Genomic DNA, 72,089 nt, shown 5'->3' on the forward strand with positions numbered 1-72,089 from the left:
TACGTGACGTCTATCTGACGTCTAATCGATGTCGGTCAGGAAGGTCGATTCGACGTCTAGCAGAGGTGCTGAAATGAAAGTTTTTCTGACGTCGGTCATTTTGACGGCATCAATTCACGTCGTTTCGACAACATAAAAACGGCTCACAGAGCAGGCTACTTCAATTATTACGTCGTATAGACGACTTTTCAACGTCTCTACGTGGCGTCTTTTTGACGTCTAATCAACGTCGGTCAGGCAGGTCGATTCGACGTCTACCAGAGGTGCTGAAATGAAAGTTTTTCTGACGTCGTTTTCATGACCGACGTCATTTCGACGGCTCTTAGGCGGCATCAATTCACGTCGTTTCAACGTCGTTTCGACGGCATATCAACCTTTGTCAAAATACACGTGTAATGTATTGCATTTAAAAATATGTTTACCTAAATCGAGTTTCAACTAGTGCCTACATAACTGGCATTACCACATCCATACATTCTATTACAAGCACAGCTCTTGTGCTGTAGCCTATAGTCTACATGTGCAATTCTCAATGCTCTAATCTGCAACTATTTAAATTAACTTATCAATTTCAGCAAAAAAATCCTTAAAATGCAAAGAGGTCAAAAAGTCCAATAGACAACACCAGCAAATTTCACATTTGCCAACTTAAAATATCACAGGAATGGTGAACCTGGTTAAAACTTTCATAGTAAATAAACTCAGCTGTGATAAAGTTAAAAATACTCGAATAATGTTCACCCATACTGTAAAATACAAGTAGTACATGGACAAATCTCAGGTAAAAAAAAAAAGAAAGAAAAAAAAGACAGCATTCAGGACCAGATATATGTAACGAGTTATCTATATATTGAATAATTGAATAAAAAACGAACATGTTTATGGGAACAAATGTTTTATTGACTTTCTTTTTATTGCAGTCCTTTGGGGGTCTGCCCCTTGCCCCCGCTTCTTGGTGGGGCATGTTTAAGTTGGTTCTGAATCACACTCTCTATTTCTGCATCTGTGGCCTTTGGACTCCATCTCTTCACAGCAGCTGGAGAGAGGGCATAAGAAAAAAATAAACATTTTTACAGAGCGCCTATTCAGATGTTAAATGCACTTTATAGATGGCAAGAACAAATTGTTTTGGGAGTTGAAAGAGTAATGAAAGGACCACTTCTTAGAGCCACTCAGTAGCCTGAATCTGATGGTTCCTAATAAAGCCAGTAGGCATTAACAGTCTGTGCTATGGTAGCCCAGCTTAGCCCAGGATAGCCACATGCACATGAAGCACATTCAGTAATTTCAATTATATCAATCTTAGTTTCTTACACTTGATGACATGGAACATCTTTGTGGCTTTAAAAGGCACAACACAGAGATGCAACACTAAGCATAACTTCTCTTTCATGCAGGTGCCTGGCTGTACACACAGGGAGCACAATAGCACATTAGAGGTTTTCTTTTAAAGGACAATTCCATTTCATTTCAAACATGTGCTACAGTTTCGGAATACATTTACTCTAAAAGAATGAATTTGAAGATATTCCTCACTGTTGCTGCTGTTATGCATTAGCACCTCTGTCCAAGCATCATCACAACAGCATAAAACAGTGGCGGACGGCTCTGAGGCTGTATCCAAATATTCATATTCATTCAAGCCCCTCCATTCAAGTGTGTGTGTGTGTGTGTGTGTGTGTGTGTGTGTGTATCTCACCTGGTGTGCGTCTCACAATAAACCTGTGAAGTGAGGTAAATTGGACAAATAGTTATCAAAACAGGCCTATGCGAGGGACAGAGACACACAAATAGATTACTTTTATATGTAGAGAGATAGTGACATTGATTAACCTCTGAAGTCAATAAAAATGTAAAAATTTTAGTACGCCTAAAATAAAAAAAAACTGTAAGGATGAATAACTGCTTGTGGCTTCATCTGAGCATGTCAATGGCATTATGGGGCTGTAGCCACACTATCAGTGAACACTTGTTTCAGATTTGAAGAAGATGGCACAAAGTATGACCATTCTACACCTAAGCTGTGATTGACAGATAACCAGCCACACTGTCAGTCACGTCTCCACAATAAGCTGGCGCCCTCTGCCGTTGCGGTCGTGTAGCGACACCAGACAACTATCAGCATGTGTCAACGGTTAGACCCCGGTTATAAGACGATTTCTGGCCACATATCAATGTCCGTGGACCAGATAGTTTTCGGGAGCTGGTATGGACCGTATGGTCCGTCCCGTTTTTGGTGTATGTCAAGCGACACCTATAGGCCTGGCATATGAACTACAACGTTTTCGGTTGATCCGTCTAGATGCAAATATTCTTGAAACAATGCCGAGGAAGACGGAGAAAAAATAACGTTTTCGCCCGTCTGGACGGCCCCTTGAAGTGTTTTGGTTCTGTAACGATGCTAAACCGATAGTTGCACAGATGTTCGGCTCGGTTTAGCATCGAGCACCTCACGTAGCCTGTGAGCTAACTCAGGGCTAGTTTCACACGGCAGCTAACTCGGCTGCTAGCCGCCGCTCGGTTACGAATAAAAGCAAAAAAAAAACAGCTATCTGTAACAATACACGATGCAGCAACAAAATCAAAACTCTAACATGCAACTGATAAACGTATAATGTCTTACCAAACACGGTTTCATTTTAAATTACAGTACTTTTAGTAACTCAATCATTCTTGACAGTGTTTTTTCAGTTAAATATGTTTTCTTTGAGATCGTATTCCCCCTAATGTTCACATGTCGAAAAAAAGTCGAATTAAAGTCACGTCGTGACGCGACGTCGATTGGACGTCTTCATCTAGACGTAGGTCGAGAAAGCGTTTTCTGGCAGTGTTTATTCAGTTAAACCGCTCTAAAATGCATATTTAATTAGGTCATATTTGCCATGATATTATTTTATGATGTTGAAAAACAGTCGAATTAAAGTCACGACGTGACGCGACGTTGACTGGACGTCTTCATCTAGACGCAGGTCGAGAAAATGTTTGCTGGGTAGCCCTGAGTTAGCTCACAGGCTACGTGAGGTGCTCGATGCTATACCGAGCCGAACATCTGTGCAACTATCGGTTTAGCATCGTTACAGAACCAAAACACTTTAAGGGGCCGTCCAGACGGGCGAAAACGTTATTTTTTCTCCTCGGCATTGTTTCAAGAATATTTGCATCTAGACGGATCAACCAAAAACGCTGTAGTTCATATGCCAGGCCTATAGGTGTCGCTTGACATACACCAAAAACGGGACGGACCATACGGTCCATAACAGCTCCCGAAAACTATCTGGTCCACGGACATTGATATGTGGCCAGAAATCGTCTTATAACCGGGGTCTAACCGTTGATACATGCTGATAGTTGTCTGGTGTCGCTACACGACCGCCACGGCAGAGGGCGCCAGCTTATTGTAGAGACGTGACTGACAGTGTGGCTGGTTATCTGTCAATCACAGCGTAGGTGTAGAATGGTCATACTTTGTGCCATCTTCTTCAAATTTGAAACAAGTGTTCACTGATAGTGTGGCTACAGCCCCATAATGCCATTGACATGCTCAGATGAAGCCACAAGCAGTTATTCATCCTTACAGTTTTTTTTTATTTTAGGCGTACTAAAATTTTTACATTTTTATTGACTTCAGAGGTTAATCAATGTCACTATCTCTCTACATATAAAAGTAATCTATTTGTGTGTCTCTGTCCCTCGCATAGACCTGTTTTGATAACTATTTGTCCAATTTACCTCACTTCACAGGTTTATTGTGAGACGCACACCAGGTGAGATACACACACACACACACACACACACGCACACACACACACACACACACACACACACACACACACACTTGAATGGGGGGGCTTGAATGAATATGAATATTTGGATACAGCCTCAGAGCCGTCCGCCACTGTTTTATGCTGTTGTGATGATGCTTGGACAGAGGTGCTAATGCATAACAGCAGCAACAGTGAGGAATATCTTCAAATTCATTCTTTTAGAGTAAATGTATTCCGAAACTGTAGCACATGTTTGAAATGAAATGGAATTGTCCTTTAAAAGAAAACCTCTAATGCTCTATTGTGCTCCCTGTGTGAACAGCCAGGCACCTGCATGAAAGAGAAGTTATGCTTAGTGTTGCATCTCTGTGTTGTGCCTTTTAAAGCCACAAAGATGTTCCATGTCATCAAGTGTAAGAAACTAAGATTGATATAATTGAAATTACTGAATGGGCTTCATGTGCATGTGGCTATCCTGGGCTAAGCTGGGCTACCATAGCACAGACTGTTAATGCCTACTGGCTTTATTAGGAACCATCAGATTCAGGCTACTGAGTGGCTCTAAGAAGTGGTTCTTTCATTACTCTTTCAACTCCCAAAACAATTTGTTCTTGCCATCTATAAGTGCATTTAACTTCTGAATAGGCGCTCTGTAAATTTTTTTATTTTTTTCTTATGCCCTCTCTCCAGCTGCTGTGAAGAGATGGAGTCCAAAGGCCACAGATGCAGAAATAGAGAGTGTGATTCAGAACCAACTTAAACATGCCCCACCAAGAAGCGGGGGCAAGGGGCAGACCCCCACAGGACTGCAATAAAAAGAAAGTCAATAAAACATTTGTTCCAATAAACATGTTCGTTTTTTATTCAATTATTCAATATATAGATAACTCGTTACATATATCTGGTCCTGAATGCTGTCTTTTTTTTCTTTCTTTTTTTTTTTACCTGAGATTTGTCCATGTACTACTTGTATTTTACAGTATGGGTGAACATTATTCGAGTATTTTTAACTTTATCACAGCTGAGTTTATTTACTATGAAAGTTTTAACCAGGTTCACCATTCCTGTGATATTTTAAGTTGGCAAATGTGAAATTTGCTGGTGTTGTCTATTGGACTTTTTGACCTCTTTGCATTTTAAGGATTTTTTTTGCTGAAATTGATAAGTTAATTTAAATAGTTGCAGATTAGAGCATTGAGAATTGCACATGTAGACTATAGGCTACAGCACAAGAGCTGTGCTTGTAATAGAATGTATGGATGTGGTAATGCCAGTTATGTAGGCACTAGTTGAAACTCGATTTAGGTAAACATATTTTTAAATGCAATACATTACATGTGTATTTTGACAAAGGTTGATATGCCATTGAAACGACGTGAATTGATGCCGCCTAAGAGCCGTCGAAATGACGTCGGTCATGAAAACGACGTCAGAAAAACTTTAATTTCAGCACCTCTGCTAGACGTCGAATCGACCTGCTTGACCGACGTTGATTAGACGTCAAATAGACGCCACGCAGAGACGTTGAAAAGTCGTCTATACGACGTAATAATTGAAGTAGCCTGCTCTGTGAGCCGTTTTTATGTCGTCGAAACGACGTGAATTGATGCCGTCAAAATGACCGACGTCAGAAAAACTTTAATTTCAGCACCTCTGCTAGACGTCGAATCGACCTGCCTGACCGACGTTGATTAGACGTCAAATAGACGTCAAAATGTTTGCTGGGTAGTGTCTATAATACAGCAATATTTTTGTGGACATTATCAAACGGAAGAACTTTTATTTTGAAAAGCACAGGGCAAGGAAGCACATTAGCCAGTCAGAGGACCCTTTGGCTGCATGTAACTGTTAGCATAGTTTCTATTTTAGTTGGATACTGAATGACAAAATCACAGGTATGCCATTCCACATCGTATTGATGCCTATAATGTCTTTCTACAGATGGCGTTGGGGAACTCGCCTTGAGGCAGCTGCCAGCCTTGCTTCCACCAACGGCTTACAAAGTTGGCCGTGGCCGTGGTGTAAAAGTGGTTCGCCACAGCATTGAGGAATGCAGCTTGGCCTTCATCAACCATAAGCCTGTAAGTCCTCCAGCACATCTAAAGGGAAACTTTATTCATTTCATTAACATATCTGGGCTCAAGAACGTGTGCACGCACACATGCATATCCAGGTTTGTTTTACTATACTTGTGGGGACAGGCAAATGGTAAATGGTCTGCATTTCTATAGCCAGGGTTCCCACGGTCATGGAAAACCTGGAAAAGTCATGGAATTTTAAAAACTAATTTTCCAGGCCTGGAAAAGTCATGGAATTAGTAAAATTCCTTAAAGTTTTGGAAAAGTTATGGAATTTTGTTGTGTGAAATTAAATTAATTGTTACAGTGGATAACTTCCCATGTAATGTAACATTACGGCAGGAACGGTAGGATTTGCCATTAGCGGTTTGTAACAATAGTATATCTCTGCAGACCCAGAGGCTGCAGATTCCCACAAGAGAGTTAAATGTGGCATATATGTTGATCTTGCCAATTCTGTCTACGTAGCATGTAACATCGGTAGGCCAATCTATATCAGTGTAGCAACATATCGATGCAATACGTCTGCCATCAACGTTACATTAATTCTGTCAATAGGGCATAACTCCGTCCATGTAGCTTAGCGCCGTCAGTTCATAGAAAAACATTAAGCTTGTTGATTGGACAGTTGAAGCCTGAAGCCTAAAGCCTCTCTTCCTGTCTTTATCAAAAAATACACTTTTCCATGGATTAAAGTTCTCCGTCGCTATGACGGATTTCCATCATTCAGACTTCACAGAGGTGACTTGTGAGATCAATGTAGATCGGAGGAACTGTTGGCTGATGTTTATTGACAGGTTGTCACACTCTACAGCCAATTGTATCGTTAATGGCGTGTGCGCGCCTGACCAATGACAGTGCAGTGACCCACACAGGGCGGGATCTGAACACGGAGCGGCGCTAAAGTTTAGCTGCTTAGCTAGCAAGGACTCGTCGCGCTGCTACGTTATCAGCTGAGTTTAGTCAGCACGTGAGAACTCGTCTGACACAGAGAGTCTCCTGTTGTGTGCTACATGTGTGAAATAACAACTATAGTCTGGACTTTGTCTGCAGTGTATCTGTGTAAATGGCTTCATTCAGCGTCTCTCCCTCCCCTCTGGCACCGTGAGTTACCATGGTTACAGGAACACCCTGAAACTTTATAATGATGATCAATAAGAAGTTTTTGGTTAGTTTGACTGTACAGAATCATGAATGTTGCCTGATTGTAGCTCAATGCTTAAATCTTGTATTATAACATATAGAACAAAGCCTCAGAGCTTCTTTGATTATTAACAGTATGCTAGTGATGACAGAAAGATAACTCGCCATCAGACTGACAAGGCTGCAAAAGTTGCTGCTTGTATGATGTATTTAAACGATAAGAGGCTCACTTTAAACAATATTATTAATAATAATTAATGATGATGATGAGAAGAAGCAGTAGAAAAATAGCGTACTGAAAAGTTCTGTAGATGGTTGATTATTTGAAAGAGTAAAACTTGAGAGAAGCTTGGCAAAACAAAGGGCACAGATTGATTTCATAGATTGAAAATTACATTGAAAAGACAAAAAACATTTTAAGTGTGAATAGAACAGCTGTTCAGATCATCCTCCTGTAAAACACTGTTGGTCAAATATTTAAACTTGATGTCTGCATTAGAGAATATGGTGTGGGGTGAGGCTGTAAATCTTATCTTATTTTTTTAGCACGTGTCAAGTAACGTGCCCTGTTACATGTTTCACAAATTACAAATTGGGAATATGACTTGGCTGCAGCTCGAAAAAAAACATTTCAGTCAAAAGATTTTTTCTTTGCTTTAATCCATGCTTTTCATACTTAATTGACCTTTGAATAGTGTAACAGTAGTTCAGTACAAACATCTGAATTTAATATGGAAAATGTATTTCATGACACAAGAAGCTTATGTGTCTGATTGTACTGTAAACCTGAAGATCTTTTGAAGAGATGAGGCTATGTGTTTTAACTATGCAAGCAATCTCAGCGCACATGTGGAGGGCAGGAGTAGTTACTTGAAACCATATCAACATAAACATAATTAGCCTCTGCTTTTTATATTTTATGTACAATATTTATCATGTTAAATGTCAAAAAGTATTTTAAGTGAATACGAACATAACCAACTATTAGAGATTGAGAAAGGTTTACTGTTTAGTTTTCATACAATAATTAACAGTTGGAGTAAAGTATACTATACAGTTCTGTTCGTGTACTTATATAGGTTGTGAATGGTCATGGAAATGTTATTATGGGTCCTTGAAAAGTCATGGAAAAGTTTTGAAATGTTGTCCATGAAAATGTGTGGGAACCCTGTATAGCGCTTTTCCAGTCCTCTTGGACAGCTCAAAGTGCTTTACAACACATGCCACATTCACACACTGATGCCGGAGGCTGCTATGCAAGGCACCAGCTGCTCATCAGGAGCAATTTGGGGTTTAGTATCTTGCTCAAGGATACTTCGACATGTAACTCGGGGGAGCTGGGATTTGAACCAGTGACCTTCCGATCACTAGACGACTCGCTCTACCTCCTGAGCTACAGCCGCCCCTACAGGCATCAAAAATAGCTTGACAATAGTCGGAAAATAGCCGATCTACAAGTTTACAACGCGTTGGTCACTATCAAAGCATAATGGGCTTCTAGAACACCTCAGCAGTACCACAGGCTGATCAGTTCCGTACCACACCCAGTGATGCAGTAATTTTTTCTAAAACAGGCCTCAACAAAGTATTGAGTGCAAAAATGAACATATTTATCAGAAGGTTGACACTTTTGTATTTTAACCCATTTGGACCTGATTCTATGAGGTTGACTCTAAAGAAGTCTTCTAAATCTACAAAGCATTTGCGGCCCACCTATCTGACCACCTAACCTGGCCTGACCTAACCTGGCTGCCTATCGGCCAGATAGGATGGTCAGATAGGTGGGCCGCACGCATTTTCAGAGCATGTTTATTATAATGATAAATCATCAATCGATTTGTGGCTTCTTAGGTCAGTTCAGGTCTGAATCCTTTTTTAAATTGTTTTCTGTAATGTGAGCTATATGCCATAACCATCCAGACTTAAACAAAAAAGGTTTGGAATATTTCGTGATGTGCAATGAAAGGTAGACTATTAAAGTTCAACTTTTTGAATTAGAGATGCACTGAATCTTTTCCAAATTGTAAACCTAACTAGACTTTATCATAAAACAATCATTTCTCTAGTGAGGACCAGGAAAAAGGTCCTCACAATGCCTATTTTTTAATTCTACTATACAAGTTGGTAGACATTTGTTCCTTACTCACTCACACTCTCTCACTTGCTCTCTTGCATTCTTTCTTTGTTTCTTTTTTAGCCTGGAACAAACATGGTGGAGTACCTCCATGATGCCAAGGCATCCAGACCATACCCCTACATCCTAACACTGGGAAATGACAATCATAATACATCTCAGGCCTTTGTCATTGTTGCTGGACAGGCTTTGGAATACGACGCACTGCTTCAGGCCATCGATGTCAGCTTCAAGGCATTCTTTATCTTCGATATTAAATACCCGAAGCAGTGTGAACATGTGTGGGAATTCATACAGAACGTAGTCTATGAAATGCCAGGAGGGGAGTCCAAACTAGTAAAGTTTCTTGAAACTAGAATACTTGCTTGCAAGTAGAGCTAATGGCGTCAAGGACAGCTTTTTTCTAGCTTTTATTTGAAGAATGTACTATAGGCCTGTTGACTGTTAGTCAATGTGAGAACAATTTAACTATTGTGGATATTTTCTATTAATACATTTTTTCAAAGATTCCAATATTGTTTTAAGTGTTTCAGGCCATCGATGTCAGCTTCAAGGCATTTTTTTCCTTCGATATTAAATACCCGAAGCAGTGTGAACATGTGTGGAATTCAAACAGAGCATAGTCTATGAAATTCCAGGAGGGGAGTCCAAACTAGTAAAGTTTCTTGAAACTAGAATACTTGCATGCAAGTAGAGCTAATGGCATCAAGGGCAGCTTTTTTCTAGCTTTTACTTGAAAAATGTACTATAGGCATGTTGACTGTTGACTGTCAATGTGAGAACAATTTAACTATTGTGGATATTTTCTATTAATACATTTTTTCAAAGATTCCAATATTGTTTTAAGTGTTTATTGCATAATATAAGCTTTGCATGACCAAATCTAGCATGTATTTTGTTATAGGTTTGGAGTTTAACAGTTTTATAGCTATGGGTAGTCTATCGCAATTTATTTTCTTATAGATTGTACTGTAATGTGTTAGAATTAATCTGGCATATTGGTTAATTTGACCCAGCATTTGGATAGATTACTGAACAAATGTGTAGTTGAATGAACCCAGAATTGTAGTTAATTTGACCCAGCATTTGGGTAGAGTATATGACACATATATGTAGTTGAAACAACCCAGAATTGTAATTAATTTGACCCAGCATTTGGGTAGAGTATATACAAATATGTGTGGTTGAATTTACCCAGATTTGCAGTTAATTTGACCCAGCATTTGGGTAGAATATTTAACTCATCTGTTGGGTTAAAATGGACCAACCCATCTTGCAGGGTCAAATTAACTACTGCTGGGCTGGTGCAATATTGACCCAGCGGTTGGGTTATAAAACAACCCAAATTGGGTTATTTTTAACCCATCATTTTTCTGTTTTGTGCTAACAGCATGCAGACCGCAGGATGGAAATGACAGGACTTCATACATCCTGAAAGGGTTTATTTCTCCATAACAACAGACTAACTCTACATTACCCGCTCATTACACGGCATAGGAGTGAAATAATTAATTTGAAACATAATGTTCATCAAAATAAAAATAAAAATTTTTAAAAATTTTATCGATTTATAAATTGCACCATTTAACGTTAGTGCACCTGCAAGTCCAGTCTCTTCTCTTCTTTGCTTTTAACGAAGCCTTTGAATATCAATCAGTGGATCGATTGATTAACATGTTACGATGTGTGTATTTGTCTTTTGTCATAACCAAGAGATTGCAGGTTTACGGGGGCGCGTTTGTGTCGCGGACTCTGTGCCACCGAGAGGAGAGCTGTGACACCGGGTCAGAGGCTCTGATTGCAGGTTTGGTTTTCAGCCACAGTGTGGAAGGAGCCTCCACTCTCCTTGCAACAAGGTTATAAGTCATTTATCAAACAACAATGCACGATGTGTTTGTTTCTGTTTTGACGAAGGTACTTCCTACAGATGCTCGTTCACATGACTGCGTTTCACCAATCAAATGTAGCCGCTAGCGACGTTGGACTCCGTTTCACCACTCAGACAGAGTACTACAACAGCATTCATTTTTTATACATAGCCTGTCACGTCTTTCAACAGTCAGCCTAAATAAAAACAGATACCGATAGCCTATGAAACTTAGGATAAATAAATGTTATTCATTCAACTTACCTCCTCCTGGACTTTGATGCCCATCCACCAAAACACCTTTGTGTTTGGTAGCGGGGTCCGTTAGCGGCTCCACTGCCACTAGGCCTACTTGAACCAGCCCGAAAGGCTCCACTGCTGCTACTAGATCCTGGCCGAAAAAGACGCTTTAATTCCTCGTCAACGGCTGGTGGTTGGGATGTTGCTGATGAAACTCTCTGTGTCTCCGACATTGTTGTTAGCAGTTGTCTGTCATTTAATATGTTATTTAGGAGGTCAACTGCTTGCTTGAGACCATGGTTGAGACCATGGTTGAGACCCTCTCTGTCGGTCATTTGCTTTCACCTGAATCCTCATCATACCACTATACTCATACACACACACACTACTATACTGTCTTACACACACTATTATAGTCATACACACACACTATTATACTCATACGCACACTATTATAGTCATACGCACACACTATTATACTCTTACACACACTACTATACTCATATGCACACACTAGTATACTCATACACACTACTATACTCATGCACACACTAGTATACTCATACACAGTATAGTGGTGTGTGTGCTTGAGTATACTAGTGTGTGTAAGAGAGTATACTAGTGTGTGCGTATGAGTATACTGGTGTGTGTAAGAGAGTATAGTGGTGTGTGCGCGTGTATTTGAGTATAGTGGTGTGTGTGAGAGCAAATATGAATAATTTCCTAAACGGCCTGTCATATATTTCTACTGTGATCTATATCTCTACTGTGTATTTCTACTGTGATGTGTATTTCTAGTGTATTTCGACTGTGTGTTATGTATTTCTAGTGTATTTGTACTGTGTGCTGTGTATTTTGATTGTGTATTTCTATTGTGATGTGTATTTCTACTGTGATTTGTATTTCTACTGTGTATTTCTATTGTGTATTTCTATTGTGATGTGTATTTGTGTATTTCTATTGTGATGTGTCTTTATGCGCATGCGCCGCAGTGTATGCAGCCTGTTCCAGTCGCTCCTGCTAACTTTAACTTTGTGTTCAACTTTCTCCTTTTTTCTTTATCTTACTTGTTCTGTTGAACAATGGGGGAATAAGATGGACGAACTTTCAGCGCTAACCCGGAATCATCAGGAATACCGGGAATGTAGTCTGATGATTTTCTCGGAGTCATGGCTATACACGGATGTTCATGACCACAATGTTTCCATGGAGGGTTTCCACACTGTCTGGGCTGACAGGGACTGCACTATGAGCGGTAAGCGCAAATGGATGGGGGGCTTGCTGTTTATGTGAACAACAGGTGGTGCAATCCTGGTCACATCACTATCAAAGACCCCATCTGCAGCCCGGATATTGAACTGTTAGCTGTGGGTCTCCGTCCCTACTATGTAGGCTACCCGGTGAATTCTCACATGCTATTGTCGTGGCTTCAGACCCCCCCCAACTTCTTGAGCACCTCACACCCATCCCCCACTCCTCACACCTCCTCTGGCTCCCATGCTACCTGGCCTCCTCTCATTATGGACTCCAACTCTCCCCCTCCTCGACCTGCACTGTTTACACCGCTTCATGTCAGGAGACAGCTGAGCAAACTCCCCACCGGTAAGGCTGCAGGCCCTGACGGTGTCAGCCCACGGGTTCTCAGAGCCTGCGCCGAACAGCTCTGTGGAGTGCTTTATCGTGTCTTCAACATGAGCCTTAGCCTCTAGAAGGTCCCTGTGATATGGAAGACGTCCTGCCTCGTTCCAGTGCCAAAGACGCCGCAGCCCAGTGGTTTCTCGGACTACCGACCGGTGGTACTGACGTCACATATCATGAAGACCCTTGAGAGACTCGTCCTGGAGCAGCTCAGGCCTATGGTCAGGCCGCACCTGGATCCCCTCCAGTTCGCCTACCAGCCCTGGATTGGAGTCGAGGATGCCATTATCTTCCTGCTGAACCGTGTCTACGCCCACCTGGACAAGCCGGGGAGCACTGTGAGGGTCACGTTCTTTGACTTCTCCAGTGCTTTCAATACCATCAGGCCTGCTCTACTGGGTGACAAGCTGACGGCGATGCTGGTGGATCCCCCCCGTGTCCTGGATTGTGGATTACCTCACTGGCCGACCACAGTACGTGCGCTTGCGGCACTGTGTGTCAGATGCTGTGGTCACCAACACCGGGGCCCCACAAGGGACTGTCCTCTCTCCTTTCCTCTTCACCCTTTACACCACGGACTTCAGCTACCAGACAGAGTCGTGCCATCTTCAGAAGTTTTCTGATGACTCTGCTGTTGTTGGATGTACCAGCAAGGCTGAATACAGGACTGTGGTGGACAACTTTGTCACATGGTGTGAGCTGAACCACCTGCAGCTCAACACAACAAAGACTAAAGAGCTGGTGGTGGATCTGAGGAGAACCAGGAAACCAGTGACCCCAGTTTCCATCCTGGGGCTTATGCCACATTATTGTGGACATTGTTGAACACTACAAATATCTGGGGGTGTTCATAGACAATAAACTGGACTGGACTAAGAACACTGATGCCCTTTTCAAGAAGGGACAGAGCCGCCTATATTTTCTGAGGAGGCTCGCTCCTTTAACATCTGCCGGACTATGCTGAGGATGTTCTATGAGTCTGTGGTGGCCAGTGCTATTCTGTTTGCTGTTGTGTGCTGGGGCAGCAGGCTGAGAATAACAGACGCCAGCAGACTCAACAAGCTGATCAGGAAGGCCAGTGACGTTGTGGGAGCATCTTCAGCGAGAGACTAATTGCTCCAAAGTGCACCACTGAGCGCCACAGGAAGTCATTCCTACCTGTGGCCATTAAACTTTACAACTCCTCCCTCTGATCAGACTCAAATGGCTATGTATATATATATATATATATATATATATATATATATATATATTTATATATGTATATATATGTGTATCTATGTATATTTCACATATGCCATATTTTTTATTGCACTGTATATATGTACATACTTGGAGTGGTCATTGTACACTTGAGATTGAGATTGTCTACTATATTTTTCTATTTTATTTTATTTTATTTGTTGTCTACTTTACTATTGCATTTATATCTATCTCTTGTTCCATTCATGCTGTATTTTATCTCTGCTTTGCATGGAGCATCTGGAACTACAACAATTTCCCCCCAGGGATTAATAAAGTATTCTGATTCTGATTTCTACTGTGATTTGTATTTCTACTGTGTATTTCTATTGTAATGTGTATTTCTACTGAGATGTGTATTTCTACTGTGTATTTCTATCGTCTGCTCTTTATTTCTACTGTGTATTTTGACTGTGTGCTATGTGTTTCTTTTGTTTTTGCACTGTGTGCTGTGTATTTCTACTGTGATGTGTATTTGAACTGTGATGTGTATTTCTACTGTGTATTTCTATTGTGATGTGTATTGCTACTGTGTATTTATCTTGTCTGCTCTGTATTTCTACTGTGTATTTCCACTGTGTGCTATGTATTTCTAGTGTATTTGTACTGTGTGCTGTGTATTTCTACTGTGTATATCTACTGTGATGTGTATTTCTATTGTGATGTGTATTTCTACTGTGTATTTCTATTGTCTGCTCTGTATTTCTAAAGTGTATTTTGACTTTGTGCTGTGTATTTCTACTGTGTATTTCTACTGTGATCTATATCTACTGTATATTTCTACTGTGATGTGTATTTCTAGTGTATTTCTACTGTGTGCTCTGTATTTCTACTGTGTATTTCCACTGTGTGCTATGTATTTCTAGTGTATTTGCACTGTGTGCTGTGTATTTCTACTGTGTATTTCTACTGTGATGTGTATTTCCATTGTGATGTGTATTTCTACTGTGTATTTCGAATTTGTGCTATGTATTTCTAGTGTATTTGCGCTGTGTGTTGTGTAATTCTACTGTTTATTTCTATTGTCTGCTCTGTATTTATACTGTGAAGTGTATTTCCACTGTATATTTCTATTGTCTGCTCTGTATTTCTAAAGTGTATTTTGACTCTGTGTATTTCTACTGTGTATTTCTATTGTGATGTGTATTTCTACTGTGTATTTATATTGTTGGCTCTGTATTTCTACTGTGTATTCCTATTGTTGGCTCTGTATTTCTACTGTGTATTTCTATTGTCATGTGTATTTCTACTGTGTATTTCTATTGTTGGCTCTGTATTTCTACTGTGTATTTCTCTTTACTTCTCTGTATTTCTACTGTGTATTTCGACTGTGTGCTATGCATTTCTAGTGTATTCATACTGTGTGCTGTGTATTTCTACTGTGTATTTCTACTGTGTATTTCGATTGTGATGTGTATTTCTACTCTGTATTTCGACTGTGTGCTATGTATGTCTAGTGTATTTTGACTGTTCTATGTATTTCTAGTGTATTTGTACTGTGTGTTGTGTATTTCTACTGTGTATTTCTATTGTGATGTTTATTTCTATTGTGAAGTGTATTTCTACTGTGTATTTCTATTGTGATGTGTATTTCTACTGTGATTTGTATTTCTACTGTGTATTCCTATTGTGATGTGTATTTCTACTGAGATGTGTATTTCTACTGTGTATTTCTATTGTCTGCTCTTTATTTCTACTGTGCACAATAGACATACACAGTAGAAATACACATCACAGTAGAAATACACAGTAGAAATACACAGCACACAGTACAAATACACTAGAAATACATAGCACACAGTCGAAATACACAGTAGAAATACAGAGCCAACAATATAAATGCACAGTAGAAATACACAGCACAGAGTCAAAATACACTTTAGAAATACAGAGCAGACAACAGATATACACAGTGGAAATACACATCACAGTATAAATACAGAGCAGACAACAGATATACACAGTGGAAATACACAGTAGAAATACACATCACAGTAGAAATCCATTGTAGAAATACACAGTAGAAATAAACATCACACAGTGGAAATATACAGTAGAAATACACATCAGAAATAGAAATACACAGTAGAAATACATAGCACACAGTCGAAATACACAGTAGAAATACACATCACAGTAGAAACACACATCACAATAGAAATACACATCACAATAGAAATACACAGTAGAAATATACAGTAGAAATACACATCACAGTAGAAATAGACATCACAATAGAAATACACATCACAATAGAAACACACATTAGAAATACACGGCAAACAGTACAGATACACAATAAATACATAGCAAAGAGTCGAAATACACTGTAAAAAAACACATCACAATAGAAATACACAGTAGTAATACACATCACAATAGAAATACACAGTAGAAATACACATCACAATAGAAATACAGAGCCAACAATAGAAATACACAGTAGAAATACACATCACAATAGAAATACACAGTAGAAATAAACAGCACAATGGAAATACACATCACAGTAGAAATACATTGTAGAAATACACATTACACAGTAGAAATACACACTAGCTGTGCATAGCACACAGTGGAAATATACAGTAGAAATACACATCACAATAGAAATACACAGTCAAAATACACAGCACACAGTACAAATACACTAGAAATACATAGCACACAGTAGAAATAGACATCACAATAGAAATACACATCACAATAGAAACACACATTAGAAATACACGGCAAACAGTACAGGTACACAATAAATACATAGCAAACAGTCGAAATACACTGTAGAAAAACACATCACAATAGAAATACACAGTAGAAATACACTGCACACAGTACAAATACACTAGAAATACATAGCACACAGTCGAAATGCACAGTAGAAATACAGAGCAGACAAGAGAAATACACAGTAGAAATACAGAGCAGACAAGAGAAATACACAGTAGAAATACAGAGCCAACAATAGAACTACACAGTAGAAATACACATCACAATAGAAATACAGAGCCAACAATAGAAATACGCAGTAGAAATACACAGCACACAGTACAAATACACTAGAAATACATAGCACACAGTCGAAATACACAGTAGAAATACACATCACAGTAGAAATCCATTGTAGAAATACACAGTAGAAATAAACATCACACAGTGGAAATATACAGTAGAAATACACATCACAATAGAAATACACAGTAGAAATACATAGCACACAGTCGAAATACACAGTAGAAATACACATCACAGTAGAAACACACATCACAATAGAAATACACATCACAATAGAAATACACAGTAGAAATATACAGTAGAAATACACATCACAGTAGAAATAGACATCACAATAGAAATACACATCACAATAGAAACACACATTAGAAATACACGGCAAACAGTACAGATACACAATAAATACATAGCAAAGAGTCGAAATACACTGTAAAAAAACACATCACAATAGAAATACACAGTAGTAATACACATCACAATAGAAATACACAGTAGAAATACACATCACAATAGAAATACAGAGCCAACAATAGAAATACACAGTAGAAATACACATCACAATAGAAATACACAGTAGAAATAAACAGCACAATGGAAATACACATCACAGTAGAAATACAGTGTAGAAATACACATTACACAGTAGAAATACACACTAGCTGTGCATAGCACACAGTGGAAATATACAGTAGAAATACACATCACAATAGAAATACACAGTCAAAATACACAGCACACAGTACAAATACACTAGAAATACATAGCACACAGTAGAAATAGACATCACAATAGAAATACACATCACAATAGAAACACACATTAGAAATACACGGCAAACAGTACAGGTACACAATAAATACATAGCAAACAGTCGAAATACACTGTAGAAAAACACATCACAATAGAAATACACAGTAGAAATACACTGCACACAGTACAAATACACTAGAAATACATAGCACACAGTCGAAATGCACAGTAGAAATACAGAGCAGACAAGAGAAATACACAGTAGAAATACAGAGCAGACAAGAGAAATACACAGTAGAAATACAGAGCCAACAATAGAACTACACAGTAGAAATACACATCACAATAGAAATACAGAGCCAACAATAGAAATACGCAGTAGAAATACACATCACAATAGAAATACACAGTAGAAATAAATAGCACACAGTGCAAATACACTAGAAATACATAGCACACAGTTGAAATACACAGTAGAAATACACATCACAATGGAAATACACATCACAGTAGAAATACATTGTAGAAATACACAATAGCTGTGCATAGCACACAGCAGAAAAAAACAGTAGAAATACACAGTAGGAATAAACATCACACAGTGGAAATATACAGTAGAAATACATATCACAATAGAAATACACAGTAGAAATACACAGCACACAGTACAAATACACTAGAAACACATAGCACACAGTCGAAATACACAGTATAAATACACATCACAGTAGAAATACACAACAATAGAAATACACAGTAGAAATATACAGTAGAAATGCACAGTAGAAATATACAGTAGAAATACACATCACAATAGAAACACACATTAGAAATACACGGCACACAATACAGATACACAAGAAATACATAGCAAACAGTCGAAATACACAGTAGAAAAACACATCACAATAGAAATACACAGCAGAAATACACCGCACACAGTACAAATACACTAGAAATACATAGCACACAGTCGAAATACACAGTAGAAATACAGAGCAGACAAGAGAAATACACAGTAGAAATACAGAGCCAACAATAGAAATACACAGTAGAAATACACATCACAATAGAAATACACAGTAGAAATAAACAGCACACAGTGCAAATACACTAGAAATACATAGCACACAATCGAAATACACAGTAGAAATACACATCAAAATGGAAATACACATCACAGTAGAAATACATTGTAGAAATACACATTACACAGTAGAAATACACAATAGCTGTGCATAGCACACAGCAGAAAAACACAGTAGAAATACACAGTGGAAATAAACATCACACAGTGGAAATATACAGTAGAAATACACAGCACACAGTCGAAATACACAGTAGAAATACACAGTAGCAATACAGAGCACAAAGTAGAAATACACAGAAATACAGAGCACAAAGTAGAAATACACATAAAACAGTAGAAATACACACAACACTGTGGAAATACACAGTAGAAAACCCAGCACACAGTAGAAAAAGATAGTAAATTCAAAGCATACAATAGAAATACACAGTAGAAATACACATCACAGTAGATATACACAAAAGAAATACTGCACAGTGCAAAAAGACGCTTCTCTCACTCTGAAACGCTCTAAATTGACATGAGTAAGTTTCCACCATAAATGAATTAAAGGACACGTGAAACCATCCTTGCCTTAAAATAGATCCAAATTTAGCATGTCCAGGCTAGGAAACTTGTTTGAAAAACCTTTATTCATTGAAATACAACATAGTCTACTTCACAGTTCAAAAACACACGTCTCTCGCTCTGAAATGCTCAAAGTTGACAGAAGTGAGTTTTCACCATAATTGCCATGATATTTATCCAAATTCAACTATTCCTGACAAAGAAAAATCCTTGAAAACGGTCCCTGTATGGTCCATGTCAGGCCCGTGCAGAGACCTTTGGAGGGGCAGATGCTCAAGAAAAAAAAAGGCATAAAAACTATATATATATATATATACATATTAGCAGTAATCATCATGATGATGAGAAAAGAAAAGACATTAACTTACAGTAAGGTACTACCTATGCTGAGGATGAATTTACTTGCTGAGGGAGCTACTCTATCAGGTGAGCTATAGGCCTACATCAGCCATAATGCTGCGTCGTGTCTACCGTTTTAAGAGTTGTCTGCGGTAAAAAAGCTGGCCCCAACCGACTTTTAGCTTTATCACATCAGCTGTGGAGGACTAAACGTGACTTAAGTATAAATAAATAAATAAATGCATGAAGAAATGTATACATAAATGTTGAAATAAATACATAAATAAATAAATGCAGGAATAAATAAATATATGCATAAATAAATAAATGAATAAATAAATAAATAAATGCTGAAATAAATGAATAAATAAATAAATAAATGCTGAAATAAATGTATCAATAAATAAATAAATAAAAGAATAAATAAATAAATGCTTTATATTTATTTCTACATATCTGTACACCTACATTTATTTATTTCTGTATTTCTGTGTCCATATGTTAATGAGGTAGGAGGTCCTAACCTCAGTCAGCAGCATGATTGGTTACAGGAGTGTGCTCGATGCGGGTCGACTACTTCTGCCTTACTAGCAGCGCTGATGTTGTTGGCTACCAGCCCGCCCGCTCAGCTAACCCTTAGCTGCAGTTCTGATTTAGTTATGGCAGTTTTTGTACGAGCAATTGCGAATGAATTGCGATCATTAGCGAACCATGCAACCAACGACTATGTTCAGTTTCGTCTGGATAGATTGATGGATGACTTGGCTCAGCTCAACGCCGGTATGGATGTGCAAACTGAGCTATCAGTGTTAGACGGTCTGGAAGAAGTCGCCCGCCAACTTTACATCCTGTCAGAGACAGAAGAAGGGACCCTTGGACGTCCGTCGTACAATATACCCCCCACTTTAATCGAAGCACACCTTCTCTGGGGGCACACCGCTAAGGAAATAGCACAGGTGTTCGGAGTGTGCGAGAGAACAATTCGTCGGAGGATGGCACAGTACGGAATAAGGTACTCCGGATTGTCTTTTTGTCTGGTTTCCCGTTTAGCTTCTTTTAAAGGTGGCAATATATGTGTGCAAATTCACAGAGATATTTAACTAGCTAGTGTTTATTGATGGTAAAGTTGCTCACCTTATCTCCAAATACCACTGGGAAATATACTGTGTTTATCTTATATAGTCTAACATTAGGTGCCAGTTGAGCATAAAATGCGTGTTAGTCTAAGCTTTTAGTATAAATTGTTAATGATATTGTAGCGTCCCTAAATGAGAAGCTACGACACGTTCAGATGGGTTTTCTTTTCCTTTATTTATCACTTGAACACAGGCTACTGTGGGCCGTAGCCAACGCCAAAACAATAAAACTCGCTGCCTCAAAAGTGCACATACACGCTAACATCGCTCCTTCCTGCATTCACCCGCAGACCTCTCAAACAACCCTGACCTCTCTCACTCTCAGCCAATCACAGACAAGCTATCTCACACACTCCCTGTCATAGGTAGCTGAAAATGACTGACAGGCTTCACAGTTTCTAAACGTGGAACACGTTCACTGACATTAAGGAAAACTCAGTAACTGCCTCAACAAACCTTGGTTTAACACACAGTATCACACAGTGACCTACACATCACTTTATCAACCCAGTCCGTTACAGTATTATAGAACATTTATCCCTACAATAATGTCTCCTTGCACTGCTCTGTAATCTGAGTTTAAGTTAACTAAAAATTAACTAACGTTACTGATATTAATTTACATTAATATGCACTGGGAGTCGGTCTAACAATACTTGATGATATAGGCCTATATGCTTTGGTTTTCAATGACAGATGGACTGGTGACTAACATGCTTATATTACTGACAAACTTAGTGTAGGAGCCAAAATGGGTTTGGCCTGTATTATTAATTGTTTATCCTGCACATGCTCTTTGGTTACTATTATTTCCGGCAATTAACACCTGGGTGTAGATTCACGGCATTTTACCTGTTTCAGTTGCACGGCGGTTCTGGTTAGACAAAGAGGGTGAGTGGGGCTCGATATTTTCTGTTGACCGTTTCGTTTTATTTCCATAACGTATCGTTTTGTTTCCATATACTTATATAATTTTTTGTGTCAATAAACACTTTAAAAAAGTCACTTTGAGTCAAGAATGGATTTATTCGAGCGTGTCGCAGACAAGACCCCACTGAGTTTCTTAGCGGCCTTTTAAATTGGACAATTAGTCGCTACACTTAGTTTATCATATGTACTCCTTACAGGTAGTGGATTTGTGCTGCTGCATTTGTTGATACTGTACATGGGTGCCATTAATTAACATCTTCAGTTTGTCGGATAATCTGTAACCCTATTTCTGGAGGAAAAGTGAACAGAGTCAGATGTGACATTTCAGCACAATTGCATTAGTTTGATACATGATAGTGTTGCATTTATAAACTCATACAATATGAAAGATTTTAACTTAAATTATAAATAAAATTAATAAACTGATAGGTATTTAGGTTATTTCTACAGGACACAGCAGCTGAGTTTAGACTAAACAGGAATGAGGTTTGTTTTAGGTGACATCGATTTAAAATAATCTAAACCTTTCACTGCAGCTAACGACAGAGCAACAGACTCCTTGTGATCATTGTTTTGTTTGTACTGTGAGATAGGTGACATTACTTTTTTGCCTCTTGTGACTTTTTTCTTTCATTTCATTTCATTTTTGATGATCAGAGTCCACAATCTATTAACTCCAATAGAGGACAACAGTCTGGATGAAACTGTGACCCAAATTCTGCAGCAGCATCCCATGTCTGGATACAAAATGATGGTTGGGCACCTGAATGCACAAGGCATACGCATACAAAGTAAGGAATTGTATTTATTACCCATTCATTTGTTCGGGGGTTATTTTATGTTGGGATTTGGCCTACTTGCTGATTTACTCACAATGTGAGGAAACTGCTTTATTTAGTGCTAGTCTTTGTGAATTCACTGCCAGATTGGGGAATGCTTTTTTTTTTTTCAGTACACCATATCTGTGCATTGTTTTGCCTATTATAGGACAGCGTGTCCAGGAATCCATGCGGCGAGTGGATCCTGGTGGAGTTTTGATGCGCACCCTTCAGCTGAACCCAAGAAGGCATAGGAAGTATTCTGTTAGAGCACCGAACAGTTTATGGCACATCGATGGAAATCACAAACTGATAAGGTATCAAAAAAACATTCCATCTCAAAAAAAAAACATCTCAAGCATCCACTTTATTGTAGATTGTACTAATGTAAGATACTTACTACCCAGTTTAGTGTATATCCAGAGCAGTTACAAAAGCCCATCTATCTATTTTAATTAACCTACCAGTGTCACTGAAAGCCAGACTAGGATTTATCAATGGTGGATGGATCAAATTATTTAATTCATCAATGTTCTTGTGCATGCAAATCAGTTTTACTGACTTCTGCCAGCACCAAAATTAAGAGTTACGCTGGTTGGTTCTTTTAACTTTTCACAGTACTCCATTGTAGATTGTACAATGTAGAAATTGTAATCTGACAGGGGCTAAAATGGCTACGACTCCCACACTGTGCACCCAGTATTGATGTCAATATTCCCAAATTAAAGTTGCACTCAACAGTTTAACCTCAGCCATTGTCTTCTTTGAAATCTAATATGATGGAGTACAGTGCTAAAAACAGAAAATGTCAGTGACCAAAGACTAAAAGCTCTACAACATGCAGCTGGCCTCAAAGGCTATTTTTAATCTAAATACTCACCAGAACCTTGTATAAATTCACTTTGCCATGTGTGGGTGCAAATTTTGTGAGCTGGAAATAAATACAAAGAAATGTTGACCTAGAAGTATATCAGGATTTTTATTTATGCTTGTGTGTTAAAGATTTCAGATAGAGAAGTTCTGTTCAAATAGGCTTATACAGTATGCTCTGTGTAAATCTGGCCTAAACTTGCACATAAAGAGATGCATGATACAGGTAGTGGTATTGATCTTAGTCTGTTCTCATACGTATCTATTTCAGATGGCATATTGTTGTGCATGGTGGTATTGACGGCTTTAGTCGTTTGATTGTATACTTGAGTGCCGCCACCAACAATCGTGCAGCAACGGTCCAATAAAGCTTTCTGGAAGCTGTCGGTGTCTATGGTGTGCCATCACATGTGAGGTCAGATAAAGGCGGGGAAAATGTTGATGTTGCACGCTACATGGTGATTAATAGAGGACTGAACAGGAATTCAGACATTGCTGGCAGGAGTGTCCATAACCAAAGGTAACATAATCTTCCATTCAAACATTTATCAAAATAACACTTTGTAAAAGATGGCCATATAAACTGACTTAACCTGTCTCCTCAAGTCTATCTTAATACAATCAAGCTTTGTGGCAGCAGATTATGAGCTTTTCAACATTAACGTTAGTGTAAATATTGAAAGAGTTGTTCTCCTATTGTCTCTCTGTAATCTATACTGACCAGGAGAAGATTACTATTCTAGTGTGATTCCAATGTAAGTGATGACAAATCTACAGTCCTCATTCTGTAGTTCAGCTGAACTTCATTCTGAAGCTAATATGAGGCTTCAGCAGTCACAGAACAAGGCGACCCATCACTTACAATAGAATGGTTAGCATTAGATTTTCCACAGCCAGTATAGATGGACAGAGGAACAACTACAGCGACCAAAAACTCTTTCATCATACATGTGGGCATGTGAGCATTGTTTGAAGAAGACAAACTTAAAAAAAAAATCAACTTGTCCTTTTAAGAGATTAAAATTAAACTTTGTCATTAACTGTTATTTAGACTGAATATTGAATACATCACTTATTACCTATTTAATTCAGTTCTAATTTACTGTGCTTATCATTGATGGGAGTGTTGTCATACACCAACAGTAGGTAAAAGTATTGGGTAAAGGTATTTTCCTGTATGTTGTGTCTTTGTTCATTGTAGGTAGAATAAACAGTTTTTCCTTTATACCCATCAGAATTGAAAGGCTCTGGAGAGACGTTTATGTGGGAGTTCTTGATCTCTTCTACACCATCTTTACCAACCTTGAGAGAGAAGGCCATCTCAATCCTGACAATGAAATGCATCTCTATGCTCTGCACTGGTGCTTCCTGCCCCACATACAGAAGCACCTTCAGTTTTTCCAGCGTGGCTGGAACTGCCACAGACTACGCACTGAGGGCAACCACTCACCGCTGCAACTGTGGACTCGCCATGAGCATGAGGCGCAGCAGGGCCCCATACAGGTTTGAATTTATTCAGTAATTCTGTTTTACTTTAACTTTTAATTTCCTACATGGGATATTGTCAACATTATCTCCACTTTATGTCCATTATAAAGTGCATGTATCAGTAGCAAAATGTAACTAATCGTGGCTTGTTGTTCAGGAACTAAATGTGATGGATTTATATTGCCTATCATTGGCACTTTCAACACAATAAGGTATTGCTACAATGTTGTGGTCAAACAAGGAGCAGTGATTTAGAGAGAAAATAATACATATTAGCTCTCAAAATTAATGTATTGGCTCTTGGAAATCGTAGTCAAGCTCTTTCTGATGCCATAGCTGTTTTTGGGGCATATACAGAATCCCAGATGATAAACAAGTGATATTTTAAACTAGGTTCTGTAAAATGAATGAATATGGCTTACAGTCCTGTAGACATATTTACCATAAAAATCTTTAAGACTTTGATTTTGATTGACCCTTAACCTCAGCTCTTGCAATTGCAGGTTGACATGGAGTTTGGAGTTGACTGGACTGGACCGAGTGGTCACCGTCAGCCTGGTGTTGTGGTCCCTGAAGTTCAGCTGCAGCGCTCACTGACTGACCAGGAAGTTGCAAGTCTACCAGACCCTGATGTCCCTCTGTCCAATGTGATGGATGCGTATGTACAAAGTGTGAGCTTATTGTCAGAAATGCTCCAGTAAATCCATATTGCTCAAGTTCTGATAAAGAAGCCGGTATTGTGGTTTAGCAGTTCTGATATTTGTGTTGAATCGCATTCTTATTTGCCAAAAACATCTTTGTTTCAAGTGTCTAAAATGTTTTTTTTTTTTTTTAAGTAAAAAGAATGGTAATGACAGCATTTTTATTTTATACCAGATGTCAAAACTTACATTGTACAATATGACTGCAAACAAACACTTTTTGCAATAAGCAATTTTTTTTAACCATTAAGTTTAAAGGAATAGTTCACCCTTAAAACGAAATTCAGTCATTATCGACTCACCCACATGCTGATTACAAATCCGGTGTAGTTTTTTATTCCTCAAAGTCCAGTTGGAGCACGGCGCTGGTACCCTCCGGCAGTAAACATGGATGTAACGGCTGCAAAAGGCGCCCGAGAGAAAAGGTCCATAAAACTACACAACAACGTCGTACACGTTAGTACACTTTTATAGCCTATGCCGTCGTTTCGAGTAAACTCTGGATGTCGCCACTTCAGGACACTTGGATTGCAGCGGACGAGCAGTATGGAGGAATATTACAACGTTTTTGTGTGCACAGACTGGCTCCAAATTGACAAGATGGCGGCGCTCATATCTGTAATATTTAGGCTTCACTTTTGTACAGTGGGAGTATCTATAAAGTTGATCAAGTTGAATTATCAGTATTTAAATTGAATGAATTAATTACAAAAATATATTTATTTTTTTCCCTGACATCATCTATTATTTTTGTAGCACACTTGAATGATCCACAGTGTGTTTGGAGTTGTATGTTTTTTTTATTTCCTCCTGCAAACATAAACGTGATGCAGCATTGTAAATCGTGCACTGCTCTCTGAGCTTCATCTGAACAACACAATGCATGTATTGACCTGCCCTGACAAAGAGCGACCCTAAACCACAAACTCCCTCTTGTGGTGAAACTCTGGAATTACAATGCCTTACTCTTGTCCTTTGAGCCACAACAATTACCAAACAGTCCATGTCAAAACAAATAAACAAATATATAGGGGGTGTCCTTTTAAGCCACTGTCCCACATTTCTATCGTCCTAGCCCCAATTTGTATCAATAAAATCATACTTGAAAAATCGTACCAACTTGATTTTCTCACGAATATCAAGGTCAGCACAGTCCTTAATATCGATTGTGGCTTCTTCTGGGGATCCACCAAAGAGCACATGCAGGATAGCTGGGCTCAGTCCACCAAAGCATGGCCCATCATGTAGAAATGAATGACCGATCATTCGACCAGCAACAACAAAGAAGTCACTCTCCAAAAGCAGATGGGAAGTGGAGGGAATCCGATGATCTTGTTCCCCTCAAAAAGAAGAGTTCCCCCTGGCACTTGAATACAAAGAGAAAAGCAAAGCATATAGACAGTAATGTAAAGGACATAGATATTTAACTATCATACAGAATTAGTTAAGGAAATATCAATCAGCCACTGAATATTCTGGTTGATCCTGTAGAAACCTAAAGGTTCACAGCAGCGACATTCACATTTACGAAAAAGGTTAGTATTCTCTGGGTATACGTAAAGGTCTGGGAAGACAGATCTGTTTTCAGTCTGGAACTGGTACCAACCAAACACCAAAGTGAATATTTACTTACCAAAATGTATCTCAAACCCATACTGAACATTTTTGACATGATGGTTGCAAAGAAATGGCGAGTCACACCATCACCAATTGCTGGATCTCCTGAAAAAGCAGAACACACGGTACAGACATCAGTTAAATGAAAACTGTAAAAAATATATATATTTTTTATCTTTAGTTTTGTATGTGTAAGCAATTTACCCTTAAGTGTGCATGTCAAGGGGCAAGCCCACTCAACATAAGCCATCTTATAAAAAGAAAGGAGTGCCCTTTCCCTGTCCACTGCACTGTCTCGAAGATCCATGGTAAGACTTAAAAATTTTCCAGTTGTGTGCTGACTTAAAATGGCTTCTTTGAATCTCTTTGCTGACTCTGTAGGATTTGGTGCAATTTGCCAATCTAAAAGTAGTTGTTCAAATGCTCAAATTAATACTGGATCAATTAATATACAGAGTGCAACAAGTTATTGAAATAAATTATGTAATATTTAATAACGTAACAAACCAGGGAAGCCTCTCTCTTCAGTGGGATCTAGATCAACCATCTCAGGAGCAGGCACACAACCCTGAGGTGGCACCGAGTAGTTTGAGTTGTTGGCCCTTGATGTCTCCCTCACCTGTGGCCTCGTCAACATGCTGACAAATCTACCTTCACTTCAGGAGGAGTTGGCACTTTCTGTGGAAACCTCAACCTCTACCTCACCACTGCTCTGTGATGGTCTTGAGTAAAAAGAGGTAATTTTTGTTAGTTTGGCTAGTATATTTTATATTGCATAACACACTCACAAAAACACTGCAATCTAGTAAAACTAAAGTTTAAAAGTAGAAAAGGATGGCCATATATATATAATCAATCAATTCCATTCAAACTCTAAGACTTTCCCTCAAGACCAATATCCAGGATCTATATCCTCCACATTTGGATGCACAACAATGTATGAACAATATGGCTTTTCAGAGGGATTGTTGGCATCAAAATAACTAATATTTGGGCCCACAATAATGAAACATTAGATGTGCGGATCTGTCATGTCTGCCCTGCACTTAGACATGTATAGTTACAATTGTTTAACACACACACACACACACACACACACACACACACACACACACACACACACACACTCACTCAAAATGCTTTACACCTTATGGCTGACTACACATGCAGCATGATTTACAAATGTGATATTTTAGTTCTGTAGAGCATACCTCATGCATTCATCACTATGAGCTTTTATGCGTGAAAAAGGGAACTCCTCTCCACACCCGACACATTTCTGAGGTGGTCCAATTAGCTCATTACTGCAGTCTGGTCGACTGTCCTATAAACAAGATCATTTTAAAAATCATCAAAAGCAATAACTATGTGACTGTCATTCACAGTCTGCATTTTTAAAATGGGAACACCAGTCAAAAAGTGAGGAACTTACAGGGTCCAGATTCAGGTTCCTTTGGAGTGGTCGTATGAAAAGAGTGACATGACCAATCTGGGTTTGGGGATCTTTCAGGTGTCTTACATGATAACCCTAATTGGGACAGGGGATGCGGATCAGGTGGCGACTGCGTGTTGTTCCAGAGATTTTGAGCAACTCAAATCCACCCCCTAGTCTGAGTTTTGGATAGGCTTTATACAGAAATTCTTTAAATTCGTTTGCATCTGTATGGCTACCTGAAAAGAGAAGATAATAATAAAATAACAGGTCTAGAAATTACTTATTTTTAAAAAAAAAACCTTTAGCATTTGGAGCATTATTAAGACAAGTTTTTGACAAGCATGTCATGGCTGATACCAACGGATTCCTTAGATTTTCTAATTTCATGACATAACAATATCCTCATGCTAGCTTTAAAATTGAGCCCTCTACAGCCTCTGAAAGACAAAATGCCGGACGAGGAAGAGGCAGGCAATCTCAATTCGAATTAATTCAGTTTGAATCCCAAATTCATATAGGCTACACTACCCAGCAAACATTTTCTCGACCTGCGTCTAGATGAAGACGTCCAGTCAACGTCGCGTCACGTCGTGACTTTAATTCGACTGTTTTTCAACATCAAAAAATAATATCATGGCAAATATGACCTAATTTAAATATGCATTTTAGAGCGGTTTAACTGAATAAACACTGCCAGAAAACGTTTTCTCGACCTGCGTCTAGATAAAGACGTCCAATCGACGTCGCGTCACGACGTGACTTTAATTCGACTTTTTTTCGACATGATAACATTAGGGGGAATACGATCTCAAAGAAAACATATTTAACTGAAAAAACACTGTCAAGAATGATTTCCTCTATCTAGCCTACTGCTGTGTCTAGATGCAGATATCCAATCATGTCGGGACGTCTGATTAACGTCGGGCAGGCAGGTTGATTTGACGTCTATCTGAGGGGCTGAAATGACCAACGTCATTTAGACGTTGTTTCAACTACATATCAACGCACGAATGTTAAAAACTATTCGAAATAATGGAAATATGTTCGTGAATTTAAGAAAATATTGTAGTATCATATTGGCAATGTGGGCTGAAATGTTTGTGATTCCAGCATCCATCTAGGAACTATTTTTCCTCGCGTAGTTAGCGCACATAGCGGTTTCCTACGCATGCGCAAGAAGAACTTTGCAGTGTCAGTTGACGAGGAGGAGACACAGACACCTGTGAAAGGTGAGTTACTAAAAGTACTGTAATTTAAAATGAAACCGTGTTTGGTAAGACATTATACGTTTATCAGTTGCATGTTAGAGTTTTGATTTTGTTGCTGCATCGTGCATTGTTACTGGTTTTTTTTGCTTTTATTCGTAACCGAGCGGCGGCTAGCAGCCGAGTTAGCTGCCGTGTGAAACTAGCCCTGAGTTAGCTCACAGGCTACGTGAGGTGCTCGATGCTAAACCGAGCCGAACATCTGTGCAACTCTCGGTTTAGCATCGTTACAGAACCAAAACACTTTAAGGGGCCGTCTAGATGGGCGAAAACGTTATTTTTTCTCTGTCTTCCTCGGCATTGTTTCAAGAATATTTGCATCTAGACGGATCCACCGAAAACGCTGTAGTTCATATGCCAGGCCTATAGGTGTCGCTTGACATACACCAAAAACGGGACGGACCACCATCTGGTCCACGGACATTGATATGTGGCCAGAAATCGTCTTATAACCGGGGTCTAACCGTTGACACCATAGACATATATACATAGACGCCGCATTGACTGCTGCCGCCCACTAGAGCGACGTGCCTACAGGGTGGCCATCTTGGAACAGGACCACTCGCTCCTACAGTGCATTACGTCTATGGAGAAATGATGTGTCTACACAATAAAAATGATCATAAATCGCTCATTTGTCAAGCTATTTTCACGGGGTTTGTTTGTCAAACATCAGACCAGATAGACAGACAGACAGACACACATAAATAGAACAAAAATAACCCAAAAAACGTTCAGGTGTGTTCAGGTCTTTATTGCTTGAAGGCTATTACATTTGAGTATCTTCTTCTTTGTCTTCTTCTTCTTCTTCTTCTTATTATTATTATTATTATTATTATTATTATTATTATTATTTTATATTAATATTACTACTGTTATTTTTATTATTGTTATTCCAATCATTATATTATTATATTATTGCTATTATTATTATTATTATTATTGTTGTTATTGTTATTATTTAATATTAATATTATATTATTGTTGTTATTATTATAATTACATCACTATCATCATCATTATTATTATTATTGAAGACATAGGATCTGCTGTCTACCCTTTGTGAAAAGCAGACCGTCAGAACAGCTTGCAGGAGCTTACAGGACTCATCACGTTCTGTTCCATTTTTTTGAGTGGCTCCCCTGAGGATTCAGACTTTGTTGCATGCTGCAGGACACAGAGGAAAACTTTGTTCCTCGTGGCTGTCCAGCTCCTAAACTACCACCACCCCCTGATCAGTTTTATCATCTCTATGAATAAAGTGATTTGATTGATTCCAAATATTCAAACTAAACAGGCACTTTGAATTATCAGAGGGTTAAGTAGTAAAACTTAGAAAATATTCAAGGAAAGAACAAGAACATTAACACACCCCTCCAAACAAACTATTTATAAGAGTATTTACAACCTGTCATGAATTGGAGCTAAAACCCCTGAAAGAGAACTGTTTTGCACAGTTTCTTTCTTGTGCTGCCACTCTGGTATTTGAGTGATGTAAGTTTTGCAATGTGGTGCAGCCTAATTTTGAGGAACACAGACACCACTAGTTTCAGTAGGTCAGAATGGTGGTTGTCAATGCCAAATTGTGTGTCTTCAGTGTGTTCCCCGAGCAAAAATACATCATCCGTACCAATCTCCTCACGGACCACATGCATGACCACTGACACCTTGGGAGCTATCTCTGAGTGGACCTGGCGAATCACCCGCTCTGCTGCTCTCACTACTTTGACTGTGCCCTCTTAGGGAATCATGAGCCCGCCATTATTTTTGAGCACAAGTAGGTGGTAGCTCTCATCATGTGAAGAGGGTACGGCATCTGCCACCAGGCTGGCACGGCACACATGGCAAGAGAGCCTTTTTAGAACCTGCCGAACAACAAACCCTGCAATGTAGACTAGAGCATTGTCTACAAGCCCACCAAAGCGCGTGGGCAGGTAGCTGTGGTCACACACAAGGGCTGCAAAGTTAACAAACGGGGGAGGGAGTTCTTCTGCAGTGACACTGTGTCATCCTGTGCTGCCACGTTGCCTAGCCCACTTGGTGAGACACCACACCAGACCATCAGACGCCGGAAGATGCCCTGGAACTGGCCGGCAGAGGGATTGTTGTTCCAGCCCCCTAAAGGAAAAAACAACAACACACACACACTACAATTACACCAAAGATATTTTCTGTTTGTTTTTTAAAGGCTTTAAAATGTGAACTTTACCTGATGCTCTGATCGAATTAAAGAGAAGCTCCAAGTGATCTTGGCTGAACCGGTAGGTGCAGACATACCGCTGGACTTGGAGCAGCTCAGGAATCATGAGCATGAGGGTGTCAATGTTGATCACAAACCCGATGACAGACAAGTATCTTCAAAAGAAAATGTTTTATTTCCCTAATTGTATTGAGACAAAGACACCTTGAAGAAGCACCTAGGAATTTTGTAAAGAGGTAAATTGATTTTGCCAGCAAATCCATCAGATGTGAAACAGCAAAGGGTGACAGGGATAGATAGACAGACAGACAGACAGACAGATAGATAGATAGATAGATAGATAGATAGATAGATAGATAGATATCTTATCTTCTTTTAGGAAGCTGAACCAACAATAGGAACATTATTAAACCAGAACAGGGACAGCTTGAAACAAGAACTTGCAATACCTGACACCTGCATGATGTTAACATGTATCATACATACCATTGTATAGTCACTATTTTTAAAAGACCTCTTAGATTTGTGAAGCGATGTGCCATCTTTAATTGACAATTTGATCAGAAACTCCCTTGCTCTCATCAAGAACACCACTCTCTCCTCCCAATTCAAAGCCCCAAGGGGAGCTTTAAATCCTTTCGCGCGGGGATTGTGGCTGTTCATGACATCAAAGAGCATGTCAATCATCTAAAAACAAATATCTGCATTAACTTTAAGCATCTAAAACCATCTCCATAACAGTGTTTCAACACGTATCATATCAAATGAATACTTATATATTAAAAAAAACAAAAAAACAATTCATTTCAGTATGTAAACATGCAAGTATTTGGAACTTGACTCTACTCCATCTATGGCCCTATGCACATCCCTAATCATTTTACCTCAATGAATTCCGCTGTCGCTTCACAGTCTCTGAACTGCGAGTAGCCCAGGTCCCTCAGCGTGCGGAGAGCCACTGCAACAGACAGACTCAATGTCTGGGCAGCCAGGGACACCTTCATTTTTTGGTTTTCAAAGTGGACATGCTTTTGAGTGACTTTATTTGCAGCATGCAGTCCGTCTTTGGTTTGAACATCGTTGAGATGGATGATGTATCTCCAGCTGATCAGGCCTGTGGTGTTCTTAACTGGGCTGTAAGCCTTCAAAATCAAAATCAGAATTAGAATCTTTATTAGTCACAGCTGAGCTCACCAAAGTACAGACAGGAAAATGTAATGCATCATCACATGCAGTCATAACTATGTAAATAAAACACACAACAATAAAATAGAATAAAAAAGCAAATAAGCCTAGAACAACAATCAGCACTTACCTGTAGCATGTTAGAGATAGATAGATAGATAGATAGCACTTACCTGTAGCATGTTACGTGCCAGTTTCAGCATGTGACAGGCATCCATTGTAACAAACACTCTCTCACCAGTCACTGGATGGGGGGAAAAGGTCTTCAGGGGCTCAAGAGGGTTTGCTTTAAGGTCACAACCAAGTTGGTTGCACATGCTGAGGTTGGTTGCATGCCCGTCCATCGTCACGCAGATCACTCTCAAACCATGAGCATGAAGTTCCTCTATGGCATGGACAACCAAGACCTTCTGTGTTTCTGGTGAGAGAGTCTTGGTAAAATAGTAGCCAACTGGAGCTTTCCAGTGCCCTAGAATGCCTACCACCATAAGAACGAGAGCCTCAGAGGCAACATCGGTCTCGTTTAATCCATCCCCCAAATCCACAAACCCTGACATTTTTTGAGTTTGTGGATTGTAGTGCACATGCTTTTTAATAGCCATGGCATCCAAAATCAGTGTCACCAATCCATATTTAGCTTGGTCTTCTGTGCACCTTCCTCCTAGCATCTCCAACATCATTTTGTTGAGGCCAGGCTTTGCATCCACTGAAGTCAGCCACCTTTGAAAAATAAAATGTAGTAATTTGACCACCCTAACCCATTCAGAAAAAAACAAAATAAACAGAAACTAGCATTCTCCCCACACATTCCCCTCATAGACATCATGCATATGCACTCACAGACACGCACGGACACACACACTCACACACACACTAAAGGGACCACAATGGAAATAAGCTGTCAGCTTTTTTGTGTTTTTATCCCTTTGGCAGCATTTGTGTCGATGTATGTTTCTCAATCTCAATCAATCAATCAATATCTGAAAGCTCAAAATGTATCAGAACACAGTGTGTGATGTGATGTGAGCTTTTTAAATCAGTAATTTTTACTGTCTTGTTTAGATTACATTTACATTTTTTGAGCACATTATGAATAAATACCACACACTAGTCTTGTTTTATACAATGTACACACTTTATTTAACATTTTGGCAGTAACTAAGTTCTATTTGTAGCGCTCACATTTAGTTACTTTTGTACAGTCAATTCTTAATTTCTTTGTATGGGTTGTTTGTATTGGTTGTTATATGTTTTTTGAAATAAAATATTTTCAAATGTACTTATTTTGGGTATAGAACACCCATTTTTCAGAATTTTCCTGCCAGCTCGGTCCCTCACAATATATTTAACAATCAGGCAACATGGAGAAAACCTTTGCAATGTATGGGGATGTGGGAGAGGAAGATGTTGAGACTCTCTCAGGAAACTATATGCCTTTGGACCATGAAGTTGTAGCGTCAGGGCAAACTCCCTCTGCTCTCTGGTGTACTCATGGCCCTTCTTTGCCAAGAGGTCTACCCGAAGATCTGAAATTCAGTAAGCATAAACTTATTAGTAAGACCCCTTTAAATAAAAAGGAAGAGAGTTTAACACAGACTATAAACAAAAAATACCTATATAAAATATTCAAATTAGTATTTCCATTTTACCTGAGTAGCATTCAAGCTTGTCTTTCAGCTCTTCATGTATGAGGTTTTTCTCCCTCAGATCCTCGAGAAGAGTGTGTACATTTTTCTTCGCCCTTAGCTCCCGGAGCTTGCTATTTCTCTTCTCGCGCTCATGGAAATGCTGAGGCAACTCCACTGGCAGGATTTCTTCTGCTTTCCTTGAAGCTTTTGTTGTCCTTGATGGTACTTGCTAAAATTTAAGAAACATAATACAACATTTTTTAAAAAGTTTTTAGCATCGGAAAGTGGACTGTACTTTATTCCTAAACATGCAGCCAGAAAAAAAGTTTAGAAAAGTGTGGTATTAAGTAGCTATGGAATGCTTACATGGACATATGAATCATAGAAATTAATGAATTCATTAGCCAAATGGCACATATACCTTTTGTAAATGAGATGGGAAGTTAAACACAGATGGTTTGACTCCATGTCTCAGCCGAACAATTTGTCCTGTTCTGTCAAAGTCATCTGGCTGGAAGCGCTCACTGCAGAGCAAGGACCTCTCAGTTGCCACAAAACCTTCCCGTTTCACTGCCAGTTCCCATTGTCTCTTTAAACTACTGTCTTTGGGAAACCTTAAAAATATGAGAAAAGTAGCGAGAGATGAAGAATTGTCTACAACAAAAAATAATTCCATGTAATCCCTTCCCATGAACCAGTCTGCCACCCAGTCCTCCCATTAAGCTGGCCAGCTCTCTCTGCCTTTCCTCCCACCAGAAGCTGCCTTCATCAGTTCTTGTTAACATTTCCATGTATCCAACATTCTGTGTTATAAACTGTTTTCTTGTCTGTAACAACATCTATTGCACGTCTGCCCGTCCTTGGTGAGGGATCCCTCCTCTGTTGCTTGATTTTTCCCTGTTAAAAGGGTTTTCCATGGAGTTTTTCCTCAGTGGATGTGAGGGTCTAAGGGCAGAGGATGTTGTTATGATGCCATGTAAAGCCCTTTGAGACAAACTGTTTGTAAAGACGGGCTATACAAATAAAATTGCCTTGCACATAGAGCTAATGATGATCAATATACTGTATTAGCTATATTAGACCGATCACTGCAGTCTGTTTTTTCTGTGTAAAGGGGAGTTGCTAGGGACGCTGCTTCTTTAACGGTTTCTGGTAGTTTTTTTTTTTTTTACAGAGATAGTTTATAGATTCATAACACCGCATTTAGACCAAAATTTTGTCTCAGATTAGTTATTTCACTGGGGGCGGCTGTAGCTCAGTGGGTAGAGCAGGTGACCAGCCACCAGAAGGTTGCTGGTTCGAACCCCGGCTCCCCTGGGCAGAACTGAGCTACATGCCGAAGCATCCTTGAGCAAGATGCTGAACCGCTCCTGATGTGCAGTTGGCACCTTGCAAGATGCAAGGCAGCCTCTGCCATCAGAGGGCCCTGGATGAACTGGCGTCTCATTCAGGGGTGTGCCCTGGCCTTCGACCTGGGCACACCCCTGGGCCAAGATGGCCGCCCTGTAGGCACGTCGCTCCACAGTCGATGCGGCGTCTATTTATATATGTCTATGGTAGACACATGCTGATAGTTGTCTGGTGTCGCTACACGACCGCAACGGCAGAGGGCGCCAGCTTATTGTAGAGACGTGACAGATACTGTGGCTGGTTATCTGTCAATCACAGCGTAGGTGTAGAATGGTCATACTTTGTGCCATCTTCTTCAAATTTGAAACAAGTGTTCACGATAGTGTGGCTACAGCCCCATAATGCCATTGACATGCTCAGATGAATCACTATCTCTCTACATATAAAAGTAATCTATTTGTGTGTCTCTGTCCCTCGCATAGGCCTGTTTTGATAACTATTTGTCCAATTTACCTCACTTCACAGGTTTATTGTGAGACGCACACCAGGTGAGATACACACACACACACACACACACACACACACACACACTTGAATGGGGGGGCTTGAATGAATATGAATATTTGGATACAGCCTCAGAGCCGTCCGCCACTGTTTTACGCTGTTGTGATGATGCTTGGACAGAGGAGCTAATGCATAACAGCAGCAACAGTGAGGAATATCTTCAAATTCATTCTTTTAGAGTAAATGTATTCCGAAATGGAATTGTCCTTTAAAAGAAAACCTCTAATGTGCTATTGTGCTCCCTGTGTGAACAGCCAGGCACCTGCATGAAAGAGAAATTATGCTTAGTGTTGCCTCTCTGTGTTGTGCCTTTTAAAGCCACAAAGATGTTCCATGTCATCAAGTGTAAGAAACTAAGATTGACATAATTGAAATTACTGAATGGGCTTCATGTGCATGTGGCTATCCTGGGCTAAGCTGGGCTACCATTGCACAGATTGTTAATGCCTACTGGCTTTATTAGGAACCATCAGATTCAGGCTACTGAGTGGCTCTAAGAAGTGGTTCTTTCATTACTCTTTCAACTCCCAAAACAATTTGTTCTTGCCATCTATAAAGTGCATTTAACATCTGAATAGGCGCTCTGTAAAATTTTTTATTTTTTTCTTATGCCCTCTCTCCAGCTGCTGTGAAGAGATGGAGTCCAAAGGCCACAGATGCATAAATAGAGTGTGATTCAGAACCAACTTAAACATGCCCCAGCAAGAAGCGGGGGCAAGGGGCAGACCCCCACAGGACTGCAATAAAAAGGAAGTCAATAAAACATTTGTTCCAATAAACATGTTCGTTTTTTTTTTTTTTTTACCTGAGATTTGTCCATGTACTACTTGTATTTTACAGTATGGGTGAACATTATTCGAGTATTTTTAACTTTATCACAGCTGAGTTTATTTACTATGAAAGTTTTAACCAGGTTCACCATTCCTGTGATATTTTAAGTTGGCAAATGTGAAATTTGCTGGTGTTGTCTATTGGACTTTTTGACCTCTTTGCATTTTAAGGATTTTTTTTGCTGAAATGGATAAGTTAATTTAAATAGTTGCAGATTAGAGCATTGAGAATTGCACATGTATACAGCACAAGAGCTGTGCTTGTCATAGAATGTATGGATGTGGTAATGCCAGTTATGTAGGCACTAGTTGAAACTCGATTTAGGTAAACATATTTTTAAATGCAATACATTACATGTGTATTTTGACAAAGGTTGATATGCTGTCGAAACGACGTTGAAACGACGTGAATTGATGCCGTCTAAGAGCCATCGAAATGATGTCGGTCATGAGACCGACGTCAGAAAAACTGCCTGCCTGACCGACGTTGATTAGACGTCAAATAGACGTCAAAATGTTTGCTGGGTATTAGAAATACACTGACAGGACAAATGTGTGTCAATCATAGACTTTAGATGTATGACATACCTTGAAATGTAAGACGTTTTTCCCCTAAACCTGCTGCAGCAAGTCTGTCTTTGGCGTTTCGGTTGGGGACCAAGTCCGCGTTTTTGTCCACAAGACAGCAGAATGAATGTGTGTAGGAATAAAGTTGGGTGGGCCCAGCAACGGATCGCCGTCTTGCTGTCCTTGTCCCTCCCATGTATGGCCCAAACAGTCTTGAAACCTCGGCTAGGATCAAGTGAAGAGGACATGCTCAATGTTAGAAAATAATATAAAGAGATTGCAGGGGAAATATGTTGGTAGGGATGGGCGATATGGCCTATCACCTTAGAAGAAAAGCTTGTATTTGACTCTCTTTTTAGATTTTTGTGCTGGCATCAACACTGAGTGTTTTATTTGAAAATTAACCGGATGTCATGTTGTTCTTTCGTGTCTGACTTCCTGTCTGCTCTGTGCTGAATTCGGCTGAATTGCTCCACACACTCTACAGAGTATAGTTTGCTGCTGCTTGTCGGACAGCTTAAATCCGAACCACGTCCAAATAATGGATGTCGCAACGGTCTTTTTCACCAGCTCCTCCGTTTCCCTTTCAGCCATGTTTACTCAAGATGACGATGATGCGTTGCAGCCGCGGCTCTACATTTCGCGGGTGGATTGCGTCATCAACATGCATTATTGCGATAGTGCAATAGAATTAAAATCTCTATTGTAGGCCAATTTTGTATCGTTTATATTGCATATCGTTTGTATCGCCCATTACTGTTGGCTAATGTTGATGTTAGCATCGCACACTATAGCAATGTGATCTGTTAAAGCTAATGCACAGCGCCACTGAAAAAAAATCACACATCACTGGCGATAGTAGTTTTGTCCACAGATGGGAGTTAGAATCAAAAACTGTTCCCTGTAGACACCTACCGTCCACTGGGTGTCTGGGTGTCATGCTATGTGACGGCGGAGGTGGTGAACTTGGCTCGTTGGGGTCCTCGGTGCTGTACAGAAAATAACAAAGCAGTGAAAATCATATGGGTACCAAGCTCAATTATTATTAAACTCAACAACTGCTGTTTACCTATACTTGTTACAGGCCTAAACAGAAGAAACTCACAATTTTCAAGCTGGTCAGCCACATCCCAAAGCAGGTCTGCCAGTGGCCTCCTGGTCGAGGCCATTTTCGAGCTGGTTTACAAGTTCACAGGGAGGAAGGCTTGGGATCGGGAATCGTTTGCTTTTGTCTGGCTCTCCAATTTGACCAATCATGCTGTTGACTGAGGTTAGGACCTCCTACCTCGTTAACATATGGACACAGAAATACAGAAATAAATAAATGTAGGTGAACAGAAATGTATAAATAAATATAAAGCATTTATTTATTCTTTGATTTATTCTTTTATTTCAGCATTTATTTATTTATTCATTTAGTTCAGCATTTATTTATTAATTTATTTATTTACACATTTATTTATTTATGCATTTATTTATTTATACTTAAGTCATGTTTAGTCCTCCATAATCAGCAGGACTGCATCTTCACGCAGCAGTCGCAGTCACCTCGGTCGTTTTGGCATTTGCCCTCATCCCCCTATGGCCAGACCGTCACTACTCCTGTTTCATAGCGCAAATGCAATATTGTTGCTGTAACGTGCGATCTGTCGGATTTTGGGCCGAGCCCGTCTCTCGCTGCAGCGGGGGGCACGTCGGGGCACGTCTTGGTGGATGATGTTACCCAGGGGAGCCAGGTCATTTCATTTAGGCTGCATAAATTATTATTATTATTTGCTATTTATTATTCTTTAAGGGCTACTGACAGGCCTTCACAAAAACACACACACGCAAAAAAAAAAAATAGTACCGAGACAAAAGGGCACTTTGGGCATCAAGGAGCAAAGGGGCAGGTGCCTTAGTAATTAAAGTTGTACTTTATTTTACTTATTTGAAGTGTACTTTATTGTAAGTCTATTGTAAATTGTTCTAAGGTGTACTTTTAAAAAGTATACTTTGTTTCAAAGCACTTATAGTAGAAGATTAATATTCTTATTAAAAGTGGACTTATTTTTGAGTCATTTGTAATATACGGTTAATATACTTCATTAAAGTGCACTTAATTTGCACTTCTTTGGAAGTGAATTTAGGTACACTTATGAAAAGACTGTAAGTCTGTTTTAAATTGTTCTAAAATATACTTTTACAAAGTATACTTTATTTCAAAGTACTTACATTAGTCGAATAGTATTCATAAGATAAGTATGCTTATTTGAGTCATTTGTAATATACTGTTAGGATACTTCATTAAAGTGCACTTAGTTTCACTCTGTACAGAGACGACACCCTCTGTCCTTCAACTCTCGATTCGAGTGAGGAAAAACTTGCCCCCCAAAAATACCCTTTTAACAGGGAAAAAATATGCGGAAGAAACCTCAGGAAGAGCCACAGGGGAGGGATCCCTCTCCCAGGACGGACAGACGTGCAATAGATGTCGCATGTACAGAGCAGATCAACGAGACCACAATGTATACAATTATAATAGATGGTTGACAGGAATGAAAGTACATAAAGAAGTATTACAGCAATAATAATGAAATGCACATAATGGAAATGTGACTACTAGTAATAACAGTAGTAGTGGTTAACGGTAAGGATAAAATGTAGTAATGCATTACAATAATAGTAGTGAAGCGTATGTAACAGAGATATGGCTAATATTAGCAACAGTAGTGGTGGGTGTCAGGCAGGGCCATGGCAGTAGGCGCATCCACGATCCACGACCCGGGCACGGCCAGGATCCATGAGAGCCTGTAGGACTAGAAAGCACAAGGACTCTGGAGAAGAAGTGAAGTCAGTGACATGCAGAGATGGGGCATGTATACAGGCATAATGTATACAGATGGAGAGGAGAGGAGGAGAGAGAAGCTCAGTGTATCATTTGTCCCCCGGACTGGGCCTATAGCAGCATAACTAAGAGCTGGTCCAAGACAGGCCTGGGCAAGCCCTAACTATAAGCTATATCAAAAAGGAAGGTCTTAAGTCTACTCTAGAGAGGGTGTCCGCCTCCCGGACCAAAACAGGAAGATGGTTCCACAGAAGAGGAGCTTGATAACTGAAGGCTCTGGCTCCCATTCTGCTTTTGGAGACTTTAGGAACTACAAGTAATCCTGCGTTCTGGGAGCGTAATGCTCTAGTTGGGTAATAGGGTAGTATGAGCTCCTGGAGATATGATGGTGCCTGACCATTAACAGCTTTGTAAGTGAGGAGAAGGATTTTAAACTCTATTCTTGATTTTGCAGGGAGCCAGTGCAGAGAGGCCAATACAGGAGTAATATGATCTCTTTTCTTAGTTCCTGTCAGTACATGTGCTGCAGCATTCTGGACCAGCTGGAGACTCTTTAGAGACTTGTGAGGGCAGCCTGATAATAGAGAATTACAATAGTCCAGCCTGGAAGTAACAAATGCATGGACTAGCTTTTCTGCGTCATTTTGAGACAGGATGGGCCTGATTTTTGCAATTTTACGTAGATGAAAAAATGCAGACCTTGAAATTTGTTTTATGTGGGAAGTTGAAGGACATCTCTTGATCAAAGATAACTCCCAGATTCCTGACGGTGGTGCTGGAGGCCAAGTTAATGCCATCCAAACTAGCTATATCATTAGACAATAACTTAATTGGAAGTGAATTTAGGTACACTTAAAAAAGTGCAAATGAAGTTGAGTTTGTTTTAAGCCGTTTTTCTTCATTATTCAGTATATTAAATAGTTCTAGCAGTAGTTATTTAGTGTACTTATGAAAGGAGTTATTACTTAGCAATACACTTTCTACATATTACATGTATGTGCTAGTACATTTGTTTTCATTTCATTCCCAGTTATGATACAACAATTTGTAGGAAGTCGCAAAATGAAACGGGTTGTAATTTATATATATATATGCATTTATTTCACATTTGATATACAGTCTATAGTACAGGCCCTGGAAAGAAAGGCGCCTAATTCAAATAGCAACGTTTGCATCTTTGCCATCCAATCAGCGCATTGCGCTCAGCTCAGCCTCTTTGAGCTCCACGATTCACGGCGCTTCATTCTGGTCAACGTTGCTGTTGAATGACATTGACCAGCTAAAGTCTCCGTCGCGAGGCGAAGCAAGCCCAAGCCTACTTCTGATTCACAGTAAGTACATTCAATGTTTTTAATTTCTGATTGAATGGTCATACATTCTATATTTCCATTCATCACACCGGCTAATTTTATGATTTCGTTGGCGAGTCATGATGTGTTTCAGCAACTTCAGTCATCGTAGCCAGATAACCAACGTTAATGTTAGCTAACGTCAGTCTTACAGCTACTGTAACTGTAAGTTAACCTATTATTACTGCTCTTGGTAGCGGCAGCGTTACGCCTGTGTGTATGTGCTTCAGTAACACAGTGTAATATTACATGATGAAGCGTGGTGTGGTTTCTTTAAGGGGTAGAGCAGTGCGTGTGCGCGTAGGGTCTGTGTGTGTGTAGTGAAGCGAGCGGCAGGTGAGGTTGGAGCAGACATTAGCAGAGCAGAGGAAGAGGTTAGCCGTGCATGTACAGTTCAGTATGTGGCCAAATAAACGCACAAGCTTCTCCAGACCACGTAATGTCTCTCCTATTGTTTTACCAACTACTGTCTGACAGCAAAGTGAAGTGAAGCGTGTTAGCCCTGAAGCTAACCGGCTTCAGCCCAGGAGGAAAACGTACTCCCCTGCGCTCTGCCACTACGGTCTTAGCCTACTGTACATGTTAACCGGTCGTCTAGCTGCTTAGTTTATGACTTTAATTTAAACTACTTCCAAGAAATAACGGACCTTATCAGCCAACCTGAAGCTTATGTATGACAGCTATTCATGTCTGCAGTCAGATACAGTATAGTCATGTCAGTACAGTATCTGAATGCAAAAACGTCAAAATAACGTGACCTCTATTGTTCCTACACCAGTAACTTGTAATAGCAGCTCAAGAATCGTAAAAGTAGAGGAAAAGATTGATTAATTGATTGATAAATAAAATCAAAATAAATAAATGTATACATGATATACACCTCTTATTGCTAGATATGACCATGGTTGGAAAATTGCACAGTACACGTGAGCACATCTTTGTAATATAAAGATAAAATGCTGTGTAGCATTAATAAAACAAATTGCCTGTAAATGTGGTAATTGGACAGAGGCTGTAATTTCAAGGACTTACACACTTGTTCAGCACACTATGTTTATGCTGTGATTCATAGTTATAACCACTGTTATTATTTCTATGTTGTCCTCAGATGAGCACTAAACCAAAGAGCCACAAGGCAATGTGAGAGGGGGAGTGGATGGTGAGACTGAGGACATTTACCAGCTCTGGGGTTTGGCCTGCTGGAGAACGCAACAGACCAGCCCCGAGGCAGCGCTAATGGCATGATCTCTACCAGAAGGTAAAGTACATCAAAATATCCACCTATTACTCATGACCATTGTTTTGAGTTACATGTAGTCTATTTAAAAGCTTCTGTGATTTCTATAGCAGCTAGATCACACGGAAACTGACCACCAGTAATTACTAAATACATGTTGGACTATTTACTGGTAGCAGTATTGGTATACCATACTGATAAAATTTCTCAGTTTCCAGAAAGCAGGTTAAAACGTAAGTGAACCCTGAGATGAGGGAAACTCTGGGGTTTTGTTTTTTTTCCGTAAATGAGAGGTATCTTAAACTCTGTGTCAGTCACCATGGTAACTGACTCTGGGAACCTAATGTGCTCTCTAGCAGGTTTACTTAAAGAAACCCTGAGTCTGACGGAGCTGTCTGACAGGGCCCTTTTCTTTTCTTCTCAACAGCATCATGTTGAAGCAGAAATAATTCACATAGTTTTACAACAGGGGGATTATTTAGATTCGTTTAGATTAGCTCCCATTCCCTGAGCCGAACGGTACCACTCCTCATCAGTCCGTCATTTATCTGAACAATATTCTCAGTCTGGCTGCACATGGAATATCAGACTACACGTCTGATATTCTAGCTGACGTGCTCTCAGATCTTGACCTCTTCATTTTTATCACTTTGCAGGTTAATCAATCACCTTCCAGCAGTCAGAAAAAGAGGACTCATTCACATTTCATTTGGCTTCTTTTTTTCCCACAGATAGCTACAAAACCCATCAGCCTGCATTGCCTCCAACAACGCAATTTCAAAGTACATGTTTCTAATTTTCTGCCGCATTTAGGATAATATTAAATAACTTCAAGTGCTATCTGTAGATAAAAGTGAGTGTCTGCCTCTTGGGTCCTGGGGGTGAGTGACGCCCTTAGCCTCTGGCCACCCAGCGACCTGACTCAGGACCAGCTCCTCTGCCTCTGTCAGACGTGGTGGAGGTGGAGGTGACCACCACCTCTGCCTTCTTCCACATGTTCATTTACTCAGCAGGATGTTAGGAGACAGGATGTGTGTTAATCAGTAGGTATCTGTTGGTGGTAAAAGCTGCTACTAGCTGAAATATCCACTGAATTAACTCACAAGACTGTTTTTATAGTCTATACTCAGAGTTTCACTTCACAGATTAAGTCAACTCAGAGTTCAGGGTTAGGCTTCGAGTTTGTTGAACCTCCTTTCTGGAATACCCCTTTGATGTACTGTTCAAAATAATATGATTATGCTGCGTGACTTACATTATCTCTTGTCTATTTGGTCAACAGACGCTGTTCTTCTGGAGTTTCCACAGACAAGTGTCTCTGATGTGTGCGCGGCCATCAGACAAAAGTGTAACAATGAGCAGTTCAGCCGAAAAAAAAGGAACATAATGTGTGGTGTGTGTTTCTGTATGGTGGGAGGGGTTAGGCGTGCAATAATAAGGAATATTGTTTTTCATTGTTCACTATTTCTCAGTGTTCTGTAAAGTTTATGTGTAATGTTTAGGTCTTGCTGACTGAAATGGACCTATTTCTACAAGGTGTACTAAAGTACCAATAGTTAAAAATGTTTAAAAGCCATAATGTAAATGTTCATACATTTGTTGTATAAATGTTAAGAGACAGTACAAGTTTTTTGTATTTACAATGTATTATTCTAATTTGGATATGGTACGAATAGATTAAAGACTATTTTTTCACCTGGAAGTAGTCCCACAAGTTTCACTTTCACAGCCTTTAGTATGCTGGTAATACATTTGCAAACATGTGCAAGGTAGATAGTAATATAGCAAAGTAAAGAGAAAGTATATTGACTATTATGCAAAGTATGCTTTTTTAGCAATTGGAATAAGCCAAACATATAATTAAGCATATTAGCACAGTAAGAATATATTAAAGTATAAAGCTTATATATTTTTGAGACACTAACAAATCATTTTTAATGTACTTATGATACAAACAAAGTACTAGTATAGTACAAGTGTAACTTTAATTTGACTAATTAAGCATATATAAAGCCATATGCTTAAAGTATACAAAATATACTTTAAGTTGTTCCACTTTAGCACATAAAAGTACACTAAATACACTTCAAGTTGAGCTTTTCTACAATGACTTACAATTAAAATATATTTAGTACAAAATTAGTTGTTCCAAAATAGCATGCTTCAAGTTAACTAATCATGAACACACTTGAAGTATAATGATGATTAGTGTGGCTTCAAGTACACAAAAGTATGCTAAATTTTAGTACATTTAGCACATTTATTTTTCAGCTGGGCAGTTCAGACCAGAAAACTTTTTTTAAAGACCTCTTTTTCACTGAAATGCAGCTTAGGCTACTGTACAGTGCAATAACACGCTCCTATCGCTCTGAAAGGCTAATTTTTGACATAAACCAGTTTTCACCCTTAATGAATTAAATTCCAGGTAAACACTCGTTTGCCATGAAGAAGATCCAAATTCAACCAGTTCAGGCTAGAAAACTTTTTTGAAAGACCTTTTTTTCACTGAAATGCCGCTTAGGCTACTGTACAGTGCAAAAACACGCTCCTATCGCTCTGAAAGGCTAATTTTTGACATAAACCAGTTTTCACCCTTAATGAATTAAATTCCAGGTAAAAACTTGTTTGCCAGGAAGAAGATCCAAATTCAACCAGTTCAGGCTAGAAAACCTGTTTGAAAGACCTTTTTTCAGTGAAATGCAGCAGAAACAGGCTCCTCTCGCTCTGAAAGGCTAATTTTTGACATAAACCAGTTTTCACCCTTAATGAATTAAATTCCAGGTAAACACTCGTTTGCCATGAAGAAGATCCAAATTCAACCAGTTCAGGCCAGAAAACTTGTTTGAAAGACCTTTTTTCAGTGAAATGCCGCTTATGCTAGCCTACTGTACAGTGCAAAAACAGGCTCCACTCGCTCTGAAAGGCTCATTTTTGACATAAGCCAGTTTTCACCCTTAAAGAATTAAATTCCAGGTAAAAACTCCTTTGCCATGAAGAAGATGCAAATTCAACCAGTTCAGGCTAGAAAACCTGTTTGAAAGACCTTTTTTCAGTGAAATGCAGCTTAGGCTACTGTACAGTGCAAAAACAGGCTCCTCTCGCTCTGAAACGCTCATTTTTGACATACGCCAGTTTTCACCCTTAATGAATTAAATTCCAGGTAAATACTCCTTTGCCATGAAGAAGATCCAAATTCAACCAGTTCAGGCTAGAAAACCTGTTTGAAAGACCTTTTTTCAGTGAAATGCAGCTTAGGCGACTGTACAGTGCAGAAACAGGCTCCTCTCGCTCTGAAACGCTCATTTTTGACATAAGCCACTTTTCACCCTTAATGAATGAAATTCCAGGTAAAAACTCCTTTGCCATGAAGTAGATCCAAATTCAACCAGTTCAGGCTAGTAAACCTGTTTGAAAGACCTTTTTTCAGTGAAATGCAGCTTAGGCGACTGTACAGTGCTAAAACAGCCTTCTATCGCTCTGAAACGCTCATTTTTCACATAAGCCACTTTTCACACTTAATGAATGAAATTCCAGGGAAAAACTCCTTTGCCATGAAGAAGATACAAATTCAACCAGTTCAGGCTAGTAAACCTGTTTGAAAGACCTTTTTTCAGTGAAATGCAGCTTAGTGCAAAAACAGGCTGCTCTCGCTCTGAAACGCTCATTTTTCACATAAGCCACTTTTCAGCCTTAGGCGACTGTACAGTGCTAAAACAGCCTCCTATCGCTCTGAAACGCTCATTTTTGACATCAGCCACTTTTCACCCTTAATGAGTGAAATTCCAGGTAAAAACTCCTTTGCCATGAAGAAGATCCAAATTCAACCAGTTCAGGCTAGTAAACCTGTTTGAAAGACCTTTTTTCAGTGAAATGCAGCCTAGTGCAAAAACAGGCTGCTCTCGCTCTGAAACGCTCATTTTTCACATAACCCACTTTTCAGCCTTAATGAATTAAATTCCAGGTAAAAACTCCTTTGCCATGAAGAAGATCCAAATTCAACCAGTTCAGGCTAGTAAACCTGTTTGAAAGACCGTTTTTCAGTGAAATGCAGCTTAGTGCAAAAACAGGCTGCTCTCGCTCTGAAACGCTCATTTTTCACATAAGCCACTTTTCAGCACTAAAACAGCCTCCTATCACTCTGAAACGCTCATTTTTGACATAAGCCACTTTTCACCCTTAATGAATGAAATTCCAGGTAAAAACTCCTTTGCCATGAAGAAGATCCAAATTCAACCAGTTCAGGCTAGTAAACCTGTTTGAAAGACCTTTTTTCAGTGAAATGCAGCTTAGGCGACTGTACTGTGCTAAAACAGCCTTCTATCGCTCTGAAACGCTCATTTTTGACATAAGCCACTTTTCACCCTCAATGAATGAAATTCCAGGTAAAAACTCCTTTGCCATGAAGAAGATCCAAATTCAACCAGTTCAGGCTAGTAAACCTGTTTGAAAGACCTTTTTTCAGTGAAATGCAGCTTAGTGCAAAAACAGGCTGCTCTCGCTCTGAAACGCTCATTTTTCACATAAGCCACTTTTCAGCCTTAGGCGACTGTACAGTGCTAAAACAGCCTCCTATCGCTCTGAAACGCTCATTTTTGACATCAGCCACTTTTCACCCTTAATGAGTGAAATTCCAGGTAAAAACTCCTTTGCCATGAAGAAGATCCAAATTCAACCAGTTCAGGCTAGTAAACCTGTTTGAAAGACCTTTTTTCAGTGAAATGCAGCTTAGTGCAAAAACAGGCTGCTCTAGCTCTGAAACGCTCATTTTTCACATAAGCCACTTTTCAGCCTTAGGCGACTGTACAGTGCTAAAACAGCCTCCTATCGCTCTGAAACGCTCATTTTTCACATAAGCCACTTTTCACCCTTAATGAATGAAATTCCAGGTAAAAACTCCTTTGCCATGAAGAAGATCCAAATTCAACCAGTTCAGGCTAGTAAACCTGTTTGAAAGACCTTTTTTCAGTGAAATGCAGCTTAGTGCAAAAACAGGCTGCTCTCGCTCTGAAACGCTCATTTTTCACATAAGCCACTTTTCAGCGCTAAAACAGCCTCCTATCGCTCTGAAACGCTCATTTTTGACATAATCCACTTTTCAGCCTTAGGCGACTGTACAGTGCAAAAACAGCCTCCTCTCGCTCTGAAACGCTCATTTTTCACATAAGCCACTTTTCAGCCTTAGGCGACTGTACAGTGCTCAAACAGCCTCCAATCGCTCTGAAACGCTCATTTTTGACATAAGCCACTTTTCACCTTTAATGAATGAAATTCCAGGTAAAAACTCCTTTGCCATGAAGAAGATCCAAATTCAACCAGTTCAGGCTAGTAAACCTGTTTGAAAGACCTTTTTTCAGTGAAATGCAGCTTAGGCGACTGTACAGTGCTAAAACAGTCTGCTATCGCTCTGAAACGCTCATTTTTGACATAAGCCACTTTTCAGCCTTAATGAATTAAATTCCAGGTAAAAACTCCTTTGCCATGAAGAAGATCCAAATTCAACCAGTTCAGGCTAGTAAACCTGTTTGAAAGACCTTTTTTCAGTGAAATGCAACTTAGTGCAAAAACAGGCTGCTCTCGCTCTGAAACGCTCATTTTTCACATAAGCCACTTTTCAGCCTTAGGCGACTGTACAGTGCTAAAACAGCCTCCTATCGCTCTGAAACGCTCATTTTTGACATAAGCCACTTTTCAGCCTTAATGAATGAAATTCCAGGTAAAAACTCATTTGCCATGAAGAAGATCCAAATTCAACCAGTTCAGGCTAGTAAACCTGTTTGAAAGACCTTTTTTCAGTGAAATGCAGCTTAGTGCAAAAACAGGCTGCTCTCCCTCTGAAACGCTCATTTTTCACATAAGCCACTTTTCAGCGCTAAAGCAGCCTCCAATCGCTCTGAAACGCTCATTTTTGACATAAGCCACTTTTCACCTTTAATGAATGAAATTCCAGGTAAAAACTCCTTTGCCATGAAGAAGATCCAAATTCAACCAGTTCAGGCTAGTAAACCTGTTTGAAAGACCTTTTTTCAGTGAAATGCAGCTTAGTGCAAAAACAGGCTGCTCTCGCTCTGAAACGCTCATTTTTCACATAAGCCACTTTTCAGCGCTAAAACAGCCTCCAATCGCTCTGAAACGCTCATTTTTGACATAAGCCACTTTTCACCTTTAATGAATGAAATTCCAGGTAAAAACTCCTTTGCCATGAAGAAGATCCAAATTCATCCAGTTCAGGCTAGTAAACCTGGTTGAAAGACCTTTTTTCAGTGAAATGCAGCTTAGTGCAAAAACAGGCTGCTCTCGCTCTGAAACGCTCATTTTTCACATAAGCCACTTTTCAGCCTTATAGGCGACTGTACAGTGCAAAAACAGCCTCCTCTCGCTCTGAAACGCTCATTTTTCACATAAGCCACTTTTCAGCCTTAGGCGACTGTACAGTGCTAAAACAGCCTCCTATCGCTCTGAAACGCTCATTTTTGACATAACCCACTTTTCAGCCTTAATGAATTAAATTCCAGGTAAAAACTCCTTTGCCATGAAGAAGATCCAAATTCAACAAGTTCAGGCTAGTAAACCTGTTTGAAAGACCTTTTTTCAGTGAAATGCAGCTTAGTGCAAAAACAGGCTGCTCTCGCTCTGAAACGCTCATTTTTCACATAAGCCACTTTTCAGCGCTAAAACAGCCTCCAATCGCTCTGAAACGCTCATTTTTCACATAAGCCACTTTTCACCTTTAATGAATGAAATTCCAGGTAAAAACTCCTTTGCCATGAAGAAGATCCAAATTCAACCAGTTCAGGCTAGTAAACCTGTTTGAAAGACCTTTTTTCAGTGAAATGCAGCTTAGTGCAAAAACAGGCTGCTCTCGCTCTGAAACGCTCATTTTTCACATAAGCCACTTTTCAGCCTTAGGCGACTGTACAGTGCAAAAACAGGCTGCTCTCGCTCTGAAACGCTCATTTTTCACATAAGCCACTTTTCAGCGCTAAAACAGTCTCCAATCGCTCTGAAACGCTCATTTTTGACATAAGCCACTTTTCACCTTTAATGAATGAAATTCCAGGTAAAAACTCCTTTGCCATGAAGAAGATCCAAATTCAACCAGTTCAGGCTAGTAAACCTGTTTGAAAGACCTTTTTTCAGTGAAATGCAGCTTAGTGCAAAAACAGGCTGCTCTAGCTCTGAAACGCTCATTTTTCACATAAGCCACTTTTCACCCTTAATGAATGAAATTCCAGGTAAAAACTCCTTTGCCATGAAGAAGATCCAAATTCAACCAGTTCAGGCTAGTAAACCTGTTTGAAAGACCTTTTTTCAGTGAAATGCAGCTTAGTGCAAAAACAGGCTGCTCTCGCTCTGAAACGCTCATTTTTCACATAAGCCACTTTTCAGCGCTAAAACAGCCTCCTATCGCTCTGAAACGCTCATTTTTGACATAATCCACTTTTCAGCCTTAGGCGACTGTACAGTGCAAAAACAGCCTCCTCTCGCTCTGAAACGCTCATTTTTCACATAAGCCACTTTTCAGCCTTAGGCGACTGTACAGTGCTCAAACAGCCTCCAATCGCTCTGAAACGCTCATTTTTGACATAAGCCACTTTTCAGCATTAGGCGACTGTACAGTGCAAAAACAGCCTCCTCTCGCTCTGAAACGCTCATTTTTCACATAAGCCACTTTTCAGCCTTAGGCGACTGTACAGTGCTCAAACAGCCTCCAATCGCTCTGAAACGCTCATTTTTTACATAAGCCACTTTTCACCTTTAATGAATGAAATTCCAGGTAAAAACTCCTTTGCCATGAAGAAGATCCAAATTCAACCAGTTCAGGCTAGTAAACCTGTTTGAAAGACCTTTTTTCAGTGAAATGCAGCTTAGTGCAAAAACAGGCTGCTCTCGCTCTGAAACGCTCATTTTTCACATAAGCCACTTTTCAGCGCTAAAACAGCCTCCAATCGCTCTGAAACGCTCATTTTTCACATAAGCCACTTTTCACCTCTAATGAATGAAATTCCAGGTAAAAACTCCTTTGCCATGAAGAAGATCCAAATTCAACCAGTTCAGGCTAGTAAACCTGTTTGAAAGACCTTTTTTCAGTGAAATGCAGCTTAGTGCAAAAACAGGCTGCTCTCGCTCTGAAACGCTCATTTTTCACATAAGCCACTTTTCAGCCTTAGGAGACTGTACAGTGCTAAAACAGCCTCCTATCGCTCTGAAACGCTCATTTTTGACATAACCCACTTTTCAGCCTTAATGAATTAAATTCCAGGTAAAAACTCCTTTGCCATGAAGAAGATCCAAATTCAACAAGTTCAGGCTAGTAAACCTGTTTGAAAGACCTTTTTTCAGTGAAATGCAGCTTAGTGCAAAAACAGGCTGCTCTCGCTCTGAAACGCTCATTTTTCACATAAGCCACTTTTCAGCCTTAGGCGACTGTACAGTGCTAAAACAGCCTCCTATCGCTCTGAAACGCTCATTTTTGACATAACCCACTTTTCAGCCTTAATGAATTAAATTCCAGGTAAAAACTCCTTTGCCATGAAGAAGATCCAAATTCAACCAGTTCAGGCTAGTAAACCTGTTTGAAAGACCTTTTTTCAGTGAAATGCAGCTTAGTGCAAAAACAGGCTGCTCTCGCTCTGAAACGCTCATTTTTCACATAAGCCACTTTTTAGCCTTATAGGCGACTGTACAGTGCAAAAACAGCCTCCTATCGCTCTGAAACGCTCATTTTTGACATAACCCACTTTTCAGCCTTAATGAATGAAATTCCAGGTAAAAACTCCTTTGCCATGAAGAAGATCCAAATTCAACCAGTTCAGGCTAGTAAACCTGTTTGAAAGACCTTTTTTCAGTGAAATGCAGCTTAGTGCAAAAACAGGCTGCTCTCGCTCTGAAACGCTCATTTTTCACATAAGCCACTTTTCAGCCTTATAGGCGACTGTACAGTGCAAAAACAGCCTCCTCTCGCTCTGAAACGCTCATTTTTGACATAATCCACTTTTCAGCCTTAGGCGACTGTACAGTGCAAAAACAGCCTCCTCTCGCTCTGAAACGCTCATTTTTCACATAAGCCACTTTTCAGCCTTAGGCGACTGTACAGTGCTCAAACAGCCTCCAATCGCTCTGAAACGCTCATTTTTGACATAAGCCACTTTTCAGCCTTAGGCGACTGTACAGTGCAAAAACAGCCTCCTCTCGCTCTGAAACGCTCATTTTTCACATAAGCCACTTTTCAGCCTTAGGCGACTGTACAGTGCTCAAACAGCCTCCAATCGCTCTGAAACGCTCATTTTTGACATAAGCCACTTTTCACCTTTAATGAATGAAATTCCAGGTAAAAACTCCTTTGCCATGAAGAAGATCCAAATTCAACCAGTTCAGGCTAGTAAACCTGTTTGAAAGACCTTTTTTCAGTGAAATGCAGCTTAGTGCAAAAACAGGCTGCTCTCGCTCTGAAACGCTCATTTTTCACATAAGCCACTTTTCAGCGCTAAAACAGCCTCCAATCGCTCTGAAACGCTCATTTTTCACATAAGCCACTTTTCACCTCTAATGAATGAAATTCCAGGTAAAAACTCCTTTGCCATGAAGAAGATCCAAATTCAACCAGTTCAGGCTAGTAAACCTGTTTGAAAGACCTTTTTTCAGTGAAATGCAGCTTAGTGCAAAAACAGGCTGCTCTCGCTCTGAAACGCTCATTTTTCACATAAGCCACTTTTCAGCCTTAGGAGACTGTACAGTGCTAAAACAGCCTCCTATCGCTCTGAAACGCTCATTTTTGACATAACCCACTTTTCAGCCTTAATGAATTAAATTCCAGGTAAAAACTCCTTTGCCATGAAGAAGATCCAAATTCAACAAGTTCAGGCTAGTAAACCTGTTTGAAAGACCTTTTTTCAGTGAAATGCAGCTTAGTGCAAAAACAGGCTGCTCTCGCTCTGAAACGCTCATTTTTCACATAAGCCACTTTTCAGCCTTAGGCGACTGTACAGTGCTAAAACAGCCTCCTATCGCTCTGAAACGCTCATTTTTGACATAACCCACTTTTCAGCCTTAATGAATTAAATTCCAGGTAAAAACTCCTTTGCCATGAAGAAGATCCAAATTCAACCAGTTCAGGCTAGTAAACCTGTTTGAAAGACCTTTTTTCAGTGAAATGCAGCTTAGTGCAAAAACAGGCTGCTCTCGCTCTGAAACGCTCATTTTTCACATAAGCCACTTTTTAGCCTTATAGGCGACTGTACAGTGCAAAAACAGCCTCCTATCGCTCTGAAACGCTCATTTTTGACATAACCCACTTTTCAGCCTTAATGAATTAAATTCCAGGTAAAAACTCCTTTGCCATGAAGAAGATCCAAATTCAACCAGTTCAGGCTAGTAAACCTGTTTGAAAGACCTTTTTTCAGTGAAATGCAGCTTAGTGCAAAAACAGGCTGCTCTCGCTCTGAAACGCTCATTTTTCACATAAGCCACTTTTCAGCCTTATAGGCGACTGTACAGTGCAAAAACAGCCTCCTCTCGCTCTGAAACGCTCATTTTCCACATAAGCCACTTTTCAGCCTTAGGCGACTGTACAGTGCAAAAACAGCCTCCTATCGCTCTGAAACGCTCATTTTTGACATAACCCACTTTTCAGCCTTAATGAATTAAATTCCAGGTAAAAACTCCTTTGCCATGAAGAAGATCCAAATTCAACAAGTTCAGGCTAGTAAACCTGTTTGAAAGACCTTTTTTCAGTGAAATGCAGCTTAGTGCAAAAACAGGCTGCTCTCGCTCTGAAACGCTCATTTTTCACATAAGCCACTTTTCAGCCTTAGGCGACTGTACAGTGCAAAAACAGGCTGCTCTCGCTCTGAAACGCTCATTTTTCACATAAGCCACTTTTCAGCCTTATAGGCGACTGTACAGTGCAAAAACAGCCTCCTCTGGCTCTGAAACGCTCATTTTTCACATAAGCCACTTTTCAGCCTTAGGCGACTGTACAGTGCTAAAACAGCCTCCTATCGCTCTGAAACGCTCATTTTTGACATAACCCACTTTTCAGCCTTAATGAATTAAATTCCAGGTAAAAACTCCTTTGCCATGAAGAAGATCCAAATTCAACAAGTTCAGGCTAGTAAACCTGTTTGAAAGACCTTTTTTCAGTGAAATGCAGCTTAGTGCAAAAACAGGCTGCTCTCGCTCTGAAACGCTCATTTTTCACATAAGCCACTTTTCAGCTTTAGGCGACTGTACAGTGCTAAAACAGCCCCCTATCGCTCTGAAATGCTCATTTTTGACATAACCCACTTTTCAGCCTTAATGAATTAAATTCCAGGTAAAAACTCCTTTGCCATGAAGAAGATCCAAATTCAACAAGTTCAGGCTAGTAAACCTGTTTGAAAGACCTTTTTTCAGTGAAATGCAGCTTAGTGCAAAAACAGGCTGCTCTCGCTCTGAAACGCTCATTTTTCACATAAGCCACTTTTCAGCGCTAAAACAGTCTCCAATCGCTCTGAAACGCTCATTTTTGACATAAGCCACTTTTCACCTTTAATGAATGAAATTCCAGGTAAAAACTCCTTTGCCATGAAGAAGATCCAAATTCAACCAGTTCAGGCTAGTAAACCTGTTTGAAAGACCTTTTTTCAGTGAAATGCAGCTTAGTGCAAAAACAGGCTGCTCTAGCTCTGAAACGCTCATTTTTCACATAAGCCACTTTTCAGCCTTAGGCGACTGTACAGTGCTAAAACAGCCTCCTATCGCTCTGAAACGCTCATTTTTCACATAAGCCACTTTTCACCCTTAATGAATGAAATTCCAGGTAAAAACTCCTTTGCCATGAAGAAGATCCAAATTCAACCAGTTCAGGCTAGTAAACCTGTTTGAAAGACCTTTTTTCAGTGAAATGCAGCTTAGTGCAAAAACAGGCTGCTCTCGCTCTGAAACGCTCATTTTTCACATAAGCCACTTTTCAGCGCTAAAACAGCCTCCTATCGCTCTGAAACGCTCATTTTTGACATAATCCACTTTTCAGCCTTAGGCGACTGTACAGTGCAAAAACAGCCTCCTCTCGCTCTGAAACGCTCATTTTTCACATAAGCCACTTTTCAGCCTTAGGCGACTGTACAGTGCTCAAACAGCCTCCAATCGCTCTGAAACGCTCATTTTTGACATAAGCCACTTTTCACCTTTAATGAATGAAATTCCAGGTAAAAACTCCTTTGCCATGAAGAAGATCCAAATTCAACCAGTTCAGGCTAGTAAACCTGTTTGAAAGACCTTTTTTCAGTGAAATGCAGCTTAGGCGACTGTACAGTGCTAAAACAGTCTGCTATCGCTCTGAAACGCTCATTTTTGACATAAGCCACTTTTCAGCCTTAATGAATTAAATTCCAGGTAAAAACTCCTTTGCCATGAAGAAGATCCAAATTCAACCAGTTCAGGCTAGTAAACCTGTTTGAAAGACCTTTTTTCAGTGAAATGCAACTTAGTGCAAAAACAGGCTGCTCTCGCTCTGAAACGCTCATTTTTCACATAAGCCACTTTTCAGCCTTAGGCGACTGTACAGTGCTAAAACAGCCTCCTATCGCTCTGAAACGCTCATTTTTGACATAAGCCACTTTTCAGCCTTAATGAATGAAATTCCAGGTAAAAACTCATTTGCCATGAAGAAGATCCAAATTCAACCAGTTCAGGCTAGTAAACCTGTTTGAAAGACCTTTTTTCAGTGAAATGCAGCTTAGTGCAAAAACAGGCTGCTCTCCCTCTGAAACGCTCATTTTTCACATAAGCCACTTTTCAGCGCTAAAGCAGCCTCCAATCGCTCTGAAACGCTCATTTTTGACATAAGCCACTTTTCACCTTTAATGAATGAAATTCCAGGTAAAAACTCCTTTGCCATGAAGAAGATCCAAATTCATCCAGTTCAGGCTAGTAAACCTGTTTGAAAGACCTTTTTTCAGTGAAATGCAGCTTAGTGCAAAAACAGGCTGCTCTCGCTCTGAAACGCTCATTTTTCACATAAGCCACTTTTCAGCCTTATAGGCGACTGTACAGTGCAAAAACAGCCTCCTCTCGCTCTGAAACGCTCATTTTTCACATAAGCCACTTTTCAGCCTTAGGCGACTGTACAGTGCTAAAACAGCCTCCTATCGATCTGAAACGCTCATTTTTGACATAACCCACTTTTCAGTCTTAATGAATGAAATTCCAGGTAAAAACTCCTTTGCCATGAAGAAGATCCAAATTCAACCAGTTCAGGCTAGTAAACCTGTTTGAAAGACCTTTTTTCAGTGAAATGCAGCTTAGTGCAAAAACAAGCTGCTCTCGCTCTGAAACGCTCATTTTTCACATAAGCCACTTTTCAGCGCTAAAACAGCCTCCAATCGCTCTGAAACGCTCATTTTTGACATAAGCCACTTTTCACCTTTAATGAATGAAATTCCAGGTAAAAACTCCTTTGCCATGAAGAAGATCCAAATTCAACCAGTTCAGGCTAGTAAACCTGTTTGAAAGACCTTTTTTCAGTGAAATGCAGCTTAGTGCAAAAACAGGCTGCTCTCGCTCTGAAACGCTCATTTTTCACATAAGCCACTTTTCAGCCTTAGGCGACTGTACAGTGCTAAAACAGCCTCCTATCGCTCTGAAACGCTCATTTTTGACATAACCCACTTTTCAGCCTTAATGAATTAAATTCCAGGTAAAAACTCCTTTGCCATGAAGAAGATCCAAATTCAACAAGTTCAGGCTAGTAAACCTGTTTGAAAGACCTTTTTTCAGTGAAATGCAGCTTAGTGCAAAAACAGGCTGCTCTCGCTCTGAAACGCTCATTTTTCACATAAGCCACTTTTCAGCCTTAGGCGACTGTGCAGTGCTAAAACAGCTTCCTATCGCTCTGAAACGCTCATTTTTGACATAAGCCACTTTTCACCCTTAATGAATAAAATTCCAGGTAAAAACTCCTTTGCCATGAAGAAGATCCAAATTCAACCAGTTCAGGCTAGTAAACCTGTTTGAAAGACCTTTTTTCAGTGAAATGCAGCTTAGTGCAAAAACAGGCTGCTCTCGCTCTGAAACGCTCATTTTTCACATAAGCCACTTTTCAGCCTTAGGCGACTGTACAGTGCTAAAACAGCCTCCTATCGCTCTGAAATGCTCATTTTTGACATAACCCACTTTTCAGCCTTAATGAATTAAATTCCAGGTAAAAACTCCTTTGCCATGAAGAAGATCCAAATTCAACAAGTTCAGGCTAGTAAACCTGTTTGAAAGACCTTTTTTCAGTGAAATGCAGCTTAGTGCAAAAACAGGCTGCTCTCGCTCTGAAACGCTCATTTTTCACATAAGCCACTTTTCAGCCTTAGGCGACTGTGCAGTGCTAAAACAGCTTCCTATCGCTCTGAAACGCTCATTTTTGACATAACCCACTTTTCACCCTTAATGAATGAAATTCCAGGTAAAAACTCCTTTGCCATGAAGAAGATCCAAATTCAACCAGTTCAGGCTAGTAAACCTGTTTGAAAGACCTTTTTTCAGTGAAATGCAGCTTAGTGCAAAAACAGGCTGCTCTCGCTCTGAAACGCTCATTTTTCACATAAGCCACTTTTCAGCGCTAAAACAGCCTCCAATCGCTCTGAAACGCTCATTTTTCACATAAGCCACTTTTCACCTTTAATGAATGAAATTCCAGGTAAAAACTCCTTTGCCATGAAGAAGATCCAAATTCAACCAGTTCAGGCTAGTAAACCTGTTTGAAAGACCTTTTTTCAGTGAAATGCAGCTTAGTGCAAAAACAGGCTGCTCTCGCTCTGAAACGCTCATTTTTCACATAAGCCACTTTTCAGCCTTAGGAGACTGTACAGTGCTAAAACAGCCTCCTATCGCTCTGAAACGCTCATTTTTGACATAACCCACTTTTCAGCCTTAATGAATTAAATTCCAGGTAAAAACTCCTTTGCCATGAAGAAGATCCAAATTCAACAAGTTCAGGCTAGTAAACCTGTTTGAAAGACCTTTTTTCAGTGAAATGCAGCTTAGTGCAAAAACAGGCTGCTCTCGCTCTGAAACGCTCATTTTTCACATAAGCCACTTTTCAGCCTTAGGCGACTGTACAGTGCTAAAACAGCCTCCTATCACTCTGAAACGCTCATTTTTGACATAACCCACTTTTCAGCCTTAATGAATTAAATTCCAGGTAAAAACTCCTTTGCCATTTACCTAGCCAGGACTTTTTTAGGTATTTACAAATCAGGCACTATTTACAAAAACATCAAGAATGGGAAAAGCTCTGCTCTTTGCCAACAAAAATAGAACACTTCTTTATATCAATAACTAAAGGAATAGTAAAGACAAAGTTCATATCACATATTTACAAGATACTGCAGGAAGAGCTTAAAGACAATAACTTAGATATTAAACAAAAATGGGAACTAGAAATGAATACAATAATCCCAGATGAGCAGTGGGAGATGGCATGTAGTCAAGGACATAGGGCAACCAGCAGCCCAAACTGGAAGGAATTTGGATGGAAAATTAAAATTAGATATTTTAGGACTCCATCTATAATATCAAAATGGAGCAACACCCCAGATTGTTGCTGGAGAGGTTGTGGCTTGGTGGGAGACCACACACATATATTTTGGGACTGCCCAAAGATATTAGAATACTGGCAAAATGTACAAGAAGAAATAAGAAAATGTCTCTGTATAGATTTACCTCTTGAACCATCACACTTTGTGCTGGGGGTACTGCCTGCCGATCTTGAAGAGCATACCGAAGTATGTTTGCTGAGAGTCCTTCTTTTAATAGCGAATAAAGTAATCACAGCCTCTTGGCTGAAGCCACACCCTCCAACAGTTACACAATGGAGGGATAGAATCCAGGACGTTTACAATATGGAGTATACAACAGCATTGGTGCAACTGAAAGCAGATGTATTCCTAAATAAATGGTCACCCATTGCCTTACACTTTCACCTGATATGAATGATATGCAGATTATTATTATTTATTTCTTGTGGGTGTGGGTGCTTTGCCTTTTTTTTTTTTTTCTCTTTTTTGGCTTCTCTTTTTTTTTTTTTTTTTGATTTTATTTATATATATATATATATATGTATATTATATTCTTATTATTTAATTAATTTGTTTATTCTTAAAGACAGCGATCATCTGCATTGTGAAACCAAATGTTATATGTAGGAATGTGATACCGCTAGGATAAAGATCCTACCTCACATTATGATTAGGATGAAGATATCTATGGACTGTTAACCTTTTAGTAGACTTACCTGTGGCATCTTACTGTAACATATTGTACATACTGTATGACTGCACTTGATAAATGGAAATAAAAAAACAAGTTCTAAAAAAAAAAAACTCCTTTGCCATGAAGAAGATCCAAATTCAACCAGTTCAGGCTAGTAAACCTGTTTGAAAGACCTTTTTTCAGTGAAATGCAGCTTAGTGCAAAAACAGGCTGCTCTCGCTCTGAAACGCTCATTTTTCACATAAGCCACTTTTCAGCCTTATAGGCGACTGTACAGTGCAAAAACAGCCTCCTCTAGCTCTGAAACGCTCATTTTTCACATAAGCCACTTTTCAGCCTTAGGCGACTGTACAGTGCAAAAACAGCCTCCTATCGCTCTGAAACGCTCATTTTTGACATAACCCACTTTTCAGCCTTAATGAATTAAATTCCAGGTAAAAACTCCTTTGCCATGAAGAAGATCCAAATTCAACAAGTTCAGGCTAGTAAACCTGTTTGAAAGACCTTTTTTCAGTGAAATGCAGCTTAGTGCAAAAACAGGCTGCTCTCACTCTGAAACGCTCATTTTTCACATAAGCCACTTTTCAGCGCTAAAACAGTCTCCAATTGCTCTGAAACGCTCATTTTTCACATAAGCCACTTTTCAGCCTTAGGCGACTGTACAGTGCTAAAACAGCCTCCTATCGCTCTGAAACGCTCATTTTTCACATAAGCCACTTTTCACCCTTAATGAATGAAATTCCAGGTAAAAACTCCTTTGCCATGAAGAAGATCCAAATTCAACCAGTTCAGGCTAGTAAACCTGTTTGAAAGACCTTTTTTCAGTGAAATGCAGCTTAGTGCAAAAACAGGCTGCTCTCACTCTGAAACGCTCATTTTTCACATAAGCCACTTTTCAGCCTTAGGCGACTGTACAGTGCAAAAACAGGCTGCTCTCGCTCTGAAACGCTCATTTTTCACATAAGCCACTTTTCAGCCTTATAGGCGACTGTACAGTGCAAAAACAGCCTCCTCTGGCTCTGAAACGCTCATTTTTCACATAAGCCACTTTTCAGCCTTAGGCGACTGTACAGTGCTAAAACAGCCTCCTATCGCTCTGAAACGCTCATTTTTGACATAACCCACTTTTCAGCCTTAATGAATTAAATTCCAGGTAAAAACTCCTTTGCCATGAAGAAGATCCAAATTCAACAAGTTCAGGCTAGTAAACCTGTTTGAAAGACCTTTTTTCAGTGAAATGCAGCTTAGTGCAAAAACAGGCTGCTCTCGCTCTGAAACGCTCATTTTTCACATAAGCCACTTTTCAGCCTTAGGCGACTGTACAGTGCAAAAACAGGCTGCTCTCGCTCTGAAACGCTCATTTTTCACATAAGCCACTTTTCAGCCTTATAGGCGACTGTACAGTGCAAAAACAGCCTCCTCTGGCTCTGAAACGCTCATTTTTCACATAAGCCACTTTTCAGCCTTAGGCGACTGTACAGTGCTAAAACAGCCTCCTATCGCTCTGAAACGCTCATTTTTGACATAACCCACTTTTCAGCCTTAATGAATTAAATTCCAGGTAAAAACTCCTTTGCCATGAAGAAGATCCAAATTCAACAAGTTCAGGCTAGTAAACCTGTTTGAAAGACCTTTTTTCAGTGAAATGCAGCTTAGTGCAAAAACAGGCTGCTCTCGCTCTGAAACGCTCATTTTTCACATAAGCCACTTTTCAGCCTTAGGCGACTGTACAGTGCAAAAACAGGCTGCTCTCGCTCTGAAACGCTCATTTTTCACATAAGCCACTTTTCAGCCTTATAGGCGACTGTACAGTGCAAAAACAGCCTCCTCTGGCTCTGAAACGCTCATTTTTCACATAAGCCACTTTTCAGCCTTAGGCGACTGTACAGTGCTAAAACAGCCTCCTATCGCTCTGAAACGCTCATTTTTGACATAACCCACTTTTCAGCCTTAATGAATTAAATTCCAGGTAAAAACTCCTTTGCCATGAAGAAGATCCAAATTCAACAAGTTCAGGCTAGTAAACCTGTTTGAAAGACCTTTTTTCAGTGAAATGCAGCTTAGTGCAAAAACAGGCTGCTCTCGCTCTGAAACGCTCATTTTTCACATAAGCCACTTTTCAGCCTTAATGAATTAAATTCCAGGTAAAAACTCCTTTGCCATGAAGAAGATCCAAATTCAACCAGTTCAGGCTAGTAAACCTGTTTGAAAGACCTTTTTTCAGTGAAATGCAGCTTAGTGCAAAAACAGGCTGCTCTCGCTCTGAAACGCTCATTTTTCACATAAGCCACTTTTCAGCGCTAAAACAGCCTCCAATCGCTCTGAAACGCTCATTTTTGACATAAGCCACTTTTCACCTTTAATGAATGAAATTCCAGGTAAAAACTCCTTTGCCATGAAGAAGATCCAAATTCATCCAGTTCAGGCTAGTAAACCTGGTTGAAAGACCTTTTTTCAGTGAAATGCAGCTTAGTGCAAAAACAGGCTGCTCTCGCTCTGAAACGCTCATTTTTCACATAAGCCACTTTTCAGCGCTAAAACAGCCTCCAATCGCTCTGAAACGCTCATTTTTCACATAAGCCACTTTTCACCTTTAATGAATGAAATTCCAGGTAAAAACTCCTTTGCCATGAAGAAGATCCAAATTCAACCAGTTCAGGCTAGTAAACCTGTTTGAAAGACCTTTTTTCAGTGAAATGCAGCTTAGTGCAAAAACAGGCTGCTCTCGCTCTGAAACGCTCATTTTTCACATAAGCCACTTTTCAGCCTTAGGCGACTGTACAGTGCAAAAACAGGCTGCTCTCGCTCTGAAACGCTCATTTTTCACATAAGCCACTTTTCAGCGCTAAAACAGTCTCCAATTGCTCTGAAACGCTCATTTTTCACATAAGCCACTTTTCAGCCTTAGGCGACTGTACAGTGCTAAAACAGCCTCCTATCGCTCTGAAACGCTCATTTTTCACATAAGCCACTTTTCACCCTTAATGAATGAAATTCCAGGTAAAAACTCCTTTGCCATGAAGAAGATCCAAATTCAACCAGTTCAGGCTAGTAAACCTGTTTGAAAGACCTTTTTTCAGTGAAATGCAGCTTAGTGCAAAAACAGGCTGCTCTCGCTCTGAAACGCTCATTTTTGACATAATCCACTTTTCAGCCTTAGGCGACTGTACAGTGCAAAAACAGCCTCCTCTCGCTCTGAAACGCTCATTTTTCACATAAGCCACTTTTCAGCCTTAGGCGACTGTACAGTGCTCAAACAGCCTCCAATCGCTCTGAAACGCTCATTTTTGACATAAGCCACTTTTCACATTTAATGAATGAAATTCCAGGTAAAAACTCCTTTGCCATGAAGAAGATCCAAATTCAACCAGTTCAGGCTAGTAAACCTGTTTGAAAGACCTTTTTTCAGTGAAATGCAGCTTAGGCGACTGTACAGTGCAAAAACAGGCTGCTCTCGCTCTGAAACGCTCATTTTTCACATAACCCACTTTTCAGCCTTAATGAATTAAATTCCAGGTAAAAACTCCTTTGCCATGAAGAAGATCCAAATTCAACCAGTTCAGGCTAGTAAACCTGTTTGAAAGACCTTTTTTCAGTGAAATGCAGCTTAGTGCAAAAACAGGCTGCTCTCGCTCTGAAACGCTCATTTTTCACATAAGCCACTTTTCAGCGCTAAAACAGCCTCCAATCGCTCTGAAACGCTCATTTTTCACATAAGCCACTTTTCACCTTTAATGAATGAAATTCCAGGTAAAAACTCCTTTGCCATGAAGAAGATCCAAATTCAACCAGTTCAGGCTAGTAAACCTGTTTGAAAGACCTTTTTTCAGTGAAATGCAGCTTAGTGCAAAAACAGGCTGCTCTCGCTCTGAAACGCTCATGTTTCACATAAGCCACTTTTCAGCCTTAGGAGACTGTACAGTGCTAAAACAGCCTCCTATCGCTCTGAAACGCTCATTTTTGACATAAGCCACTTTTCAGCCTTAATGAATTAAATTCCAGGTAAAAACTCCTTTGCCATGAAGAAGATCCAAATTCAACAAGTTCAGGCTAGTAAACCTGTTTGAAAGACCTTTTTTCAGTGAAATGCAGCTTAGTGCAAAAACAGGCTGCTCTCGCTCTGAAACGCTCATTTTTCACATAAGCCACTTTTCAGCCTTAGGCGACTGTACAGTGCTAAAACAGCCTCCTATCGCTCTGAAACGCTCATTTTTGACATAACCCACTTTTCAGCCTTAATGAATGAAATTCCAGGTAAAAACTCCTTTGCCATGAAGAAGATCCAAATTCAACCAGTTCAGGCTAGTAAACCTGTTTGAAAGACCTTTTTTCAGTGAAATGCAGCTTAGTGCAAAAACAGGCTGCTCTCGCTCTGAAACGCTCATTTTTCACATAAGCCACTTTTCAGCGCTAAAACAGCCTCCAATCGCTCTGAAACGCTCATTTTTCACATAAGCCACTTTTCACCTTTAACGAATGAAATTCCAGGTAAAAACTCCTTTGCCATGAAGAAGATCCAAATTCAACCAGTTCAGGCTAGTAAACCTGTTTGAAAGACCTTTTTTCAGTGAAATGCAGCTTAGTGCAAAAACAGGCTGCTCTCGCTCTGAAACGCTCATTTTTCACATAAGGCACTTTTCACCGCTAAAACAGCCTCCAATCGCTCTGAAACGCTCATTTTTGACATAAGCCACTTTTCACCTTTAATGAATGAAATTCCAGGTAAAAACTCCTTTGCCATGAAGAAGATCCAAATTCAACCAGTTCAGGCTAGTAAACCTGTTTGAAAGACCTTTTTTCAGTGAAATGCAGCTTAGTGCAAAAACAGGCTGCTCTCGCTCTGAAACGCTCATTTTTCACATAAGCCACTTTTCAGCCTTATAGGCGACTGTACAGTGCAAAAACAGCCTCCTCTCGCTCTGAAACGCTCATTTTTCACATAAGCCACTTTTCAGCCTTAGGCGACTGTACAGTGCTAAAACAGCCTCCTATCGCTCTGAAACGCTCATTTTTGACATAACCCACTTTTCAGCCTTAATGAATTAAATTCCAGGTAAAAACTCATTTGCCATGAAGAAGATCCAAATTCAACCAGTTCAGGCTAGTAAACCTGTTTGAAAGACCTTTTTTCAGTGAAATGCAGCTTAGTGCAAAAACAGGCTGCTCTCGCTCTGAAACGCTCATTTTTCACATAACCCACTTTTCACCCTTAATGAATGAAATTCCAGGTAAAAACTCCTTTGCCATGAAGAAGATCCAAATTCAACCAGTTCAGGCTAGTAAACCTGTTTGAAAGACCTTTTTTCAGTGAAATGCAGCTTAGTGCAAAAACAGGCTGCTCTCGCTCTGAAACGCTCATTTTTCACATAAGCCACTTTTCAGCCTTATAGGCGACTGTACAGTGCAAAAACAGCCTCCTCTCGCTCTGAAACGCTCATTTTTCACATAAGCCACTTTTCAGCCTTAGGCGACTGTACAGTGCAAAAACAGCCTCCTATCGCTCTGAAACGCTCATTTTTGACATAACCCACTTTTCAGCCTTAATGAATTAAATTCCAGGTAAAAACTCCTTTGCCATGAAGAAGATCCAAATTCAACAAGTTCAGTCTAGTAAACCTGTTTGAAAGACCTTTTTTCAGTGAAATGCAGCTTAGTGCAAAAACAGGCTGCTCTCACTCTGAAACGCTCATTTTTCACATAAGCCACTTTTCAGCCTTAGGCGACTGTAGAGTGCAAAAACAGGCTGCTCTCGCTCTGAAACGCTCATTTTTCACATAAGCCACTTTTCAGCCTTATAGGCGACTGTACAGTGCAAAAACAGCCTCCTCTGGCTCTGAAACGCTCATTTTTCACATAAGCCACTTTTCAGCCTTAGGCGACTGTACAGTGCTAAAACAGCCTCCTATCGCTCTGAAACGCTCATTTTTGACATAACCCACTTTTCAGCCTTAATGAATTAAATTCCAGGTAAAAACTCCTTTGCCATGAAGAAGATCCAAATTCAACAAGTTCAGGCTAGTAAACCTGTTTGAAAGACCTTTTTTCAGTGAAATGCAGCTTAGTGCAAAAACAGGCTGCTCTCGCTCTGAAACGCTCATTTTTCACATAAGCCACTTTTCAGCCTTAGGCGACTGTACAGTGCAAAAACAGGCTGCTCTCGCTCTGAAACGCTCATTTTTCACATAAGCCACTTTTCAGCCTTATAGGCGACTGTACAGTGCAAAAACAGCCTCCTCTGGCTCTGAAACGCTCATTTTTCACATAAGCCACTTTTCAGCCTTAGGCGACTGTACAGTGCTAAAACAGCCTCCTATCGCTCTGAAACGCTCATTTTTGACATAACCCACTTTTCAGCCTTAATGAATTAAATTCCAGGTAAAAACTCCTTTGCCATGAAGAAGATCCAAATTCAACAAGTTCAGGCTAGTAAACCTGTTTGAAAGACCTTTTTTCAGTGAAATGCAGCTCAGTGCAAAAACAGGCTGCTCTCGCTCTGAAACGCTCATTTTTCACATAAGCCACTTTTCAGCCTTAGGAGACTGTACAGTGCTAAAACAGCCTCCTATCGCTCTGAAACGCTCATTTTTGACATAACCCACTTTTCAGCCTTAATGAATTAAATTCCAGGTAAAAACTCCTTTGCCATGAAGAAGATCCAAATTCAACCAGTTCAGGCTAGTAAACCTGTTTGAAAGACCTTTTTTCAGTGAAATGCAGCTTAGTGCAAAAACAGGCTGCTCTCGCTCTGAAACGCTCATTTTTCACATAAGCCACTTTTCAGCCTTAGGCGACTGTACAGTGCAAAAACAGGCTGCTCTCGCTCTGAAACGCTCATTTTTCACATAACCCACTTTTCACCCTTAATGAATGAAATTCCAGGTAAAAACTCCTTTGCCATGAAGAAGATCCAAATTCAACCAGTTCAGGCTAGTAAACCTGTTTGAAAGACCTTTTTTCAGTGAAATGCAGCTTAGTGCAAAAACAGGCTGCTCTCGCTCTGAAACGCTCATTTTTCACATAAGCCACTTTTCAGCGCTAAAACAGCCTCCAATCGCTCTGAAACGCTCATTTTTGACATAAGCCACTTTTCACCTTTAATGAATGAAATTCCAGGTAAAAACTCCTTTGCCATGAAGAAGATCCAAATTCATCCAGTTCAGGCTAGTAAACCTGGTTGAAAGACCTTTTTTCAGTGAAATGCAGCTTAGTGCAAAAACAGGCTGCTCTCGCTCTGAAACGCTCATTTTTCACATAAGCCACTTTTCAGCCTTATAGGCGACTGTACAGTGCAAAAACAGCCTCCTCTCGCTCTGAAACGCTCATTTTTCACATAAGCCACTTTTCAGCCTTAGGCGACTGTACAGTGCAAAAACAGCCTCCTATCGCTCTGAAACGCTCATTTTTGACATAACCCACTTTTCAGCCTTAATGAATTAAATTCCAGGTAAAAACTCCTTTGCCATGAAGAAGATCCAAATTCAACAAGTTCAGGCTAGTAAACCTGTTTGAAAGACCTTTTTTCAGTGAAATGCAGCTTAGTGCAAAAACAGGCTGCTCTCACTCTGAAACGCTCATTTTTCACATAAGCCACTTTTCAGCCTTAGGCGACTGTACAGTGCAAAAACAGGCTGCTCTCGCTCTGAAACGCTCATTTTTCACATAAGCCACTTTTCAGCCTTATAGGCGACTGTACAGTGCAAAAACAGCCTCCTCTGGCTCTGAAACGCTCATTTTTCACATAAGCCACTTTTCAGCCTTAGGCGACTGTACAGTGCTAAAACAGCCTCCTATCGCTCTGAAACGCTCATTTTTGACATAACCCACTTTTCAGCCTTAATGAATTAAATTCCAGGTAAAAACTCCTTTGCCATGAAGAAGATCCAAATTCAACAAGTTCAGGCTAGTAAACCTGTTTGAAAGACCTTTTTTCAGTGAAATGCAGCTTAGTGCAAAAACAGGCTGCTCTCGCTCTGAAACGCTCATTTTTCACATAAGCCACTTTTCAGCCTTAGGCGACTGTACAGTGCAAAAACAGGCTGCTCTCGCTCTGAAACGCTCATTTTTCACATAAGCCACTTTTCAGCCTTATAGGCGACTGTACAGTGCAAAAACAGCCTCCTCTGGCTCTGAAACGCTCATTTTTCACATAAGCCACTTTTCAGCCTTAGGCGACTGTACAGTGCTAAAACAGCCTCCTATCGCTCTGAAACGCTCATTTTTGACATAACCCACTTTTCAGCCTTAATGAATTAAATTCCAGGTAAAAACTCCTTTGCCATGAAGAAGATCCAAATTCAACAAGTTCAGGCTAGTAAACCTGTTTGAAAGACCTTTTTTCAGTGAAATGCAGCTTAGTGCAAAAACAGGCTGCTCTCGCTCTGAAACGCTCATTTTTCACATAAGCCACTTTTCAGCCTTAGGCGACTGTACAGTGCAAAAACAGGCTGCTCTCGCTCTGAAACGCTCATTTTTCACATAAGCCACTTTTCAGCCTTATAGGCGACTGTACAGTGCAAAAACAGCCTCCTCTGGCTCTGAAACGCTCATTTTTCACATAAGCCACTTTTCAGCCTTAGGCGACTGTACAGTGCTAAAACAGCCTCCTATCGCTCTGAAACGCTCATTTTTGACATAACCCACTTTTCAGCCTTAATGAATTAAATTCCAGGTAAAAACTCCTTTGCCATGAAGAAGATCCAAATTCAACCAGTTCAGGCTAGTAAACCTGTTTGAAAGACCTTTTTTCAGTGAAATGCAGCTTAGTGCAAAAACAGGCTGCTCTCGCTCTGAAACGCTCATTTTTCACATAAGCCACTTTTCAGCCTTAGGCGACTGTACAGTGCAAAAACAGGCTGCTCTCGCTCTGAAACGCTCATTTTTCACATAACCCACTTTTCACCCTTAATGAATGAAATTCCAGGTAAAAACTCCTTTGCCATGAAGAAGATCCAAATTCAACCAGTTCAGGCTAGTAAACCTGTTTGAAAGACCTTTTTTCAGTGAAATGCAGCTTAGTGCAAAAACAGGCTGCTCTCGCTCTGAAACGCTCATTTTTCACATAAGCCACTTTTCAGCGCTAAAACAGCCTCCAATCGCTCTGAAACGCTCATTTTTGACATAAGCCACTTTTCACCTTTAATGAATGAAATTCCAGGTAAAAACTCCTTTGCCATGAAGAAGATCCAAATTCATCCAGTTCAGGCTAGTAAACCTGGTTGAAAGACCTTTTTTCAGTGAAATGCAGCTTAGTGCAAAAACAGGCTGCTCTCGCTCTGAAACGCTCATTTTTCACATAAGGCACTTTTCAGCGCTAAAACAGCCTCCAATCGCTCTGAAACGCTCATTTTTGACATAAGCCACTTTTCACCTTTAATGAATGAAATTCCAGGTAAAAACTCCTTTGCCATGAAGAAGATCCAAATTCAACCAGTTCAGGCTAGTAAACCTGTTTGAAAGACCTTTTTTCAGTGAAATGCAGCTTAGTGCAAAAACAGGCTGCTCTCGCTCTGAAACGCTCATTTTTCACATAAGCCACTTTTCAGCCTTAGGCGACTGTACAGTGCAAAAACAGGCTGCTCTCGCTCTGAAACGCTCATTTTTCACATAAGCCACTTTTCAGCGCTAAAACAGTCTCCAATTGCTCTGAAACGCTCATTTTTCACATAAGCCACTTTTCAGCCTTAGGCGACTGTACAGTGCTAAAACAGCCTCCTATCGCTCTGAAACGCTCATTTTTCACATAAGCCACTTTTCACCCTTAATGAATGAAATTCCAGGTAAAAACTCCTTTGCCATGAAGAAGATCCAAATTCAACCAGTTCAGGCTAGTAAACCTGTTTGAAAGACCTTTTTTCAGTGAAATGCAGCTTAGTGCAAAAACAGGCTGCTCTCACTCTGAAACGCTCATTTTTCACATAAGCCACTTTTCAGCCTTAGGCGACTGTACAGTGCAAAAACAGGCTGCTCTCGCTCTGAAACGCTCATTTTTCACATAAGCCACTTTTCAGCCTTATAGGCGACTGTACAGTGCAAAAACAGCCTCCTCTGGCTCTGAAACGCTCATTTTTCACATAAGCCACTTTTCAGCCTTAGGCGACTGTACAGTGCTAAAACAGCCTCCTATCGCTCTGAAACGCTCATTTTTGACATAACCCACTTTTCAGCCTTAATGAATTAAATTCCAGGTAAAAACTCCTTTGCCATGAAGAAGATCCAAATTCAACAAGTTCAGGCTAGTAAACCTGTTTGAAAGACCTTTTTTCAGTGAAATGCAGCTTAGTGCAAAAACAGGCTGCTCTCGCTCTGAAACGCTCATTTTTCACATAAGCCACTTTTCAGCCTTAGGAGACTGTACAGTGCTAAAACAGCCTCCTATCGCTCTGAAACGCTCATTTTTGACATAACCCACTTTTCAGCCTTAATGAATTAAATTCCAGGTAAAAACTCCTTTGCCATGAAGAAGATCCAAATTCAACCAGTTCAGGCTAGTAAACCTGTTTGAAAGACCTTTTTTCAGTGAAATGCAGCTTAGTGCAAAAACAGGCTGCTCTCGCTCTGAAACGCTCATTTTTCACATAAGCCACTTTTCAGCGCTAAAACAGCCTCCAATCGCTCTGAAACGCTCATTTTTGACATAGGCCACTTTTCACCTTTAATGAATGAAATTCCAGGTAAAAACTCCTTTGCCATGAAGAAGATCCAAATTCATCCAGTTCAGGCTAGTAAACCTGGTTGAAAGACCTTTTTTCAGTGAAATGCAGCTTAGTGCAAAAACAGGCTGCTCTCGCTCTGAAACGCTCATTTTTCACATAAGCCACTTTTCAGCGCTAAAACAGCCTCCAATCGCTCTGAAACGCTCATTTTTCACATAAGCCACTTTTCACCTTTAATGAATGAAATTCCAGGTAAAAACTCCTTTGCCATGAAGAAGATCCAAATTCAACCAGTTCAGGCTAGTAAACCTGTTTGAAAGACCTTTTTTCAGTGAAATGCAGCTTAGTGCAAAAACAGGCTGCTCTCGCTCTGAAACGCTCATTTTTCACATAAGCCACTTTTCAGCCTTAGGCGACTGTACAGTGCAAAAACAGGCTGCTCTCGCTCTGAAACGCTCATTTTTCACATAAGCCACTTTTCAGCGCTAAAACAGTCTCCAATTGCTCTGAAACGCTCATTTTTCACATAAGCCACTTTTCAGCCTTAGGCGACTGTACAGTGCTAAAACAGCCTCCTATCGCTCTGAAACGCTCATTTTTCACATAAGCCACTTTTCACCCTTAATGAATGAAATTCCAGGTAAAAACTCCTTTGCCATGAAGAAGATCCAAATTCAACCAGTTCAGGCTAGTAAACCTGTTTGAAAGACCTTTTTTCAGTGAAATGCAGCTTAGTGCAAAAACAGGCTGCTCTCACTCTGAAACGCTCATTTTTCACATAAGCCACTTTTCAGCCTTAGGCGACTGTACAGTGCAAAAACAGGCTGCTCTCGCTCTGAAACGCTCATTTTTCACATAAGCCACTTTTCAGCCTTATAGGCGACTGTACAGTGCAAAAACAGCCTCCTCTCGCTCTGAAACGCTCATTTTTCACATAAGCCACTTTTCAGCCTTAGGCGACTGTACAGTGCTAAAACAGCCTCCTATCGCTCTGAAACGCTCATTTTTGACATAACCCACTTTTCAGCCTTAATGAATTAAATTCCAGGTAAAAACTCATTTGCCATGAAGAAGATCCAAATTCAACCAGTTCAGGCTAGTAAACCTGTTTGAAAGACCTTTTTTCAGTGAAATGCAGCTTAGTGCAAAAACAGGCTGCTCTCGCTCTGAAACGCTCATTTTTCACATAAGCCACTTTTCAGCCTTATAGGCGACTGTACAGTGCAAAAACAGCCTCCTCTCGCTCTGAAACGCTCATTTTTCACATAAGCCACTTTTCAGCCTTAGGCGACTGTACAGTGCTAAAACAGCCTCCTATCGCTCTGAAACGCTCA

The 72,089-nt window shown here is 39.9% G+C and overlaps 1 protein-coding gene and 3 long non-coding RNA genes across 5 annotated transcripts in view; 3 read left to right on the forward strand and 1 right to left on the reverse strand.

Moving 5' to 3' along the window:
* Positions 1 to 5,112, forward strand: part of LOC311250646 — a 16,329-nt gene extending 11,217 nt beyond the window's left edge. The window contains exons 3-4 of the long non-coding RNA XR_014621302.1: positions 3,742 to 3,764; positions 4,455 to 5,112. This is a non-coding gene — a long non-coding RNA (uncharacterized lncRNA). The remainder of the gene's footprint in view (positions 1 to 3,741; positions 3,765 to 4,454) is intronic.
* Positions 5,113 to 6,724: 1,612 nt separating this feature from the next.
* Positions 6,725 to 26,925, forward strand: LOC311250645 (uncharacterized protein). Of its 2 annotated transcripts, none has more exons than XM_084342503.1 (5): positions 6,725 to 6,946; positions 22,591 to 22,724; positions 22,921 to 23,068; positions 24,857 to 25,124; positions 25,613 to 26,925. In XM_084342503.1, the coding sequence occupies exons 1-5, from the start codon at positions 6,909 to 6,911 to the stop codon at positions 25,808 to 25,810; spliced, it is 786 nt and encodes a 261-aa protein (XP_084198629.1). In that variant the 5' UTR covers positions 6,725 to 6,908; the 3' UTR covers positions 25,811 to 26,925. The 2 variants fall into 2 exon arrangements, with proteins under 2 accessions (XP_084198629.1, XP_084198628.1); XM_084342502.1 differs by lacking the exon at positions 6,725 to 6,946 and adding an exon at positions 20,443 to 20,879.
* A 6,294-nt stretch (positions 26,926 to 33,219) lies between these two features.
* On the reverse strand, positions 33,220 to 39,440 carry LOC311250947. Its single transcript, XR_014621332.1, has 5 exons — positions 39,367 to 39,440; positions 38,473 to 38,676; positions 35,562 to 35,754; positions 35,162 to 35,369; positions 33,220 to 35,038 (listed from the first exon to the last, which is right to left on the reverse strand). It is a non-coding gene; the product is annotated as an uncharacterized lncRNA (long non-coding RNA).
* Positions 39,441 to 42,485: 3,045 nt separating this feature from the next.
* LOC311250273 lies at positions 42,486 to 45,566 on the forward strand. The gene is made up of 3 exons (XR_014621264.1): positions 42,486 to 42,609; positions 43,736 to 43,885; positions 45,147 to 45,566. It is a non-coding gene; the product is annotated as an uncharacterized lncRNA (long non-coding RNA).
* Positions 45,567 to 72,089: the final 26,523 nt, after the last annotated feature.

This window comes from Pagrus pagrus (assembly GCF_965226575.1).
Source record: "Pagrus pagrus genome assembly, chromosome: 21".
Classification (NCBI taxonomy): domain Eukaryota; kingdom Metazoa; phylum Chordata; class Actinopteri; order Spariformes; family Sparidae; genus Pagrus; species Pagrus pagrus.

Bases quoted from the DNA above. Each gene is read 5' to 3' on its own strand.
- LOC311250645 (XM_084342502.1), top strand. From the start codon at position 20,467: ATGTTGTTGGCTACCAGCCCGCCCGCTCAGCTAACCCTTAGCTGCAGT. The intron at 23,069-24,856 runs GTATCAAAAAAA...TATACCCATCAG, and splicing joins GGAAATCACAAACTGATAAG to AATTGAAAGGCTCTGGAGAG. The intron at 25,125-25,612 runs GTTTGAATTTAT...TTGCAATTGCAG, and splicing joins CGCAGCAGGGCCCCATACAG to GTTGACATGGAGTTTGGAGT.